Raw genomic sequence first — 72,089 nt, 5'->3', positions numbered from 1 at the left:
AAATTGCAAACATGGGTACCTGTTTATCTTTTATTAGTCAAAATGGGGCATGTTTTATGGCAGGCCCGTGGTCGCGTGTTCGTTCTTGCGTTAGGGTAAACTCACCAATGAGATGCATTACACATTTGAAGCAATAAACCAAATTAAGCTACCCATTGCAGCTACCCTCGGACATATTTGTTAGCAGAGCACCTTTGAGATTCTGGTGCTTCTAAATTGTGTAGAATTGGTGTGTTTAGATTCTCATGATTTCTGTGGTACTGATACTGGTCTCTGGTCTTTGTATGCATTGGCATGACTTATGGCTTGTTTGGTTGTTTTAATATATTAAAAAAAAAACAAAAAAAAAAAACAAATGAAAACTTAATATTTTGATTCGTTGGGGACAACATTTGAAAATTGTTTGAAACTCTAAGAATTACCTGCGTCAGACTCTTGTCTTGCTCTCATTATAATGAGTAATGAGATAGTAATTTGGTCACTGCCAATCTTGCAAAAACAGAGATAAATAGGATTTGGTCACTGCCAATCTTGCAAATACAGTAGTAAGAAACCGATTGCACGGGTCCGTCTGAATTCACATTACTCGTCAATAGGATTTGATTTAGTTTTTAAATACTTTTTTATAAATCATTTTTCAAAAACTGTATTTAAGAATAATGTTTTATAAAAATTGTTTGGTAGTTTTGTTTTTGAAAATAATTTTAGACATGGAAAAATAAAAAACTTGTTTGAAAAAATTATTTTTAAAAAATGTTTTGAAAACTATGAAACATAAGAATTGTTTTACATTTTTTCTCATAACTTTTAACCTTTGATTTTTTTAAATATTTATTATATTAAATAATGTTTGAGAGAGAAGAAATTAACGTCTTACAAAAATGTTTTTTTTATCACATATCATATTTCACATCATATTCGAGATCCTCATTTATTTTCATATTATCAAAAAAATCTCTCATATAATTGACTTCTCCTAATTCATTCTGTTATGTGAAAAAAATTACTCTAAAAAGACCAATAAAAAATAAAAATTTGGTAGTTTAAACAAAAAAATTAGGTAGAAATACACAAATTTAAAGGAAAAGCTTGTATTTTTATCGAATCTTTAGAATAAATTAAAAATCTGGTGTATTTTTATACTTGATTTATTGAAAAATCTGATACATGTTTTGTCATGCTGGATTTTATGAAAATTCTGGTGTAATGAATTTTTGTCCATATCTTCAAAAATCCGGTGGCCTTGCACGACTAAGATTGCATTTGTTTACTTCAATGGCGTGAGACTTCTTTTTTATTACTAATCAATGGAAGATGAAGTTAAGCAAATTTGAGCTGAAGACGAATGAAGATGTAAGAATTATATGACATATATTTCACCATTATATAACAAAGGGTCCAATCGAGATGGATGCGATGCTTGTAAGATTTACAAACGATATTTTAAGGATGTTGAAACGTCCCAAATTATTTGTTGGTGATGAAATGTCATGTTAGATTTATGCCAGGTTAAGTTAAGTTATGTTCTTGTAAGGAGTTCATGTTATATTCATTTATATGCAATGTTAAGTTAAGTTAAAGTCAGAATAGCGACAAATAAATCACGACAACATAAGATTTAAATAAGTCGCAAACATATAAACACCACGAGCAATGTGTGCTACAACACAAACCTCACCATATAAGTTTACAAAACCCATGAGATAATCATAAAGCAGCATTATCATCTGCATCCGCTGCGGATTAGTCACGCGAGGTGGTGAAGGCGGGTGATATGTCATCTGAATGTCCTTCAACATGCGAAGATTCATCAACATCTGCATGCTTGGTTGAGGCCAAATGGATGAGGGAGAAGTGTGGTACTTTATATCACCACACTAAATAATCATCCAAACACTGTCCAAAAAAAAGACAAAACCATTACATTTTATTTGATAGCACTAACACTACTCACAATGCTAATGCAAAACCATCTATCAATGCTAGATGGTATAACAAGTATTAATTTAGGTATGTCTTGGAAATAGCCAAACTGGCATAGACACCTCTCAGGGAAATAGGCAAAAACAGTATTCTCCAATCGTAGATAACTAAAAAAATGCAATGTCGTCGAACACTAGATGTATTATATGGTCTGTGTATTGATGACTACATCTAGGGTCAGAGCGTAGATCATTAGCATGTACTCTTGAAGACTATTTGAATGAGAATGCTTAAGGCTTCATCTCATGGCTTGGGGGGAGCCATCAGTGATAGAACCACGATCACGCTTGTCATAAATGAACGAGAAATGCTCGTATATCCTACACTGTAGTAAAATGTATAGAGTTAACACAACAACTTAAGCATGGTAAATATCATTAGTAAATATGTAGTGAGTATTTATACCTGAAATAGACTCATGTAATTGGCAAACTGCCTCGTCTCAAAAGTATTTGCCTCTTCAATGGCATGATAGAGATCGTCAAAGCAACACAACCCCATGCCCGAATATAAGATCAAAGGTCAGTGAACAAGACTAAGTACCTCACATCAATGTATATATGCAACTTATATGCCAAAATAGTGCATCCAACAAGATTCAACATGTATACCCTGACGCCCACCTCATATAAAGAATGCTCCACCAATGATGCATAAGTCTCCCGGAGCTAATATCAACCCCCGTGTAACCCACAAGTAATTGTCTACATTCATAGTATCAATCACGATGCTCACTAGTGAAGGGGTAAAAATGTTATCAGCAAGGGGGAGATGGAAGAGGCTAGAAACTTCATCCATAGTAATCGTCATCTCACCAAATGGAAGGTGAAAGGAAGATATATTCTGATGCCAACGCTCAATAAAAGAATATAAAAATGGAATGTCAAGTATAGTAAGCCAACAATTAATCTGCGACAGCAGACTATCTTCATGTATAAGTGTCCTAACCTCCTTTAGTATCTGCACTGTAGAGAATTTCTTCAGCTTCTTACCATGAGTAGGGACCTTTAATGGGGCGTGAAAATGTTACAATTAAAGCATAAACGACCAATTACTTGTATTTAATCACTGAAATATTAAATTAAGTTTAAATTAAAGCATTTATACCTCTCGAGGAAAACATGAACGACACACCCTGTCAACAATGTAAGATCGAAAGGCTCTCCAAGGAATCCCTCATCTGCAGGAACATTATGGTCATGACCCGTATCAATGTGATCAGGCATGTCTGTACCATCCTGATCAGACACCTCTATCAACATGATCATGCATCTCTGTATCAGCCTCTTACTCAACATAATTAATCACAACAACAACTGCCTCCTAATTGTGATCCCATGAGCAATCAACTCCATCCGTACTACACCCGAGAGTACGTGGTCGGTGAAACTCTTCGATCCACCTATGGTGAGAACCGTGGGAGCTACTCTACTCACCCGAGTGGCCAAAAAACTATGTCTATCATTTTTGCAGTCTCTATAACATCCCTGACAAGTTTTTCGCTTAATTTGGGTATGATTTTACCATATATTCCTCTTCTCCTCACTAAAAGCAAAAATAAAAATTAAAAACTAGCTTAGCAGTTTCTTAAAAAATTTGGTAGCAACCTTACTAAATTACAACAATTTTTTTAAAAACTAGTACCAATCGATTTTTTATACCGAAAATTAGTAAAAATTCGGTATAAACCAATATATTTGATATCGGTGTTTTTCTAAAATACGATAAAAATGCATCAGATGTATGCATTCTAAAAATTTGGTATTTTCTAAATATTTGATACTCTCTTTATAAAAAGTCGATAAAATGCATCAAATGAATGCACTTATACCATACATTATGAAATCTGCACTAAAAGTTAATATATTTGATATCAAGTTTTTCAAATGTTCAATAAAAACATCAAAGTTTCATAAAAAATCCAAAATAATACAATTTTTTTTGAGATATCCCAAAACAATAGTTTTACTTTTGAAAACTTGATTTTTTTAAAGGAGTATTTTGATTAAATTGTCATATATGTAAAGGACACAGACCCCTCAATGTGATCCAGTGCGCCTTGCAAATGGTCTAGAATTATTATTCTGCAGCTAGAGATCATAATAACATAGCTGCTAAAGTAGACAAGAACTTGATTTTCATCAACTTAAAGCCCCCCCAAAACGATTACGTTAAACTCAATATTGATGGAGCTTTCAAGGGTTTGTTTAAATATGGGAGTGGGGTGTTTTCATTTAAATGGAAAATGGTTCAGTGGTTTTTCTAAATACTTAGGTACTTGTGTGAATTTTGTTGCAGAGTTGTGGATCTAGAAGGTCTAAAATATACTCACTACTTACAGTTTTAAAAGGTAGAACTCTACATGGACTCAATGGCGGTGGTGGATTCCATCAAAAAAGGTGATTCAGATATCTTTGAAGGTCTAAAATATACTCACAACTTACAGTTTAAAAAGGTGGAACTCAATTGGTCCCATGCTCTGCACCCATTGCAACAAAACCAATCACACGGTGGAATCATGCTACTTCAAACATGGATTCCCACTGGATATCGCAACAAGAACACCAAATCTTATTCAAAATCCAAGACATCAAATAATGCAGACAAAGATGGTGTAATCTCGAAAGAAGATTACCAACATCTTTTACTGCTTCTTGAACAATCCAAGAAGGATGATCAGATTTCAACTATTGATAAGGGTCATTCCTCTCATACTAAATTAAGTATCTCCTATAAAGGTACTCATTTTCACTTATATTCTTTATGGGTTCTAGACTCAGGGGCATCTGGCCATGTGTGCCCCTACATAACATGTTTCTCTTCCATACAAGTCATTGAACCCATACAAATTCAACTCCCTAATGGGAACATCATCATTTCCAACTTTTCGAGAACTATAATACTAGATACATGCTTAGTATTACATAATGTTTTCTTTATTCCTGAGTTTAAGTTTAGCCTTATTTCAATCTCCAAATTATGCCACCACTACCTTTATCATGTTTCCTTCTCACACAACTCCTGCTACATTCAAGGTGTGTCTACAGGGACGAAGATTGTTCACGTGGTGCAACATAGGAATCTCTATATCTTACACAAAGATCCTATACATCATAATCCGCACAATCACACATAACCTATTTCCACCTTTTCTTGTAATAATAATAGCATGAATGATAGCATTGCTTCTAGTAATTTTGATATCTGGCATCACAAATTAGGTCACACCTCTAATGACGTGATGAATCACATGTCTCAGACCTTTACCGACATCAAATATAATAAAAATTTACTATGTCATGCTTGTCATTTGGCTAAATAATGAAGACTGCCTTTTCCTACTGGCAATTCCACCACATCTGCTTAGTTTGATTTATTACATATGGATATTTGGGGGTCCTATTACTGTCCCTTCTTTAGATGGTTTTAAATATTTTCTCACTATTGTAGATGATTTTACACGATATACTTGGGTTTTTTTTAATGCGTCATAAATATGAAACTAGAAATCATATTCACAATTTTATTGCTCATTGTCAAAACCAATTCTCTATTACAATCAAAACCATTAGGAGTGACAATGGTAGTGAGTTCCTTATGCCCTCCTATTTTGAATCCTACATCGAAGAAGCTGCATGGAAACCCCTCAACAGAACTCTACTATTGAAAGAAAACATAGGCTCCTCCTTAATGTCACTAGGTCCCTTCTATACCATGCCAAAATACTTAAGTGCTTTTGGTCCTTTACCCTATGCCAGCTACTTACCTTATTAACTCGTTATGCAGCCCAACCATCAACAATAGCACACCTTATGAACTTATTTTTAAGGAACCTCCCAAATCCTTACACCTTAAAAGTTTTGGCTGTTTAACATATGCGACCACCATTACTAGGCATAGAGACAAGCTTGATCCTAGAGCCACTAAGTGTATTTCCTTAGGTTACCCCAATGGCATCAAAAGATATCTCTTATTTGACTTTCACACTTGACCCGCCTTTATCTTTAGAGATTGTGTTTTCTATAAAAATATTTCCCCCATACCAATCTCATTAATGCACCTAAACCTCCACCTAATCAAGACCATGGTACTATCCCTTTCATATTTGACATTCCTACATTTACCAACCCTTCAACCTCCAACAGTTATACTCCCAGAGATGAACTCCCTTCACAACCAATACATCTAAACATTCCCACAACACCTCAAGATTCTACCCTTGAACCATCTACTAAAAATTATGCCCTCAACCTGAGTCACCTTATTCACCTGCCTCAGACACCACCAGCATTAGACACTCCACCAGAACCAGAGCGGAACCTGCATACTTAAAAGATTTTGTCTGTAACAGTTTTCATTCATCCATACCTCATGATATCTCCAAATATGTTTCTTATTCACATCTTTCTCATGCATTTTATTGTTATATTTCTACAAGCAAGCCAGCCAATATCCTTACTGGAACAAAGTAATGGATACAAAAATCCAAGCTCTTGTAGCCAATAATACTTGGATCTACACAACACTCCCTGCAAGTAAGAAGGATATAGGTTGCAAATGGGTCTATAGGACCAAATTTAATGTTGATGGATCCATTGATCGACATAAAGAATATTTAGTTGCTCAAGGTTCACATAAGTTGCAGGTATCGATTATTCACACTTTTTCCCTGTTGCAAAACTGACCACTGTAAGAACCCTTCTAGCTTTAGCTTCTTCATTAAATTTGCATTTGTTTCAACTTGATGTTCATAATGCGTTTCTCCATGGTGATTTGGATGAGGAGGTGTATATGTCCTTACCCAAAGGCATCACACCTTATTCTCCAAATCAAGTGTGCAAGCTTCTAAAGTCCATTTATGGTTTAAAACAATCCAGTCGTCAATGGTTTGAAAAACTGTCTGATGTTTTGTTATCTAATGGTTTCAAATAAATTCCTTTTGACCTCTCATTGTTTATTCATCAAAGGACTACCAGTTTTAATGTTATATTGATTTATGCTGATGATCTTGTGCTTATAGGTAATAACTTAATGCTAATCAATCAAATAAAGGTCACCTTGAAGCAATATTTCCAAATCAAAGATCTTGGACTTCTGAAGTACTTTCTGGGTCTGGAAGTTGCACGCACTAGTTAAGGAATTAATCTTTGCCAGTGCAGATACACGCTGGATATTCTGTCAGCTGCAGGTCTCTTAGGTTGCAAGCATGTTGCCACTCCATGACTCGTGACACAAGGCTCTCTACAACTGCAAGCACGCCTTTAACAGACCCTACGCCATACCGATGACTCGTTGGCCAACTCATCTATCTACTGAATACACGCCCCGACATATCCTACGCGGTTCAACAACTTAGCCAACACATGAGTAACCCTACTTATCTTCATCACCAAGCTACTGTTCAAGTTTTCTGATATCTCAAAAATTCTCCAGCCCAAGTACTTTTCTTATGTTCTGCATCATCTCTTTAACTCATGGCCTTTTCAGACTCAATTTGGGCAACCTGTCCCAATACCCGCAAATTCATTACAGGCTATTGCATCTTCATGGGAGAATCTTTGGTATCATGGAAATCAAAGAAGCAGCCCATTGTATCACGCAGTTCCACAAAAGCGGAATACCGTGCTATGGCTTCGACAGTCTGCGAACTTCAATTGCTAACCAATGTCTTAAAGGACTTCCAGGTTCCTCTTGTTGAACCCTCTCTCTTATACTATGATAATGCTTCAGCACGAAACATTTCCTCCAATTCTTCGTTTCATGAACGCACCAAACACATTGAATTGGATTGCCATCTAGTTCGCGAGAAACTACAACTTGGTTTATTTCGCATTTTGTCTATTTCCTCCTCTTAACAGGATGCTGACATCTTCACAAAGCTTTTAGGCCTCCATCCTTTTACTTCAAACATGTCAAAGCTTGGTGTTCACAATGTGTACACTCAAGCTTATGGGGGGCTATTAATAAATCTGTATGTTTAGTTTATTGTTATCGGGCCTGGGCCACAACCCATTATAAATTCTTCGGGACCCAGATATCTATATAACACTGGGCTCCTTCTCTGCAAAGTTTAACACAGATTGCAATATTCATTTTTGAGCGCAATATTCATTTTTGAGCCCAATAGGCATTTTACTTTCTATTCTATTGTAATAGTGCCAAAATATTAATATCACTATTATTCTAGATATATAACTATGAGGTGTTGCATTTGTATTCTTCAATGAGTTGAAGATGTCAGGTGCTAGAATTTTACTGTTTTTCAATAAAAGAGAAGAAGAATTTAAGTGGGGTTACGTTTTTGAAATAGAAGAGAGAAAGAAAAAAAAAATTTATTTTTTTTCCTGGTATGATAATGAAGTCATAGATTTGATCTTTTTTTCTGATATGAATACACTCTTAAAATTTGATGACATTGTGTTGGACGCAACTTAATGGCATGATCAATTTGTCTAGATGCAACATGTATTTTCAAAAGACGCATATGTAGACAGAGTTGGTAGAAATCCAACTTTCTCCATATCAGAAAAGAGAGACATAGCAGTAGCAAAGTATAGCTTTGATATTGATTGATACTAATTAATTATATTTAATTACATCGACAAAAAAATTACATAATTTTATAATAAAACTATGTATATAATTTTTATTATATAAATTTAAAATGACCTGCAATTAGGTAACGTGTATGCCCATTCCGTTGAAGTCTGTCTCTTAAAAATCAGCAAAAAAATATGACGGAACAAAACCGACATAGTTAAGAAGGCGAGATTAAAATTTTGATCCGTTCTGACATTTCCGACGTACTCGAACTGTTTGCCACACCTTGCAAGGTTAAAACTATTGTGGACCAAATAAGTAGCTGTCCATACTAAATGTCACCGTCTTGTGAGATAGTATGCTTATAAATTTCTTTGTTTTCCCTTGCAAGTAACCTCTTTTTCAAAGACAGGAACTTGCTGTTATACTTGTCCCCATAAACGATGATCACGTGCACCAAGATATGGACCATAAATCTGTCATTTTAGTATGGCTACTGCATGCGAGTATGAAATGGTGTTGAAACTTCTATTTTATTTTAAACTTAAAAAAAAAAAAATTACTAGTAAAACTCTATGAATGAACCAATGCGTAGCTTTTGAAAGGGTGGTCAAAATCTAAAAGTATGAGGTGTTGGTATTAATACCTCAGCTGTTTTGGACAGACAGGACTTTTGAAGTTTAGTAGTAAAATATTTGAAGATTAGCAGTTTTTCACGACCAGATCATCCACTTAACAAGTTTATTAATGTATTTATTTTCATGTGAGTGCTTTTATCTTTACTTTTATTCTCATTGTTAAATTGCAGCGAAGCCGTGAACAATATGTCCACGAGTTTAGTCTTATAACAACAAATAGTCAAAGTTCAAATTTCCTCTTGATTGGTTATAAAATGTTTATTGGTGACTTAAATGGTGACTTAAAGTTAATATTTTTTGTTTAAATAAATTAAATTGGATTACATATAAATTTTTTTATGGAACATAATCTAATTCAAGCATCTTCTAAAAGATGAAGATATAATGTTATTATAAAGAGCATAGCTTTCTCACACCTAAAATGAACAATACTTTATAAGTTTAATGACACGGACTTGAGGTCCGCTGAAACATTGATGTCGTCTTTAGAAATGCGGACTCATATGCTTGAGGTTTGCACTTTGTCCCTTAGTCTCGACTTAAGGGCAACTGTTTCAGTACAACAAAATAGTCTCATATTATTTGAGAATCGTGATTACAAATAATTTATATACAACACTCACACTTGTCAACCCAACGTGACTTTTTTCTTTAAAGGACTAAGTCGTGATGAGTTCTCACATCCAAAATAGACAATATCTCATAGTCGCAATGACGTGGACTTGAGATTGACTAGAACATTTACACTAGAAGGAGAGGTCGGACTCACATGCTCGCATCCCGCCCCTTGGCCTCGATTGGAGGACAATTGTTCCATTACACCAAAATAGTTTATCAATGCTTGGATATCGAGACTAAGGGTAATTCATATATAATACTCACTCTCCTCAACCTAATCAAATGCTTTTTTAAAAGGATACAGTCATGGCAAATTCTCACACACAAAGCGAACAATACCTCAAGCCACGAGCGCGTACTTAAAGTCGTCTGAGACACTTAATGTATTTACTTTATAAGAAAACTATTATATATTTAAACATACAATAATAAAAGCATGTAATTTAGTTTGTTTTTTTACACAAACTCGAGCTTCTCTGAAGGGAAGAAAGGTAATTTAGTCCTATTAATGTGCGGCATACAATTTTTGAAAAAAAATTAACCCTAAAGATTGATATCATGAAGACTTTTGATTCTATTGACTTTTTCTTAAAGTTCTTTAAAGATTTGGATTTCAACCATACTTTTTGTGCTTGGATTCGTGCTATTCTTTCAATTTTACAAACCCTATATTTGTGTTAATGAAGAGAATACATGTTTTTCCATGTAGAATGGGTGTTAGGTAAGATGATCCATTGTCCCTCTATTATTTTCTTTTGCTGGAGATGTCTTTAACATATGCATTACAAAGTTGTTTAACAATGAAAAGTTGACTCTAATTAATGACACTAGAGGTAGTCAGACAAACTTGTTGAGATGCTTTGATTCAACGTTGGCATTTACCCTTTTAATTATCTCGGGGTTTCCATTTTTAAAGACAAGTATCTTTAACCTATTGCTGACAATATCAAATTCAGATCGAGCGTTTTGAAGGTTTCTCTTCTTTCTTTTACTATAAGAGTTAAACTTATTAAGAGTGTCATCTAAGGAATGTTGATTTACTCTTTCCTTATTTTTCTTAGCCTATCAACATCCTAAATACCATTAACAAATGAGTAAAGAATTTCATATGAGCATGTGATATTAATAGTAGAAAAATTTTCATTGTGGCTTACATTAATGTTTGTATTCTTACTCTTGCACGATGTTTGGGTATTAGGTCCCTCATAGAGATCAATGAATCAACACTAATTAAGCTTGGGTGGGAGCTCTTTAGTTTCCAAAACCGACATACTTAGTTTCTTAGACGTAGAGCTATTAAAAAAATATGTTTTGTTAAATACCACACTCCCTTCTTTATTTGGGAAGGAATTAAAAGAAAAATTCCATATGTGAAAGATAATTCCAGATATCTTGTTATTGATGAGATTTCTATTAATTTTTGGTTTGATAACTTGTTAGGAAACACTCTTTCTAGTAACTCTATATTAGTTCTCACTGCTAAGGTGAGAGATTTCATACTTGATAGTCAATTACATATTCTTACTTTTACTATACACATCATTCCTAATTTATATAATCTACTCAACAAGGACACTATTTTTAAAGTTAAATTTTTGGACAAACTTGTTTGAATTCTCTCAATTTTAAGGAAGTTTATTTTATTTTCTTAAATAGCCTAAGTTAAAATAAATAAAATAAATATTTAAGAGAGTAATTTAATAATAATTCAAATCCTAAATGATATAATTTACTTGTCAAGAAAAACTGTTATATATTTTATTTAATATGTATTGTATCATTCCTTTTGTTTTTTTATTAGGTGTTGCAAAAACGGATTCCATCTTATGAGTATATCTATTTTGTTTTTTTTTTTTTCCGAATCAAGATTTTAAGTCTGCCTGTTAATATGTTCTGTTTTTTTACTGAGTCAAAGTTTTAAACCCTCATTTTTTGATATAAGCGTCAAATTTTTTTAAACTTTTATAAGTGTGGACATCATCATCATATCATACTAAATTATAATCCTACAACTCGTCAAAATCATACTAAATTATAATCCTACAACTTCTTTCTTCCAAAACTTTCCCGCCAAAATCTATCATAAATAATCAATCAATTTATGATAAAATAAATTGTATTATTTAATAACTAATTAACAAAAAAATTATATAAATTAATAAATATGTGACAAATATAAATTATACATAAACTACTCACCACGATTCATCATATGTGAGATCTACTCAATACATGTGGAACAAATGACACAGTTTTGGTGAAGATCTTCAAGAGGTTTGAACATTGAACAAAAACTCAAGGTTATAAATTATCACCATTACTTTATTTACTAATTATTCATATTGTTTCTTCCATTAATATGTTTTTTTATTCGTGCATGTTTTCTTCTAATATTTCAAATTGAGGCTAATGTTTTTCATAATGTAGAAATACTTAACTACTGCTACTCTTTTTCTATTAATTTTCTTTTCTTTGATCTTATATACAATTTGATAAATGAAGAAATTGCTCATAAAACTAATATATTATTGAAAAAATTATTGAAGAAGTTGAATTGAAAAGAATGGAAGGTTAAAAGGTTAATGTTATAACATTAATTTATAATTTATTTTTTATACAATGTTATAATATATTACATTATTTTAATTTTATTGATGTTTTTATGTAAATTGTTATTAAATAGTCAAATAAAACCATTTGTCTATATTTTAAATTAGAAACATACAAAACATTTATATAACACAATTTCATTTAGTATTTTTTCTTATTATTTTTCCCCACTAATTGCTTTATTTATTGTTAAATAAAATATAATTAATCGTCATTAAATTATGTTTTAAATTATATTTTTTAATTATTCAATTTAATAAAATCATGAAACAATTCAATTTTTTATCATTTTTGTTTCTATTTCTTATTTATGTTTTATTTATTTATTTATTTATTTATTATTCTTTCCTTTTTTTTTATTTGTTATGGTTTATCTTACTTTTTATTTATTTTTAATTTTAAATTCTTTTATTTTCGTATACAAGATTAGTTGATTCGTAAAATATTTAATTGTTTCGTAATATGTTTATTAATATTAGTATATGAATTTTTTTAAATGTAAATTTTATTATATTTCACTTTCATATATCTTTAATTATATTAAAAATATATTATTATTATTATTATCTTTTATAAACCAAAAACTTTAAAACTGTTGATATTTTTTATAAAAAAACACAATCATAATAATATGAGATGTTTATGGAGACGGCCCCAACAAAGAATACATATTGGCAGTGCCAAATAGAGATCTAGAACACTATTTCCAGAGAATTCGCTGGACCGATTATAAAATTATAATATATAACAATAGAAAAAATGTACCAATCCTTTGAAAGCTTTTACATACTGTTGCAAAGAGTGGAGAAACAGAAGATAAAGGTTGGCTATATTTGCCCAAATGCTTTCCTACTACACCCCATTCTTTCGAGTCACGTGGAAACCTAATGATGTCTCCCGTTCATTTTATAGCCAATGCGTCACGGATAATTATTATTTTACAGTTTAGTAATTTTAATAGTTGTGGAAGGATAGTCTTGTTGTTTTTATTTGTCTGAGTATTTAGGAAGTAATTTTTTATTTATTTATAGTTGTGTGACTATTTCTCTGAAGTGCTATTTTCTTGTACTCAATTGTTTTAACTATTTAATAGTCGTAGTTCTATAAATAAATCGGCAAATTGAATTTCTATGATATTCTATATATGTGCCCATTGGACTTTATAAAATAAATTAAGCTACAATAGCTAAGAAATATATAAGATGAGTGACAAAAAAAACTTTCAACATAAATTCTTTATTTTGATGATTTTTGTTAGGATCAATTGTGCTTACTAAATGTAAGTTCTCTAGCTTTAGGATTGACATTAATTTTAGTAAAACAAATAGAACACGTTTAGTAGATAGGCTGAATTAACTTGTTTAATATGAATTTTTGCAACTTTTAGTCTTTGGAAGTGCAAAGCCCGCATACTAGTTCCGGCCTTACTTCTTTGTGGGGGCGAGATAAGGCAGTAAGCACACACTCACGAGTCACAACTTTGCATGTCCGCTCCCATCCTATTTTATTATGGGACGGGATAAGATTGTAAGCTCCTACTCTCAACTATTTCTGTCCTACCTCATTATTGAGTGGGTATTACTTTTGAAACAAACTTAAGTTTCTTTTAGACTATGTTTGGATTGATGGAATGTGACGGAAAAATGGAACTGAATGAAATGAAATAATATTATGTTCCATTGTTTGAATTGATAAAAAGAGGATAGAATGAAGCGGAACATGTTGGAATGCATTCCATCTTATTTCATCCGATCCTTCACTTTTATTTCATCCAATTTGGAAGTGTATGAAGTATAATGAACTAATTTATTCTGTTCCGTTATGTCAAATTATAAAAAATACGCAAACGATGGAATGAAATCTATATCTCTAACTCCGCTCTGTTCCACTTCATTTCATCATGTTCTATTCCGCTATGCTTTATTCCATCAATCCAAACATAGCGCGGAAGGTAATTTAGTCTTATCGAAAGTATGTATTAAATTAGATTACTTTGACCATAAACTAATAATATCTCTTGAGAGCAAGTTAGGACTTAGTAATAATCTAATGACCCGGCCTGATATTTGATAACGTCAAAAGCCAGCAAAGTAGTGAAAGAATAAACAAAATGAGACTTTTAGACTCATATGAAATCATTGGTTATTTTATTTCAGTATAATGTCATCTAAGCCTACCTACCCATTTACAAGTGTCTATGTTACATCACCAAGAGTTACTTTTTGTCCAAAGACTAACTTTTTCCATATATATCACAGTCTTCAAATAAGAATCTCTGTGTAACAAGGTAGTGGTAGGAATCAAATTGTTTCCATCAAAACTTTGAAGCCACTTTAAGGAGGACTTGCTTGATCCTTTTTGCTGTTGCATGACTTGATCCTGTAAACTGTAAACAAATAGATGCAAAAATTTAGTCATAAGGCTATAATATTTATGCAATGATATATTCATCATATTATTCAACCAAGATCTCACCTTAGATTTAATGATCAGATGAAGACTCCCATCAGCTTCTGTTGATTGAACTGAATTCAAATCTATGTTGAGATTGTTAACTGCTTCCATAATTTCCAACATCCTTCCTGATCTACAAGGGCATTTCATTTCAATCACAACTCCATTGTCACTCATTTTGACACTAACATCACTAGTAGAACTTCCTTTCAAAGCATCTGAGTAAATCACTCTCCTCGTCTCGTCTATGTCGCATATTTTCCTCTTTTTCGCCATTGGTTTCTTGCCATTGTTAGTTTTATTATAGTAATGATCAGTAGTTCTCTCTACCATATCATGATGTGTTCTTTTGTTTCTAGACTCTATATCTGTCGGCTCTCTTTGACCTTCCATTTCTTTTACCCTTTTCTCAAGCTTTCTAAGGTATTCAATTGCGTCGTCTAGTATAGAAACTTTGTCATCCTACACAAATGATGTCGTAAATTAATTGAGCAATGTCATTTTAAATTGAAGGTGTGTCTGATGTCTGAGTCATGTGATTATTATTAGTGTCAGTGTCAATATCGCATCAGTGTTTGTGTCTGTGCTACATAGGTAATGACTTGTATAGCACCGTCATTGTCTGATGTCTTAGTCATGAGATTATTATCACTGTTGGCGTGTCATTGTCTATATTGCGTTAGTGTTTGTGTCAGTGCTTCATAGGTGATGACTTATGTAGCACCGTCAATTCATATTGAAGACATGTCTAATGTCCGAGTCATGTGATTATTATTATTAGTGTCGGTGTGTAAGTGTTAGTATCGCGTACGTGTTTGTGTCGGTGCTTCATACGTGATGATTAATGACCAAGCTAACAAATATGATGACTAAAAGTTAAATGAATTATTACCTTACTATTTGAAGGGACCATTGATCTAAGGGTTAAAAACCTTTCATTTAGTTTTGCTCTTCTCCTTCTTTCTGACAAAACATGGTTCATACCTTCATCAGTCTCGAGTCTCGTTCCCTCTCTATAGTCATTCTCTTCTTGAGATTCAACCAAACCATCCATATGCATCCGCGGAACCTCGAACAAGATCTTCTTCAATAGCTTTTGCGACGTTCCTTGTCTTGGCCTATGGCAATCCAATGGCCATGGCCCTCCTTTGTTCCAAACACAAAAGCTTGATTCCTGATGAAAGTTTTGAAAATGCATCCCCATTGATAACTCTTCATTGCTTTTCAAAAGTGCTGCAAGAATTTTCTGATAGTGCCAATCCTCACTTAAGGGGTCCATATTGTTGCAATCTTCTCTACCCTTAGGAGCAGAAGCAATAGTTTGAGATATGCAGTCACTTGAATTCATGGAGTTATGGACACAGTTGCTCAAATCATCTTCCATTACGTGCCAGTTTTCGACCATGAATGTTTCGTCTGGTATTTGATTCGTTTGTAATGCAGTTGAACTACCATTAGGAGAGGTTGTTCTATTCATTATGTCATATCCAGCATTATAGTCATAATGACCAAATGCTGCCACACAAGCAACATCTTCGTTATTTCTCGAATTCAATGTAGCTTGAACGTTAATAGGATCGTCGACAGTTATAATATTCGATAAAGAAGTTTTGATCTGTTGAATGAGACTCAGATCTTCCAATACCTTCACACAAAGGGAAGAAAAACTCAACAACATGATTACAATAATTCGAGGGGGAAATAACAGAATATTAGTATTAATGTTATAGAACGAATGGAAAAATCGAAAAAAATTTACCAGATCAGTTGTGCCTAGCTCAATAACACCATTCATAAAAGGAAAGCACACCACTGTTTGAATAGATGCACTCTGAGCATGAGAGAACACAAATGTTACAAGATTAGTTTTACACTTTTGTGTCATTTCATTTCAAAACCAAAAGAGCAATCCGGGTCAAGAAACTTACCTTTGCGAGAAGAGCGCGACTAAACACTTTGCAATCAGTAGAATAAGCATTGATCAGCCAAATTGGTTGGCCATTCGCTAGAGCTCTTCCTGGTAACCTAAGAACACGCACGCGGACACACATTGATTTCAGCATAATTAAGACTAAGCAAACTCTTTAAAGGGGAAATAATGAATTAAATTTATTTACCCTTGGCCAATGTTGAATACAAAGGACATGCAAACCAAATAATACCACTCAGTATCTGAGAGATCTTCTGGTGACAGTGCTGCAGAAGGCCTTTTTGTTTGAGGACTTGTTTCTACAGGTTTCAGAGTCCCAAACAGCTCTCTCAGTTGCTCACTCCTCTGTAAGCCGATTTCGTCGGAACTAAGTTCCACTCCTTGACTTGTTTTCCTTGTCTTAATATCTCCATTGTAATATCCTCCCCCCCAACTCAACACCCTGCAAAATGGTCAACGAAATAAGCCTCGCTCGGATAAACAACTTATCTCATAAGTGCTTATACATAAGCTATTAAATAGTCAATTCAAATAGCAGGACCGTCTTTCAGGATGTGCAAGACATACTATCGCACAGGGCCAAAATTTGTCACGATTAAATATTGGTTAAGTAAGGCCTCATAAAATGTTTTTCAGAGTTAAATAGGGTCTCTATTTGTTTTATTATGTGACTAATCTACAGAGGGCTCTAAAAACATGTGACGACTCTCTCAAATAGTCTCAAGAGTGCTTATGTCAGGAGACAAGCTCAAATAAATCAATAGAAACGGATTCAAAATTGATTTTGAATATAATAGCTTGTTAGCAACAACATAAAAGCAACAAGTAAAGTATCAGATAATCTAATACCAGATTTCAGATTTTGACAAAAAGCACTACTATAAATGAAACAGTTAGTAATATCTTACCCTGGATGATTAACAGATTCAGACCAGAAGATTATATAGCTCCATTGGATGCTTCTAATTGCCAAAGCAAGTTGTTCCTTCATGTTTTGCAGCACCATTATGCTATATAAACAACACAAGCTATATAATTATCTTCACAATATCTAGATTCATTGAAAGAAAGACCTTCTTGTTTTCTATATAGAAAAATATTCAAGGTGTATTGCAGAAACAAACTATTGGACTAGCTCAAATAAGTGATTATCATTGAGTAATAGATTCTGAATCAAGAAAAGTATTAATGGCTGAAAAAGTGTGGTGTAGATTTAGATGTTGACTTGTAAATGATGACTGAAAATTTGCAATAATGCTATATTCTAAGATAAGATGGTTGGTGTGTCTATATATATATATATATATATATATATATATATATATATATATATATATATATATATATATATATATATATATATATATATATATATATATATATATATATATATATATTTTAAAGTTCAGAATACTACTATTTCAAAATACAAACGTGACAACCTCTTCCAGGACGGCAACATGGAAAACAATGTACAAAGTTTTTCAAAAAAGAAATGGATTATAATAAGATAATAATAAATAAATAGTTTAAAAGAAAGTTGATTCAGTTAATATATTTGGTGAATAATTATTAAATATTTTTAGAAGTGTTTTTTAAGCTTTTACTAGTAAGAAACCCGTGCTGTCGCACGGGTCTCGTTTGGATCCACATTACACGTTTCAATGATTACATTGTGATCAGCTTATAAATATTCACGTAATTTTAATTATATACTAATAATATATACCAACTTTTAAGTCTTGATTCATATTTATAATAAATCGTACAATACCAATTTTTAAACATTGATTTATATTGATAATAAATCGTACAGTCATTTTTATAACTTCAATTATATAAAACAACTACAAAAAAAATAATTAAAAGATAGATATTAAAATGATCAATAAATAGGTGCATATCATAGATATGTTCACATCTACCCGTGAATCCAGATTAGTTAACAAATCGATGTTGAATCCAAATAATTTAACTTAAAAAACTTATTAACTTATTTTAGATATTACCCCATTTTTTCAAACCTAAAATGTATGACAGCTCCCGTCAAATTTCAGTTTTAAAACTTTCTTATTATATTGTATTTATATTTTTTTTACAATCTACAATGTATGACAGCTCCTCATTAAATTAAAATTTTCAATTTTCTCATTAGATCATATTTACAAATTTAGAAATGTAAAAGTATGATAGTGACTACATTGTGATCGGTTCATAAATATTTACGTAGTTTCAATAATATACTAATAATATATAAAAAAAATTAAGTATTGATTCGTATTTATAATAAATCGTACAATACCAACGCCTAAGCATTGATTTGTAATGTTATTGAAACTCACGATCATAGGCAAAAAGGCTGATAAAACATTTTAGGCTAATAGACATTTACACCCATGTAATGTTAGTGAATTTTGATTTTCCCTCCTCCGTTGTCAAAGGCAGGTTTTGGTAACGATTTTTTTGAAAAAACCGTATAGTGGTAAAGATTTAACTATAATAAAATAATTAGAGGTCCTATTTAACTCCATTTTAATAGTGGTAAAGATTTATGGGGTCCTATTTAGTTACAATTTAATTGTAAAAAATTTGAGGCCCTGTGCAGTAACCCGCCTTGCACGCCCTGAAAGACGGCCCTATAAATTTGGTGGACAAAATTGAAATTAAAATCGGTGGAATCTTCATTGAACATATAAGATAAAACATGGACCTAATTTTAGAGGATCTAGAGTAAGATTGTTTTAAATATTATTATTTATTAAATTTTAATCCTTGTTTGTAAGTAAAATGTTATTATATAAAGTAATTCAAGTTTTGATTGGCTTTGTTATTTATAGGGTAAATAGAGTTCACTGCACGTAGTGGAACCATTAAGGCATTAAGCAGAAACCATAGAAACTTTTTTTCGGGCATATAAAACATTTGACCCATTTATCTTAATGCTTCAGCTATGTAAAATGAAAATGTTTCTTTGTTAAAAGATTTGGTGAATCTTTTGTTTTGGTTTATAGAAGTGTATTTAATAATTAGATATATAATTATTATTCGATATAGAATATTTTTATTTACAATTGTCTTTTCAATGTACAATTTTTAAAACAATTTCAGTAATTAATGAAATTAAGCCATCAGAGTTGTTAATAAAAATTAATTATTAATTGATTTCAATAAATAATAAATTTATATTAAGTGGATATTAATTTTGATTAAAGTATTGAGCTTTTTGTAGATAGACTTATTAGTCTGATTGCTTAAATTGATTAGCAGCAATGTTACTCCATCCTACAAAATGGGAAAAAAAAGAAAAGAATGCTGCTAAAATAAAAACGGAAAATACAAATGTCTAATCTGCCCATTATAATTAGTTTAATTGTTAGTTTTAATTAGAAGGTAATTAATGAATTTTATAGTATTTAAATTTTTTATAGATATATATTAAATTTAAAAATAGAAATAATAATCCATTATTGATTGTTAGTTATCAATTTAATTTTGCAGTAAAAACTACGAATTTTTTAAAAATCCGGTGATGATGATTCCGACTCTACTATTCTTCCAGCAAAATACAATAACTATCTATAATAATAGTATTAATTAATAAAAGTACTATTTTTTACACTGAGCAATTATGCTTGGATAACGGGTGGTCCTAATAAGCCATTGTAAGTAGGCACCAATAAATATTGTCAATGGACAAATAGCTGTAGAAAAAAAAACCTTATAAAGTACTGTATTTTGTTTTGTTCTGGAAGTAAGCTTGAATCGAGGGTTTTCTTCCTAAAAAGTCTGATATCACTTCAGTAGAATCCCTCGCTTCTCCCGGGGCCAATACCTGCAAAAAAGCATCAACTCAAGCACATGAATATATACAAAATTTCTAATAACAATCTCTGATGTCTGATTCAGAAAAATTGGAATGTCATTGTCATTGATTACTTGTTCCTAAATTGCATGCCGGGAAGCTGGTTTGAAACACCATTGCAAAATATTGAAGCGAATATATTATATTTGCAGCAAAAACATGAAACATTGCCTGAGTCATTTTTTATTATTCAACTCATTGATTAAGGAAGACTCTCAGAGACAATAATCTTAAGAAAAACTACAGGATGATTGGAATTTTGAATATGTTTGCAATGAAAAATAATTATCATGAAATAAGACCACTATTGTAAGGCATTAATGGGAGAACGGCGGAAGGGGAATGATGTTGATTAGCCATGGGTTATGGCTCCACAGAATTTCAGAGCCTAAAAACAAATAGAGAGGTTGTAGTAGAGAGGGTGTAATAGAGGGCTCATAGTTTGAATCTGTAGCCACACAAATTAAATATCATGGAATCAATAACATGAAGATAAGTTTTGTGGATTGAAATGGAGAGGCATTGGGTTTATGTAATAGTTCAATATGGTGATAGTTCAATTGATTTGGTAGCTCGAAGAACTCAAGAGTTTTGTGGAAAGTTGTACCTTGGTGGTTATTTGAAATGTGACTTTCCATTTTCCACATCTATGCATGTACATGATTATTAGGTGTAAAGAATTCAAATTAGCATTATTGCTTTTGTTACTTGAATACTAATAATGATGATGTGATTTTAGTGATAAAAAATAAATAAATATTGTATGAAAATGTAATGTGTTGACACATCAGATGCAATAAATGTCAAATCAATATGGTGATAGTAGTGTTACAAAATGTCTAATCTACCCATTGTAATTAGTTTAATTGTTAATTTTAATCAGAGGGTAATTAATGGATTTCACAGTACTTAGATTTTTATATATGTATATTAGATAAGTAATTTATTATCTTATATTTTTGAGGCACATGTAAACATTAATCATTATTTATTACAATAGAATAAAATGATTTTTCTCAGTCTCAAATTATAAATCGTTCCAGACTTTTAGAATAATTAAAAAATATAATTAATTTTGTATGAAAAATAAAAATTATATATAATTTTATAATATTATATTTTCATTAATTATATAGTAAGGAAAACATAATAAAAGAAATTTATTATTAAATTGATTTATAATTTAAGATAATTTTTTTCAAAGTGATTTATAATTTAAAAGAGATGGAGTACTAATAAATAGTGAAACTCCATTCAATATTTTTAAAGATGTATTTTCATAGTATGAACTAAGACTTGAAATATATGGACTTTTTTTCATTTGAGTTTTTCATCACTTACTTGTTAAAATAATCATACTTAAAATATGTTAAAAATATAAAATGTCAAATATTTTGATTTGTAATTACATATGAGAAAAGTGACAACAGATGACAAGGGATTTAACAATAAATAAATTCTTTGTTGTTGTGGTGGTGGTGAGCAATAAACAAACAATAAATTCACTCAAATAATTGTAATAATAGTTCCCTAGTATGCATGGCAATTGCTGCATCAGTCAATTAATGCCCCTATAAAATTTAGTTAAAATTATACTACTTGAAGTATGGTGATTAGTCTTTTAAATTTATTTATGTTTTATTTTTATTTTAAAAAAACAAAATAACTATATATTTAAAAATAAAACAGAGGTTGACTGATATCATAAACAAAAACAAGAAATTACCTGCATGATGAAATCTCAAATATTAGTGGCATGCTTAAGTCAAGAATTTAAGGGCAATGCCTCAAACCTTATAGCCTTCAATCACTATTAAGAAAAGATTTTTGACATTTTTAATTATCTGCAAAAGTTTTGATTCTTTGTTAAAAGTATGCAAATTATTTTTTTAGATAATTCAGATACGCGTCAATCAGATGACGTTAAAACAGTTACAAACTAAAAGAATGAGATCCAAAAAATTGAAAGGCATGAGCATTGATGACAATTAGAAGGACAGATAATTGCTTACCACTATGAGACACAACTCCAAATTTTATAAATAAATAAAAAATTACACTTTAGGTATAAATGTTGACAACTCTCATTTATTCTGCATCCACATTTACACCTTTCAAACTTGGAGGTAATATTCTCTCCATATTATCTTTAGTATGAATATTATTGTTGACCAGCTTCCACACAAATATAGACACTTAACATGATATTGTTTCAAATGGGCTCTAAAGATGGTTTAGGATCAATATGATCTTCATGAGTCATAGTATGATATCCATCTTTTATCAAGTATCGTGCATCACAATCAAGGGTCAACTCCTAACCTTAGCAACATTATCTTACAAAATAATAGTATACAATCAATAATGACACTGAGGGTGCGTTTGATTTGTAAAATATGAAGTACTGCACAGAACAATACTAGACAGGACAGGACAGTACATGATAATTTTTTGTATTGGACTGTGTTTGATAGTTATTGGACTGGACAACAGTATAATTTTTATTATAACATTATATATATATATATATATATATATATATATATATATATATATATATATATATATATATAATATTAATATTATATTTATGAATAAAAATATTAATAATAAGAAAGAGAGTAAAAAATAATTTTTTTATATTTTTTTTATAATTAGTGCTTGAGACAAAAAGTTGTCCCATGGTTTAGTGGGGGACAAGAAATTATAGTTTTGTCCAGTACCTTGCCAATTTTTTTGTCCAGTACTATGATTTAGTTTCTGCATCAAACAGAGCACAACAAAAGTTGTCCTGTCCAGTACCTTGTTTTTTAGCAAATCAAACGCACCCTGAGTCACTTACTCTTCCTCCCAAGTGAAGATTTCATATGTCATTTCCAACTTAGACTTTTAGAATCTCAACCTAATCTTCTCATATCTATGAAATAAATATTTTTCTTGACCATCAATTCATAAAGACGATGAAACCTAGAACAAATGTTGTCTCTATCGGTAGCCAAATGTCCTTCCAAAAGACAAAATAGAAGAAAGAGTAAACGGGCAATGAATAATTTCATAACAAATTTGATGAATAGAAATTAATCCATTATGAACATGTTTTACCTTTTCGACTTCGATAACTTGATTTTTATTCTCTCAACATATGATTCAAAAACAAATGTCGGCATAGATTACCCTTAATTTATTGAATTGATAATTTATGTTACATTATATTTGTCATGTTATGACTTTTAACAATAAATATTAAAACAAGTTACATTGATTTTTTCAGAGTTCTCTTAGGTTTTTGGAGAGCATGCGTTTGTTAGTCATGGTTATGTGATAAATCAAATAAAGACCCTATTTTGCCACAACTAAAGCGTGAAAAATATATTATGAAGCTCTAACTAGTCACATTTAAACCATGATAAATTTTAAATCTTGTGTGGTAGTCGTCCTTACATCCCTTAAAGACGACTTTAGTTCTTTTCCTCATTGTCCATCATTATTTTTTTTTACGATCTCTATTTTTATTAACAAATGTTTTTTCATTAATTATATAAAAAAGAAAACTAAAAAATTGGATGAAGAGAGTATTAAATAGTAAAGAATACATCATAAAAAAAATTATTAATATTAAATTGGTCTATAATTTAAGATAATTTTGTTTCAAAGGTTGGATCGTCCTTGCTTTGGTCTAGTGAAATCTGATTGGTGCTGAATAAATTGTAAAAGACTAATGCTTCAAAAAGAATTCTCTTTTTTTGTCGTAGATTGATTATTGACAGGCTATCCACTAGAGATCAATTAACTAAAATAGGTGTGGTGGTATCGGCAAGGGACAAGTGTTGCATTTTTTGTTTCACGAAAGAAGAAACAGTCTTTCATATTTTTTAATCTTGCTTCATTTCTTCTCGCATATGGAACGTATTAGCTAATTGGGTTGGAGATAAGGTATTGTTCAATCTACATCATCTTGTTAATTTTCTTCATCTTTCTCTCCCTGTGTTGAAAGGAGACTTCCATTCTTGTTTATGTTTGATCTGACTTGTTATATCTTGAAATATTTAGTTGTGTAGGAATGTTATTTTATTTCAAAGTATAATTTTTAGTTTTGAGGAATGTTTGAATTCTATCAAGCTTATGTCTTGGAGGTAGTTAAGATTTAATTGTAAAACCACTTCTAATTGTTCTTTTTTAGAGTAGTTTTTTTCATCTTGAGTTTGTTTTGTTCTTGTTTCTAAGTTCGAGTATCCCTAATATTCGATTTAATGGATTTGTGTTGTTGCCTATTTAAAAAAAATTAAAAGAGGTGGAGTATATGGACTTTATAAATTTGAGTTTTTCATTTTTCATCACTTACTTCTTCTTAAAATAATCATACTTAAAATATTTTAAATATAAAATGTCAACTATGTTGGTTTGTATTACATTACATATGACACAGGTGACATAGAACAAGGGATTTAACTATAAATAAATTATGAGTTGTTGTTGTTGTGGTGAGCAAGAAACAAGCAATAAATTCATTCAAATAATAGTAACTTGATATTGACCAGTGTGTTGCGCGATTTATCACTGTAATTTGTGTATTTTATATTTTTATAATGATTTTTAAATGAATTATTGAACTTCAATTCGAGTATAATAAAATTAGAGTGACACGTTGAATTTGTTTGACGTGACAACAATATGATTATGTGACAATTGGAATGGCACATTGAATTTGTTTGGCGTGACAAAAATAATACTATTTGTCAAAATGTTTGAAGTTTTATTCTAAGATAATGGTTTCCTAGTATGAATGACAATGGTTTCTTCAGTCAATTAACGCCCATATAAAATTTAGTTAAAATTATATCTCTAGTACTTGAAGTATGGTGATCGGACTTTTAAATTTATTTATGTTTTATTTTTATTACTCCTAAGTTGTAACTTATTTTTGTTATAGGGTCTGATATGTGGAAAACAGGAGCAGCCAAAGGTTTTAAGATTAGCATAGTCAGGGAGTTTATTATATAGTGAGTGAAAAGGGGATGTAAACTCAGGGTATGTGGATGTGGGAAGTCTATTGATTAGATACACAGAGGTAGAGAAACTGTGATCCCAATACTTGATTGGTAGATTGGCATGAGCTAGAAGTGTTAGTCCCATTTCAATAATAGTTCTATGCTTTCTCTCAACTGTCCCATTTTGGTGGGAAGTATAGGGACAAGTTAGTCTATGAATCATGCCTAACTCATTGACATATTTGGTGAAGGGGCGAAATTCTCCCCCAAAATTTGATTGAACAGCTTTGATTTTAGTGTTGAATTGGGTTTGAACATATGCAACAAACTGTTTGAACACAAAGAGAGCCTCAGATTTTTGTTTTAAGAAATATATCCATGTGTATTTGTTGTATGTATCTACAAAGGCTATATAATAGGAATAGCCTTCACTAGAAGGATTAGGGGAGGGTCCCCATAGGTCTGTATGTATGAGCTCAAAGGGTTTGGAATAAACAGTTTGTGTTAGAGGGGCATAAATTCTATGAGACTTCCCTATGCAACATGAATTACAGAATTCAATAGAATCTTTATTGCTCAAGGAAATGTTACAAAGTTTGAGTACATTTTTAACAGCAACAGAATTTGCATGCCCTAATCTAGAGTGCCACAAAGAAAATTTATTGAAACCTGAGTCTTGAGACTTGTTATTTGAGGTATTGACTTGGACACTAGCAGAGTTGGCTGTAGGTTGTAAGGAGGACTCCATCAGTGGATTGTGAAAGCAATACAGTCCACTGGAATCAAGTGAGCCCTTTAGAAGTACTTGTTTAGATCCCTGAGATTTGACATAACACTTGTCAGCATGAAATTCAAAAAGCACATTGTTGTCCTTGGCAAATTTTGACACAGAGATAAGATTACGGGAAATGCTAGGTACATGAAGCATATGATTTAAGGATAGCACAGTATTAGGCAATGTATTGGACTTAATTTTTACTGAGCCTATAGACTTAATGGATAAACCTTGGCCATTTCCTATTAGAACTTCATTAGATCCAGCATAGGGACTATGACTATGAAAATAAGAGTTATGAGAGGTAATGTGGTGAGATGCACCTGAGTCTGCAAACCAGGCCTGGGATTCAAGGTTTGCAGGTATGGTGAGGTCATCTTGATGAGCCAAGAATGCTGAGGCTTGAGCTGATGTTGAAGGTTGAGGTTTCTGCTCTTCATTTCCCTGATTTACCTGACCATTTCCTTGAGTTCTGGCTTGAGCAGGTTCAAAGTTTTCATCATACATGTGTCAGCAATCAGCAACAGCATGCCCATACTTTCCACATAGTTGGCAAGTTGGACGGTTTCCTGAAGTGTATGAGCCTCTGGCTCTGCCGCGTCCTCTGCCTCTGATGGTGTTCCCACGACCTCTTGCAGATTGGGGATTTCCTCTGGTGTTCTTGGTACTTTGATTTTCAACTGTGTGTGCTACATTGGCTGTAGCAGTTGTAAGAGCTAATTCTTGACGGTACTTGTCAAGTTGTGCTTCTTGCACATAGAGCAATGCTTCAACATCATATAGTGTTGGAGGTTCAATTTTGCCATACACCATCATTACGAAGGGATTGTATTATTCTGGCAAACCCTGCAATATAGCATCAATTTGGTCACGTTCAGAGATGGGATCTCCAATGGCTAGGAGTGAATCTGCGATAGCTCGAATTCGTAAGACATATTCAGAGATGGATCGATTCGCTTTCTTGGTGATCTTTAGCTCAGCGCGTAACTGATGAACTCTAGCTCGCATTAGCGCATTGAAGTGTTTGTGAATCTGGTCCCAAATCTGATAAGAGTGTTTGCAAGAAAGAACCCTAGGTAGAATTGCTTCAGAGATCGTAGATAGGAGCCATGTGCATAGAGCCTGATCTTGCACAATCCAAGCCTCATATTCTGCAGAGATGGTGTTGCCGATGCGATCTTCATCAGTCTTGCACATCGGAGGAATCTGCGGATTTACCACAAATTTGTGAAGCTTGTGCGAAAGAATCACTCCTTCAACCTGTTGATTCCAAAGAAGAAAGTTGGTTTCTTGAAGCTTGATGGAGAGCTTTGGTCCGAACGCGTTGTGAGTCATGGCATTTGCGAACTGCGAAGACACTTGATCATGCTCTGCCATGGAAGATACTTCTTGGAAGATGAGAGAGATGCGAGTTTCTCAGAAACTCGGAAGAGATTTGAAAGCGGAAGAAGATGATAATGGATCTAGACGAATGATACCATATTGAAACTGAAAGTGCTCTGCACTTGTTCTGTATATTGAATTGTAAAACTGTGATATTACAATAGTGTAGCACACAATATATATGTGGCTATAGTTTGTTACAGTCTATTGTGTAAAGCTTAACAAACTAAACTATATCATTTCTAATACATATAAAAGCTAGTGTTGACTAAGTCAAACAGTTATAAAACTATAGCATATCTAATAATGATTATGTGACAATTGGAATGGCACATTGAATTTGTTTGGCGTGACAAAAATAATACTATTTGTCAAAATGTTTGAAGTTTTATTCTAAGATAATGGTTTCCTAGTATGAATGACAATGGTTTCTTCAGTCAATTAACGCCCATATAAAATTTAGTTAAAATTATATCTCTAGTACGTGAAGTATGGTGATCGGACTTTTAAATTTATTTATGTTTTATTTTTATTTTAAAAAAAACAAAATACCTATGTATTAAAAATAAAACAGAGGTTGATTGATGTCAAAAATAAAAGAAAACAAAAATACAAAATTACTTGCATGATGGAATATCAAGTATTAGTGGCACTCTTAAGCCATCAAAAATTTAAATCGAGCAGCGCCTCAAACCTTATGGCCTTCAATCACCGTGAAGAAAAGTTTTGATATTTTTAATATACCGCAAAAGCTTTAATTTTTTTTGTTGAAAGTATGCAATTGTTTTTTCTTTATACCGCAAAAGCTTTAATTTTTTTGTTGAAAGTATGCAATTGTTTTTTCTTTATACCGCAAAAGCTTTAATTTTTTTGTTGAAAGTATGCAATTGTTTTTTCTTTTTGATAATACAGATGTGCGTCACAGATGACACTTAAGCAATTACGAGTCACAACAATAAAAGAATGAGATTTAAAATTTTGAAGGGAATGAACCTTGATGACAATTAGAAAGACACATAATTCCTAACCGCTATAAAACAAAACTTTAAGATTGATTTAATATTCACACTTTAGCTATAAATGTTGAGAGCTCTCATTTATTTTGCATCCACATTTACACCCTTCACGCCTAGAGGTATTATTCCTTCCATATTATCTTTAGTATGAATCTTATTGTTAATCAGCTTCCACTCAAACATAGATACATATTAATACAAGCGTCAACCTGCGTAAGGTCATGTGTCGACACATTCAAACAGAAGCTACAGACTTTAAAAATGCAGTACATGTGTCGACTCATTCATCGCATATGTCGACACATAAAAGTATTTGTTTTAGTATGTGTCGACCTGAAAGGTTGTATGTGTCGCCACATTCAAATAGAGGTTACATGCTTGAATATTGACCCATATGTGTCAACTCGTACAACGTATGTGTTGATACATAGATATGTGTTTTGAGCAAAAATCAATTTTTAATATGCCATGAAACTGATTTTTAATGTATGATACATTTTCCAAACATGTTCTAAGAGCATTCTAAGGTCCATAATGTAAAGGTGGACATAATGATTCAGAGATACCGTCTAATATACATAATTACAAAAGTTTTCCTAGTTTTGACATCATGCAAAAAATCTAATGGGCAATGCACTCGCATACTCCCCCTTTTGATGATGGCAAAACTTGCGACGATGCATTTCGTGTCTTCACGGAGGCTCTCCTGAATATGTGCATCTCAACTTCATATCGCATATGGTTTTCCTTTTTTGAAAACATCAAAAAGAGACAAGGCAAGCCATGAGAAGTATTATTTATTGCATAAATATTAAAATACCACACAACGACGTTTTGCAAAAGTAAGAGCATGTACTCACATATACTCATATACATGGAGTGATGCAAAATTGAAGCATAAATAACATGCAATACACATCACCACAATAAAAAATACAAATGCATGAAAAATGATGAATGTAATGCAATGGAAAACTCTTGAGTCGCTTCATGAAGGTCATGTTTATGCAACTCTTCGCATTGGTGCCCCCGATACTGCACACCCATGTGCCTAGTGTGGTGAAAAATACTTCACCATAAAAAGCAAAACCAAATATGCTAAAATTAAATATGATGACTTTATCAAGAATTGCACTTACCCGAACATACTCAATTTAATTCATGTTAAAATAGATAGAAACGCATACATAAACTTTGCAAGGAGTAAGAAGTTTTGTCTAAGACTGGGGGAAGGATCAGTGTAAGAAGTTTTGCTATATAATAAAGGTAAACTTAGAGCAAGTCGTTCTAACAATCTAGGAATTTGAAGTAAAAGATTCAAGGACTTAGTGAGCACATGTATAACCCCATATGGACTAATGTAGAATTGAATCTGAAACATTGTCATTGGATGAGAAATATCCAACCAGAATGGATTTCCAGGAATTCCGAACTTGAGGAGCAGCATCATCATTGTTTAAACCTCCCCAGAAATGCAAGGTGAATTCCATAGTTAGAACTTGGGTAGGAGTTGGACTTAATTGTATGATTGAATGGGTTAGTGAGCTAATGTCTATTTTGTGTCGGTGTTTGGATTCTTGTTACATGCTTGAATTAGCAAATGGATAAACTGTATTGTACTAGCTTCTATGCCTTAGTACTGTGAATACATGTTTTAGGATGCAAATAATGAAGTTTTAAGACTTAATTTTGTACTGGTTCAGTTCTTTTTTTCTGCATTTCACATATTGCGCTTAGCACACGGGGTGTGCTTAGCGCGCTCGCCTGGGACTAACCTGGTGTATTTCTCAGAGCGCGCTAGGACGCTGCTTAGCACACCCTCCTAGAAAAAAATTATTCTGTAATTCCCTTGAGTGCAGTCCAGTTCCATAGTGGGAACTGGATGCCTCGTTAGCATTCTGTGACTTGTAAAGTCGTGTTATGGAATGTGTAATGTCATGTATGATCACTCAATTGTGCAATTTTGAAATATGTATGCTTAATACATGTATATGTCAGAAATGTGTGATGCAATATATGACCACGTATATGTTAATCTCATGTATATGTGAGATTAATGAATGTATTATGTTGAAATGTTGTGTTGTGATCATATTGTGCTTGTCGTTGTTTGGGTTGATCATTTGGAAGTTTTTTTCCTGTGTGGCTTGATGATATGATTTGATATATGCTTAAATCAAAGCAGGCCTTACTACTAAGTGGTAAATCACGTATGACCCTGTAACACCTGGTATTTAATTAATTATTTAATTAAATATTTTTGAATTATTTGTTGAAATTGTTGAAGTTGCGAAATGTCGAGAAGTGTTGATTTAAGTTTCTAAGTTGTTATTTAGTTGATTAATTGGTTGGTTGATATTAACAATAATATTAAAATAATTTAAGATTAATTGTTGGGCTTATATTATGGTGGTAAGTGGTAAGTTTGGGGTGCTGATATTAGGCCCAATAAGGGTAATAGAATTATTAAGAATAATAGTAATATTATTTTTGTTAAGAAAAAAAAAGAATTAGGTTTTGTCAGTAAGAGAAAAAAAAAGGTTTTGGAGAAAGAAGAGTACGTAGAAGCTGCAAGTGAGAAGAGGCAAATGGTTGGAAGGCATGGCAAAAAGCTAGGATTTGATCGGAAAGTTATAGAGCAGTCTCCAATCCAAGGTAAGGGTGGGGTTCTAACTCTATAATAGGGTATATGATGAATAGTATGTGGGGTTAGGTTATTAAAATTGTCACTGTGTATGTGTGTGTTGATTTGTTAAGAATATTCTGAAATTGATGAATTGGTTCCGTATCTAATTGCATTATGATGTGAAATCGTGTTATGGAATGAATTGTTTGACTGATATGAGTTTGTGATGTTGTGGAAATATTCATGTTGATGAAATTGGTTTTTAGAAATTATGCCAGGAAAAATTGTAGCTAAGCAATTGCTATGATTATACGATGTTTTAGTCTGTGCGTAATAACTGACTTGAAGGTTCGTAAACCGAAGGAATTCTGGAACTGAAGGATTTGAAAGAATATTATTGAACTGGAAATAATTATTAGAAGAAAGAAGTGTGAGTGGCGGGGGCCACAATGGTAAGAGACGGTCGCCTCAAGAAAAAGAAAAAAAAAGAATCAAAAGGGGTGAGAGGCACCTGCCTCTCATCACGTGCATATCAAGAGGCGCATGCCTCATGGGATGGGGAAGGAGGCGGTTGCCTCTTGGTGCAAGAGAGGCAATCACGGTTGCCTCTTAGAGGTAGTGGTGGCCTCTCACATAATTATGCATTATTTAATTAGTCAATATACTATGGTACATGTAGTCAGTATAACTACTCTGAATTAATTACATAGTGATAATTAGTAATACCACATGGTGATTAAATGAGAGTTAATTTTAATTAGTAGAATGAATTAGTAACAGTAGCAGAGGATAATTAACAGCAAAAATGCCACAGTAAATAATATAGCAAACCAGTAATTCAAGTTAATAATTGAAGGATGGAAATAGCAGGCAATATTTAGTAGCAATAGTATTCTGGGAATTTTTGTAGCAGAAATAAATGCAGAAGATAACAGTAAGTTAGCAGAAAATTAATTAACAGAAAATAGTCGAATAACCTGATTAATTTTATCGAGCGAGTTACGAATATTTTGGTCGCGTTGGTGAATTGTAGAAGTTATCGTATGTGTGTAAATTAACCGTAGAAGAATAATTGGTAAAATAAGAGATTAATACATGGCGATTTTAGGGACTGTTTTGAGAATACTTTATAATGTTGTTATTTTCTTTGCGATATATCATTGATGATGAAATGATATTATTCTGTTGATGATGCGAAGTTGCAGGAATAATTGCGATGATGAATTACCTATATTTATTGGTAATAACAGTGAGATAGGTGTATGCCTCGTGATGAGTTTTGTTATTGTTGAGTATGTGATGTTGCATTCATCGAGTCACATACATTTGCATATTTTGTGATGGCCTGGATTGGCAACTTGTGATGAAGGCTTATGTCTTGTTGGATGCCTCTATTAATTGGCAATTAGCGATGGGGGCTGAAGCCCATGGTACCACATGCATATGCATTGTTAGTGTCTCATTCTATATTTCATGTGTATGAATTTATGTGACGTGTTGTGACTTGAATTGTGACTTTAATTTCTTGTTGAATATAATGATGTGAAGTGAAGTGAATTTGTGATGTTGATACTGTGAAGCGGTGATTTCATATAATCTGATCTATTATATTATTTATCATAAACCCAATTATATGGTTTGATATCTCACCCCTTCTGTTTGAATGTTACTCTTATGTTGGTAACGCGCAGGTTAAAAAGATTAGTGCACTTTCGGAGTAGCTTGAAAGATTTTAATTCTCCGTTGATTACGTCGAGTCAGGTCATTCTCTGATATGTAACACTCGGGAAGGGATGAACGTTTGGTTGTTATGATTGGACGTAAAATGTTTGGATAACATGAATACAAATATTTTCCGCTATGTATTAAAATGTGAAGTTTGATATTTAAGGAAGTTTATTTTGGTTCATTCGAATATAAGTGTTATGTATCAACTTGTTTAACTTGAGCATGTTATGTTGTTTCGAAGAAAAATGTGACATCTTGTTCTTATGTTTTAATTATTATACTCTGATTATTGGATTAATTACCGAGAGTAGAATTGGAGTGTTACATTAGTGGTATCAGAGCAGGTCGGTTCGTCTGTCCAAGTTGTCGAGTCAGTAAAGTAATGTGAAAGTTGAATATTGTCGATGTGTTGTTTCTTAGTACGTGACATGTGTGCGAAACACTATCGGTACTTTTTTCTTTTCTAATCGATTGTGTGCAGGAGTTGGTTTGAGATAAGTGGGGTAGAAGCTTTACTTCTCGGATATGTTCCGTTGTACGAAGTTGATTCAGTGTGTTGCTGATGGAGACAGTGCATGTATTTTCGAAGTCTGTTGATTTCCGAACACAAAGGTGACATGGGTGCAAGGTTTCGTTGTTAATCAAGTTGGAGCACCTGGATGGAGAATGATCAGGCGTTGTTAATGGTTACTTCTTGGAAGGATGAGAATCAATGTGACGGTCATTAATCTACGAATGGAGTGTAGATTCCTTATGTTTCGGAAAGTGAATGCCAAGTAAATAAGATAATTTTTGAAGATGGGACTTATGAAGTTACGAGGTTTCGTCGCTGCTGGTTGACCGTGAAGTTGTCAGTTTGAATTACCCGTGCGTGTAATGTCGGCATTAGAGGGATGTTAGAATGATGAAAGTTGTTGTATACTTTGTCGTGGGATCCATATGAGTGATTGTTAAAAAGTTGATGATGTTGTTGGATGGTTATGGATCGCAAGTTAGAGTTTGGAATTTGAAGGGATAAGTGTGGATTTAAAGTATTGGTGATTATCCAAAGGAAATTCTGTTTTGGATGATGTTGTAAGGTGTGTTACGGTATGACGTCGATGTTGGCATTTTCGGATAACTTGGAAAATTCATATCTTATGTTCAGAGTAACGAATTGATGTGCTCTTTGAACCTATGAAGAGGTGAAAATATATTCTACCTTATGGGAGCGTTTTAAGTACGGTAGATGCATTCCTGCATGGAGGTACTCAGAAGTCGGTTACGAAAAAACGTGAGTTTTTTTAATATAAATGGTTATTATCGTAGTTGTTCGAAACGAAGTCAAGTAGAATATGTTGTTGACGAATAAGTTGAGAGAATGAGATGTTCGGTATTAAAGATGATTTGGGTGTCGATGGCTTTTAAGGAAAAGTGAAGTAGTAGTAAAGGGGAAATAAACTTTTAGAAATATTAAAGTCGTGTTTGTGATGCCAAAGTAGCGGCATGCGTAAAAGAAGAATTGTAGAGAGTTTCTATCACCAACTCAATGTGAAGAAGACTTGTTGAGATTTCTATTGGAATGAGATTCAAATGCGAAAGGTATTAGGAGATTTAGAGTGAAACCAAGAGTTATGAATGTTGTTAAAATCTCCTGCCCAGACAAGGACTTTGGTTGGGACAAGATGAATTGTGATGTACAAGTATATTAGTAATTATGGAGTTGGAAAATACTTAACAATTGTGTGATGCACCGGAGTGCTTGGTATAGTGAGGTTGTGGTGCCATGTAGGATACATCACTTCGGTTTAGTGATGTCGCATAGGCGATATCACTAGGCTTTCGCATAATGGGCTCGTGTAGTCATGATGGCGTATTTGCACTAGCATCCACACACCTACGTATGGGTGATTGATATGGTCGTGACGCCACTTAGGCAATGTCACTTCGGTAACTCGTCACAGATAAATTTCCACGTAGGACTTATCCGCTTCACTTGCGGTGTGCATATGCAAGTCTCTTGATATTAGGCACAAGGGATAACCCATCGAGGGTGTGATTGTGTGGCCTATGTATGGACATTAGGATGCTTCAAGATTCCTCGTACATGGGTACGGGTCGACATACTTGTTTGTATTAGCTTTATGCTTGTTGTTATTTCATTGGTTAGTTATGGGACTTCCAATGGTGATATTCCCCTTGTTTTGTATTTGTATCCGATTGTGAGAAAAACCCCAGATCCACGGTGGATCCGTTTTGATTGCATTTACCTTGTAGAACAGAGTGAACCCATAAGATAAGGGAACTCACTGAGATTTAGTAATCTCACCCCAATCCTTTTAATTTTTTTCAGGGTTAGAAGTAAAAGAAATTCTAGATGGTTCGCATTGAAGACTGTGGACGAGCAGATGGCATGATGACCTCATCAGATTTTATCTTTCCGTTGTGCATTGTTGAAGACAAGCCAATTGTATGCATTTAGTAGGAGACTTGATTTGTATATGATTTTAAATTTCTTGTCTTTTCCAGCTTATGAATGTTTTCTATGTACCATTTATATCATTTTATAATTAGTGTTTTTAATAAGATCGAAATATAAAAAGAATACAAAACACATTTATCGACACAAATTAATTTTTAAAAAATATGCGAGACATATTTCTCACTTATAATTTTAAAAAAATATATGAAACAAATATTTTTCACTAAAAATACAAAATAAATATTTATTGCTAGTAAGTAAAAGAAACATGAGACCGATATTTATGAAAATAATGATAAAATATTTTTCATTAATATAAAAAATACAAGATGAATATTTGATGAACAACAAAATAAAACCTGCTTCAAATTTACAATTTTTCTTAATCAACATATTATTCATTTTATATTTTGTTCAAATTTAACATAATAACAACCTACTACAAACTCGTGCGTGCGCACGTGGACTTACCTAGTAAAATATGAAAGCATCATACAAAATGTATTACAATTATTTTTCGTATATTAAAATATCTTCGAAGATTTTTTTGTAAGATGTAATTTTACTTACTTAGGTGGTCCTACTACTTTACTTTACGTACTCTTTGTTTTCAACACTTTTATCATCCTCATTAAAGTAGGTGATCTCTATTTTCATTTGAACTTCCATTGTCAATATTCAATTAAGGTAACCGATAATTAATCAATACTTTGAATATATGCTCACCTATTTAGATGAAACATTTGATGGACCACTTGAGGTCGATGGATTCAACAATGACAAATATCATATATCAATGCGCACGTCCCAAATTATAAACGATGGTCAAAATTATTTTGGAACTTTTATTTTATAAATTAAACCATTAAATTGTCATTCTCTCTCTATAGGGCCCATGAATGTCCTAAATTATAAATGAAGGTCAAAATTATTTTGGATGTTTTATCTAATAAAATAATCCATTAAATTGTCCTTCTCTTTCTGAAGGACTCAGGAATATCCCAAATTATAAATGAAGGTCACAATTATTTTTGATCTTTTATTTAATTAAATAAACTATTAAATTGTCCTTCTCTCGATCCGAGAGAGCTTTTGTTGAATAATTTATTCCATGGGGTAATAATTACGGGTGTCAATTGAATCCATTAAGTTAAAATTCATAATATCCATTAGCAACATAAAAAAATAAGTTAATGGATTGGATTAAATCTATTCATTTATATACATGGATGGATCTAATTCATCCAACCAATTTTCGATAATCCAAAGGATTATTTTTCTTTTATACTTTAAATCCTTTAATTTATGTGGAGGTATGATGTTGAATCATTTAGTGCTTTCTCATTGTCAATATTGAGTTAGTTTACGAACAATATTAATCAATAGTTGAATAATACTCACTAATTCACATGATTTTACGGTTTAATTAATGAATACAACTCTCTCCATTGCAAAATGAATGTCATTTAAGTTTTTTGCACACAAATTAAAGAATTTAATAATAATGTATTAAAATATTGTATTTTTATTAAAACAATTGTGTACTTTTTTAAATTAATTTTATTAATGTATTGGAATTTGAGAATAGGGTACATAATTAATTAGCACAATTGAAAAATTAGCATTCATTTCTACGTTGAAAAGTGAGACTCTAAATCTAAATTCATTTTTTAAAAAAATAATAATTACCTTGAAATTACCACTGTAGCTATTTTATCGGTTGATTTTTAATTTTAAAAACATGCAGCTTTAGATTACAAAGTGAATAAGTTATGGCTCTGTTATGGCACTGTAGCTATATATCAATGTGCACACGGCCCAAATTATAAAAACTTAGCAACTTCAGAGAAAAACAAACACAACAACAATAAAAAAATAGACAACTTCCATGGCTTTTTCTGCTTCTACCATATCAATATTCCCTTCACCTTTGATCTCTTCTTCTTCATCATCGTCTTCAAAGTCAATATCTTCAAATATCTCCAAGAAGCTTAGAGAAGCCAACGATCATGGTCTCCGAGAAGCTTAGAGAAGCGGGTTTACAAGTGTTGAGAAAACTAGGTAATGTGGTATGTGCTTATGACCTTTCACCTGAAGAGTTTTGCACGAAGATCTCAACATGTGATACTTTGATCATGAGAAGTGGTACCAAATTTACGAGGAAAGTGTTTGAAGCTGGTAAAGGAAAGTTGAAAGTTGTTGGTAGAGCTGGTGTTAGGATTGATAATGTGAATCTACACGCTGCTACTGAATTTGGTTGCCTTGTTGTTAATGCTGCAGAACATGGAATTGCACTTCTTGCTGCTATGGCTTGTAATGTTTCTCAGGCGGATGCTTCCCTAAAAGCTGGTACGGTGCATGTTTACAATCTAGATCAAGTGTGTGTTTCGTTTTAGGGTTGATTGGTTTATTGCAATCACGTGAACCACCATGATATACGGAAGCTACTTAGAGCATTTCCAATGGTGCAACCCATTTTTGGGTTCTTTATGGGTCCCACTAGCCACATCATCTTAAAATAATTTTTATAATTTTTATTTTAATTGTATAATTCTAAAAAGTTATTATTGGGCCCACAACTTTACCTTATAAACTAATTTGATTGGGTACCACAATTTTTTCATAGTTGCATTGCAATGCAATGGTACTATGATGTGGCATGTCTAGGTGGAGAACTTATTAGAAGGAACTACCATTGGAGATGGTCTTAGTGTGTCTTCTGCATCACTAATAAAATAAAATACTAAAATCAATATTATTTTTTAAAATACGAGACAAATATTATTTTTCACTTATAAAATAAAACACATAATCAATATTTGTCACTAATAAGTAAAAAATGGGACAATTATTGATCACTCAATAAAAAAATGGTAAACAATTACTTTTCGTTGATTGATATAAAAAATACAAAACAAATATTTATTATTGAGATATGAACAAACATGAGAAAAATATCTTAAGAAGACTAGGAATTAGTTATAATTAGTGTTTTTAATAAGATCGAAATATAAAAAGCATACAAAACACATTTATCTACACAAATTAATTTTAAAAAAATATCCGAGACATATTTCTCACTTATAATTTTAAAAGGTATATATGAGACAAATAGTTTTCACTATAGAATAAAAATACAAAATAAATATTTATTGCTAGTAAGTAAAAAAAACATGGACCGGTATTTATGAAAATAATGATAAAATATTTTTCACTAATATAAAAAATGTAAGATAAATATTTGATGAGCAACAAAAATAAAATTTACAAAACATAATTTTAACAATACAATATTTATTTTAATATAGGAGAATAGGAAGTGATCCATTTCAAACTTAACTAAAATAAAAAATAGAATATACAATTTTTCTTAATCAAATATATTATTCATTTTATCTTTTGCTTAAACTTAACAAAATAACAACTTACTACAACCCCGTGCGTGCGCACGGGAACTTACCTAGTAAAATATGAAAGCATCATAGGAAATGTATTACAATTATTTTTTGTATATTAAAATATCCTCGAAAATATTTTTGTAAGATGTAATTTTATTTACTTAGGTTGTCCTACTACTTTACTTTACGTACTATTTATTTTCAACACTTTTGCTATCCTCATTATAGTAGTAGGTAATCTCTATTTTCATGTGAACTTCCATTGTCAATCACTTAAGGTAACCAATAATTAATCAATACTTGGAAAAACAAAAAGTTGAGTTTTTTGGAAATACAAGGAGTTAACTTTTTCGAAATTATAAAAATCAAGTTTTTTCGGAAAAACAAAAATCAAGTTTTTTCGAAAAAAACAAAAAATGAGTTTTTTTAGAAATACAAAAAATCTAGTTTGTCAGAAATACACAAATTGAGTTTTTCAAAAATATAGAAAATCGAGTTTTTTCAGAAAAACAAAAAGTCAAGTTATTTTGAAAAAATGAAAAAATCGAGTTTTTTGAAAATATAAAAAATCGAGCTTTTTAAAAATATGAATAATTGATTTGCTGAAAGCTATTGTTGCTGAAGTCTTCTATGGCATTTGGATGTATAGAAATTCCAAGATTTTTGGTGATAAGGGGTCTTATAGAGATACACAAAGTATCATTAGAAATACTATTGATTCTATAGTCTATAGAGGGTGGATGCAACCCAAGTATAGAAATCATATTGTTAATATTCTCATGTAAATATGGTCAAATTATATGGCTTATTTGCCTTGCTTTGTATTAGTTCTTTGAAATAAATAAAATGTTTTATTTCAAAAAGAATAATTGATTTACCAAAAAAATATCAATTTTTTGCCTGAAATATAAAATATTAATTTTATTTTTGAAAACGTAAAAAAAATATTCTATGCAAAACATTTTTTTTGAAAACATATTTGATTATATTTAAATTAATTTTTAGGGTGGATGGATTTTCATCCATTAAAATGATGTTAATTGATGAATTTGATTGAATTTTTTTAAAGAAGTTTCAATGTTTGTTAATGGACTAATGATTTATTTGCATCCAATCATTAACAATTCAATTCATCCATTTTGCCACCTCTTAAGCAGCCTATATTACCAAAAAGAAAATATACGTAGCAAAAATACTGTTAGTGATAAGATGAAAGGACCACTTGAGATTGATGGAGATCACACAATGACAATTATCAAATCAAGAGACATATTGCAAATTATAGGACTGTTAATTTTGCCATACCAAATGGGTACACATAATATGTTGATTCACTGGAGGTATAGGTATGATGTTGAATCATGTTGTGCTTTGTCATTGTCAATATTGAGTTAGTTGACGGACAATAATTAATCAATAGTTGAATAATGCTCACTAATTCACATGGTTGTACGGTTTAATTCATGAATACTACTCTCTCCATTGCAAAATGAATGTCATTTAAGTTTTTTACACACAAATTAAAAAATTTAAGAATAGTATATTAAATATTGTGTTTTTATTAAAAAAAAATTGTGTATTTTTTAAAATTAATTTTATTAATATATTGGAACTTGAGAATAGTGTACATAATTAATGAACACAATTGAAAAATTAACATTCATTTTTACGTTGAAAAGTAAGACTCTAAAACCAAATTCATTTTAAAATAGAAGTAATAATTACCTTGATATTATCACTGTAACTATTTTATCTGTTGATTCTTAATTTTAAAAACATGCAGCTTTAGATTACAAAGTGAATAAGTTATGGCATTGTTAAGAAACTGACCAAACATGACATGAAAACTGAATGATTGTGATCCTCAAATGCAGATCCAGATAATATTTACTTTATATATATATATATATATATATATATATATATATATATATATATATATATATATATATATATATATATATATATATATATATATATATATATATATATATATATATATATATATATATATATATATATATATATATATATATATATATATATATATATATATATATATATATATTAATGTGCACACGACCTAGATTATCAAAACATAGCAACTTCGGAGAAAAACAAACACAACAACAAAAACAAAAAAATAGACAGCTCCCGCGTCCTTAGAATCGGCCGCTGCCACCAAGTGGTGCTCATACTGATCGCTCAATGTGGAGAACCAGATATGAGGCCCATTTGTCGTCCGACACTCAAAATCAGCAATATCTGGGTCCATACCCAGATAGATCACCATCCACTCGATCGCATCGACCCTCTGGATCCGGGAATAATTCAGCAGCATCCCCTAATCGGCAAGTGGAGAAGACAATGCACATCGTGCAAGGTGATCGTCATTTCCCCAACCGGTAAGTGGAAAGAAGACGTCTCTCTATGCCACCGCTCCACAAAAGCCCCCTGCATGTCGTGGCTGATGGTGGTATACCCGGTCATGCACACCCACCTAGCCCGGAAGCAGTCACCGCATTAAACCACTGCGCCTCTGGTTTAAAGAGACCAAAAATCTTCCGCGCGTGGTTCACCATTTGTAAAGTCGGCCTTTCCTATTACAACAAAAACAAAAACAAAAAACATTGTTAATTAGACCGTTAAGAAAATGTGGAATAAAAAGCTAAATAAAAAATGATTAAATAATAAAGTCGGATAAATTATAAAAAATACCTCTCCCTCCCAGACACGTCGAGCGACGTGCTCGTGGTAGAAAATCAGCACGGACGTGTCCCTAGGCCCTTCCGGGTAGCCCTCCTCCTCCTCCCCGTGTGGAGGATCAACATCAGGTATCTCCTCCTCCGCCTCCTGGTATCTCACCTCCTCCTCCTCCTCCCGTACCTCCTCCTAACGGGAAGAAGATACCCGAGTCAGCCGACTCCTCGATCCATACGAGGAACGAGACTCATCTGTCTGTACGGGTGCTCGTACTCCACCCCGTCCCCGCGTCGATGCAAGATGCGCCGCCCACTCGCGTCTAGCCGACGCTGTCTGTGTCTCTCTCCCATGTCTGATACGTCCGGGGTTGCCTTCCATATTCCTGAAACAATTGAAACCCATAAGCGAACAGGTTAGAAGGCGAAACAATTAAAAAAAAACTTTCTGGGTCAACTTCGGAAGTGCATTTCTGAAACTGGTTAGGGAGGTGTTTTCGGAAATGCATTTCCGAAAACACCTGCGACTCCATTTTTGCAGAAAACTCATTTCTTCCCCTAAATGCTTCAAAATCAGATTTTTCCTATCTAAACAACCTAAGTGACTAATAGTAACTCAACCCTATATCATTATCCTAATTTCTAACAACCCTAATTTGAATATCAATGCTACAATTTAAGTTTGTGAGAACTTACAATTTTAAAGCTTTGAATGTAGCCTTTGAGTAGTCTTTGAAGGTTGTGGAGCAACTTTGTAGAGCAAGTTCGTGTAGTAGCAACCACAAATGGGGAGATTTTTGAAAATATTTGAGTTTTAGGGTAAAATGGAATTGGTGGGGGTTGTTTTGTTTAAACAGTAGAACGCGCAATATTTTGGAAGTTCATTTCCGAATTTTTTTTTTTACGTAAAAAAAAGGTGATTTCGGAAATGCATTTCCGAAATAAGTCTTTTTTCAACTTCGAAAATGCATTTCCGAAGTAAAGGAGCAATTACGGAATTTCGCTGGAGGTCACCAAGAAGATAGGGAGATGGATAAAGAAATTCTCATAATAATTCCTGTTTTGTAAATTTGCCCAAGGGATGTTAGTTTCAAAGTTGTAAAAGATATTCTTGAGAATATAGTAATGCAATATAGTAATGCAACATATTCTTACGTTTGATTCAATTATTAAAAAAATAATATTTCCAGGCATATTTTATATTTGGGAATTTTATTTACAAATAATTCTTCTATTTTTATTCCTAAGTTTAAAAAGTTGGAAATCCGACATTTTCATAGAAATAAAATTCAACTAACTACACCTTACTACTCATATTTATTTATTCATTTTATTTTTTATAATTTTTAAATTAAATAAATATTACAAACACTTGGATAGAAATATTATTTCAAGTATTATTTCTTAACTTAAAACAAACACCCCGAGTTTTAAGGAGGCTTTAACCCATTCTTTTCCTTTCCTGTTCGGCCAATGTTGCATGTTAGAATGTTAGAGAAAGCTGCAGTTAGCTCAGATTTGGAAAATATGATTACGGATGCAGCAAGTTTGGATGGTTTTTTAAAGAATATTATACAGCATCTCAGACAGTCTCAGTAGGTGGTTTTTGCCATGATTACATAGATCCCTCGTCCCTTGACAAAAAGAAACTTGAATTGAAGTTATTGAAGAATATTGCACTTCATGCCTCACCAAAAAAAATTATCCTTTTTTAATCAGAGCCTCATTTTTTAATCATCAGCACCCAACCATGCTTCCCATTTACTCCATATATATCTTCACCAGCCTGGATTTGGAATTATCATTTTCATATTTGTCAGTGGAAAAAATACACACCAGACATCCAGGACAAGTTGGTCAACATATCTTTTACATTTCAGTGTCACATTACCTATCTTTTTTTCTTTTGGCTTCACTTTACCTTTTTCCTTTATTAACTTTGTTATCTCACCTCATCTTTTTGGACCAGGATTGCCTGGAGGGAACTAATCCAAACTGTTAAATGCCAATTGGGTATTCATATTATATGGTTGGTAAATCAATCTCAATCAACTGCACTGCACAACTTTATCAGGGAATGCAATTCCCATCCTTTTCAGAGTATGTGCTTTCTGTATAGATTCCGATACTCTACAGCCAAAGCACGGTGCTGCAGGCTGTAGATGATCCCTACACTTTCTTCAACAAAAGGACATTACACTATCAACAACCATTTACCTATATATTCACAACAAAACCCGTTTCAGAACAAAATAACGTATCAAATGATGCAATGATAAGTAATTTTGTTCCCAAGTGATTGGTATCTAAACTACTACTAACAGCACTTATGAGCAGCGATCATAACATGGGCGACATAAGTCATAAATCACCAGCTGAAACTTCAACCATTTCATACTATCTGCTAGGAATAATGGTAGTAATAATAACAGTAATTTGGGAAATAAGCACCTAACAATTTAAATCACAACCACAATATTCTCTGCCCTAATATTACTTGTCCAAATAATGTTGCTCTGTCAGCACATCACTAACCCAGCACAATATATCAAATACATATAGATACATACATTTTTCAAATTCTTCATCTAAAAGGCTGTTTTATATATATAGGACTGAATCTCATTCCCAGGTGTTAAGAGACATGAAGAAGCTTGTTAACAGCCGAGTCCAGAACATCTACATGCCGTCTCAGGATTTTTCTTCAAATCATTAAGGATTTCCATTGAAAACAGATCAAATAAGAAAAATGCAAAACACCAAATTGCTCCTAATCAAATAATTAGCATAATAGAAAACATGTTCAGTTCTTACATACTTTGTAAAATATACACCAACAACCAAACCTTTTTCCACCGTACATGGATCAAACTACATCATAATATTCTATAAAAACCCATACTTCTATCCAACTCATTTATCTCGAAATTTTTTCTATAAGTTACTCTTATAACATTTTTAGGTCTTCATCTACCTCTAGCAGTTTGACTACTCTCCATCTAATCTATTCTCCTTATTACATAATCTTCATGTCTTCTCTCTCTACATGCCCAAATCACTTAAGTCTAGTAACCACCATATTTTCTACTATAACTCCTACCCCAACACTCTTTCTAATATTTCCATTTCAACTCTTATCCCGTCTAGTCTTAACACACATCCAACACAACATTTCATCTCGGTAAGAGTATACAATATACATAATAATAAACAACAAACCTAGTAAAATACTAGTCCAAAAATGGAAGAACGTCGTTGTGACTTGTAAGTGACATCTATGCTTAACCTTCCAAGTAGCATAAACAAAAACGGTAAGAACAAATTAAGTTAACAATTAGCAAAGATCAGAGTGATTGGATACAATTGTGATGCTAGACTATCAACGCTCTTCATTTCCTCATTCAATCTGCATCATTTAACATCAAACTTTATCTAATTCATTTAACTTTCTGAGAAAATTTTCAAAAACACATATAAAAACTTACTTGAGACACGAATTTATATATCGATTCCCCTTAGTAGCTGCATCAAGCACTGAAACAAACCACAAACAAATCAAGATTATTGTTATGATTATTCTGAGCGTTATATTAGAGAAAAAAAAAGAGGAATGAGTACCGGATTCTTGAAGATGACCGGCGGCGTCGGTGAAGCATTGAATATGATGTAATGAGGTGTCGGTGGATTGAGAGAGGGACAATCGGAGTGCTTCGAAGACGGAGGTGAAGCTCTGAGCAATGGCGAAGGAATCTCGTTCGACAACTTCAATTGCTTTCAATATTTCTCTCTGATTGTTGGTATTGAAGGAGGTACCATCTAATGTTAGGGTTTCTGTTTCTGATTCTGGATTGGGATTAGGGTTGGAATTCTCTGATAAATTGGTTTTGGTTTCTTCCACTGTGTCTCCCATTTTCGTTATCAAAATTCAAACCGTTCTCACGAAGAATAACGATTTCGATTTTCTGATGCTTCCTTGCATAATCAAATGTTTGGTTTTTGGTTTAACCACGAAGAAAATTGTATTCATTAAATTCTGAAAGTAAAGTAATTTAGAGTAGCTTTCTTTCTTTGTCAAAAAAAAAAAGAGTAGCTTTCTTTCCGTTTTTTTTTAAATAAATTTTTATCATATTAAATATTTTTATTGAAAAAAATTATGAAACAAAAGTAAAATAAATTTGAATAACAAATTGGTTCAAATAATTATTGGAAATCTCTTATTCCACCTGTGATCTTTAAAGCGTGTTTCGAAAAAAATCCCCTGTTATTAAAAATGTATTTTCAGAAGTACTTTATAATTCTTTTTTAATATTATTTAAATGATTTTGCTGATATATCTACGGAAGGAGAGTAAAAATAAAATTTTGCCAAATACCTAAAAGTATTATGGAATGGATTGAAATATTCTCTAATTATTATGGATGTTTAATTCTTATGCTACATTAACTTTTTTTATATCAAAATTTTAAAAAATTATTATTTAAAATAGTATCTTATAAAAATTATTTTTGAAGTATATATTTTTAAATATATTATGATTTATACTATATTTTAATTGTATTTATGTTATAAATTAACAAAATTTTATTTTTCAATTTATATCTTTTGTTTTCTTAGAAATAAAAAATGATAATAACTTTTTAAAAAGTTAAAACAACCAAACTATTAATTAAAATAAATTACTATTTATAAAATGGGAATTAAACATAACTTTGAAAATACTTCTTCAATAATAAATTTTATATATATATATATATATATATATATATATATATATATATATATATATATATATATATATATATATGTGTGTGTGTGTGTGTGTGTGTGTGTGTGTGTGTGTGTGTGTGTGATTTTGTTAGGATACACCACTTGTATTTATGTGTTTTAGGTGCAATGTTAGATTTGGGTATAGATTATGGGGGAGTTCTCAAGAGATTTATTTGAATAGTAAAGTGGAGGGAAATTGGGGTAGTCTTTGAAACATTATAGCGCCCCCTAAAGCCAAACACGTATTATGGAGGATATGCAGGGGCTGCATCCCAACTTGGATAAGACTTCGTCAGCATTATGTTCAATGTCCTTCAAATTGTTAGATTTGCGAGAATGTTGATGAAGATGATTGGCATGTGTTTTTCGGTTGTATTACTATTATTCAGTGTTGGAGGGCAGCAAGTTTGTCTTATATAATTGAGCCCCATTTAGATGCCTTTAGTGATGCTAAATTCCTTATCCGTGATGTTTGTAGTAAAGAGGATGGAATGAATGCTGGTAGATTAGCAGTTTTGCTTTATGCACTTTGGAAGAATAGAAATAATGTTGTTTGGAACAATGATCGAGAAGAGACGTCGAAACTTGGCTTGCAAGCGTTTTTTTAATGGGAATGATTAATTTTCTGCTCAAGAGGAGCATGAGAGCAACAATTGATGGAAAATTAAGACACGATAACAAACCAATAAGCAACGGATATAAAATTCCTCATACTTGTAGGAACCTTGAGGATCAATAACAAATATAAGACGATAAATCGAACAAATAAAGGCACAAAAAGAACACTGATATTTTTAACGTAAAACTACTCAATATGAGAGTAAAAACCACGAGTTGTCAAGACCAAAGAAATACCTCAACTATAATCAATTGAGGATACAAGAGAGTAGGGATGTCAATGGGGCGGGGCAGGGCTAGGGATACATTCTCATCACAATCCCCGCCCTCGAAGCCATTTCCCATCCCCGCTTCGAATCCCTGCTACGGGGGGATTTTGTCCCACATCCCCGTCCCCGCGGGTCCCCACGAATCCCTGAGGTTCATACGTAGATCCATAAACATAATTTTTTATTTTTTATTTTAAACCAAATTAATAGTAAAAGCGTAAAAAACTAACCATAAGAAATTTAGAAATTATTCCTTTGTGATAAATATATTTTTAATAATATTTAATCTAAAATATTGAGTGTCATGACCACCAAAATTTCAAACTAAAAAAATCTGAAATAATCATTTAGTTTTCACTCCTTTACTAACAATACATGTATATTTTACATAATAATTTAAAATTATATATAAATTAATGACATTATGTTATTTTAGGAAGGACGGGGACTCCACGGGGCGGGGAATATTTACACCACCCCCGTCTCCGAAGTGCATTCGGGGAGACTTTTCTTCCCATCCCCGTCCCCACGAGGATAAAATTCTCCGTCTTTGGGGTCCCAAACGGAGAATACCCACGGGGATGTCCGCTAACGGAAGCAAGTTGACATCTCTACAAGAGAGTCTTAAAGTGATTAAAAAACAAGTGCTAACAACCGCAAACCACAAAGCAAAACTAACTTACAAATAAAAATAAAAAATCTGAAAAAATAGCTCAAATTTGCAGCTTCAATGCTAGGCACATATCTCTCAGCTCAAACCTTGTTTTCAAATTTTGAATGGTCAAAAGTTAGATACATGAGTTGCAAAGATGCCCTCAAAATTTCAGTTTGATCTGACGGTGAATGAATCGGGGATCGTCAATTTAATGAGACTAGCGTAGAAAAAACGGGAATAGATTTCTCTCTCTTTTGAATTCTTATTTTCTCTCTATCTATCTCAACCTAAGTTGACACTCTCCACTTCAACAAGTGAGACAAATTGGTTATTCATATTTTGGGTCTTTATCCACGTATGAAGGGAGCTCAAACCCAACAAATCTCTCGCTCACAACTATGTGGTGGAAATCACCAAATCGGTGATATCACAACAAGCTTGAAATTTTCCTCTTAGTAACGCTTTAGTTATCATATTAGAAACATTATCATTTGTATGAACTTTACCTAACTCCAACAACTTAGCATCCAAAACATCATGTATCCAATAATATCTCACATCAATGTGTTTAAACCTATGATAAAAAATCTAATTCTATCAAGATGAATAACGCTTTGACTATTAATAAATAACATATATTTGTCTTGAATAAAACTAAGCTCTTGCAAAATTTCTTCAACCACAATAACTCTTTGCATGCTTCAGTAATGACAATGAACTCAGCTCTGTAGTAGATAATGTTACACACTTTTGTAATCTGGTCTGCCAAGCCACATCTCCCCCTGCAAATTTAATCATGTAGCTCAAAGTGGATTGGGCTTAACTCCTCCAAAAAAAATCCTCATATAAGTAGTATTGCGAAGATACCTTAAAATTTATTCTACAATACTTTAATGCTCTCTACTTGGATTTGACAAAAATATATTGATTGTACCAACAACATGTGCTATATCTGGTCTTGTAAATACCATTGTATACATCAAACTAACCCCCCCCCCCCCCCCCCCCAAAACACATAAGGAACATGTTTAATATCAATCACTTCATCTTCACTAGAAGGACTTTGATTATAACTCAACTTGAAATGAGTAGCAAAAGGAGTGCTTACCACCTTAGAGCTTTCCATTTTGAATCTTTGCAACACTCTTTCAATATAATGTTCTTGTGACATTCAAAGTTTATTCTCTTTTTTGTCACGCATGAATCTAATGCCAATAATCTGTTTAGCTGCTCTCGTGTCTTTCATGGAAAATGACTCTCCCAACTTCTTCTTTAACCTATTAATGTTAGGGATATTTTTCCCTACAATAAGCATATTGTCATACCTCAAAAATTCACCTGATCACATTCACGCCGGTCTAAAATTCATGCACCAAAATAGGAGCCATGGGGTACAACATATCTATTGTTAAACCCAATCTCTTAAGATCATTATTGATTAAATAAAGGGTGTATTTAAAAACAAGGGTGTCTGTTGGGCATGACATTTCAATTGTCGAGCCCGTTCTTAAATACTTCTCCAAAATTCAGAATAGAGGGGGTGTATTGTATAGGAATTCTTTTGAGCCCATTAAGGAACAAGAGCCCATTTAGAAAAAAGGCTTGTTTTAATATCTAAGTGTTTATATATGTATATTTTGATAAATTTTATTGATTATTTTTAGTTTTATATTAATTATATGTTAATAATAATATAAACTATTAAATTATAAAATTATTTGATTTAGTTATTATCATTATTTTTTTATTTTTTATTTTTATTAAATCAGTCAAGTTGCCCGAAGTCAACATAGAGCCATTTAATATTCCCTTTTTATTTATTTTATTATTATTTGTTATTCATTAATTTTATAGTTGACTAAGTTAACTAGGGTTTGATGAAACCCTGTTCACCGTCCCTAACCTCTGAGCGGCGGCCACCCTCCCCAACAATACAAACCCTAATGCTTATCCAGGCCCATGAATCAAATCTTGAAGAAAATCAAAAGCGTTTTATTGAATTTATAAATACAATACACAAGGATGTCCAAATACATAATCAATTTAACTTACAAAATCAAATAAAATCTTAATAATATAACTAAATCAAATCTGAATCAACAATCTAATCTTTCTTAAAACCAAATAATCTAAAAATTCCTAATTGATCTAACCTAAAAAACAGTATAAAACTAAAACTTAATTTACAGAAAAAGAAAAGGAAGAAAAAAAGAAAGAAGGAGAATCGAGAGAGGACAGATCGTAAACGTGCGCCACCTCATTGCTCTGGTTACCTGAAACAGAAGAGAGAGATTAGAAAGCCAAACCGGAGAGGAAGTCGTAAAGAATTTATGGAAGAGGTAAGGTTTTTAATCCACTTAGCTTAGGAATTATTATTGTTTGCATGCGCGATTGCTTGATTAAACTGTCGATTGCAGAGATTTTTTGGTTTAGGGTTTATCCAGGTTCACGATTAGGGGTTAGGGTTCATGGGGTTTGTATGAAGGTATGGTTAGGGTCCCTGGATTTGGGGTATTGGTTGAAGGTTGAAGATGAAGATCACGAAGATCTTCATCTGGGTTCAAGGATCTGGGATCCTAGGCTGGGGTTTGGGTTGAAGCTTTGAAGGTTCTGGTTGAAGTTCAACCGGAAACCTGGGTAGGGAGGGGTGTTCTGCGGCGGCTCACGGTGGTGTTCGGCCATTTTCTGGGCCTTTTTGGAGAGAGAGAGAGAGAGAGAGAGAGAGAGAGATGAAACGAAGTGAGAGAGAGGAAATTCATAAATAAAATGAAATTAGGGAGATTGGGAGAAGTACTCCCATCATGACCGCTGATCAAAGTGACATGTGGCCTCATGATGGCCACATGTTTAATACGAGATTTGAATCCCGTGTGCATCTCTTTACCGTAGTCCCTCATATCCCAACGCATGCAGGCCACAAGATCGTCCATATTTAGATCCGAAGCCATCAGACCTAGATCTAATGGCCAAGGCTTTGAAACGCACCACAATCCCATGAACGCGCCCACACACTGTCTAACGAGCTTGAGATGCCTATTGGGCCAGCCTGTTTGCTTTCCACACCCCCAATTTTACTAGCCTTTCACAAAAATATACCCCCCTGCGTTTAAAAAATATATAATTATTTTAAATTACATGATTGATTTTAATTAATTATTAATTGGTTCGATTATATCCAATGGTCGCACTAATTAATAATATTTTTTTTATTAAAAAATATTCAAATAAATATCTTAATTTAATATAATTTTATGTGCACAATTAAGGTTTAATTTGTTAATTGTTTTAATCGAATCAATCGATTATGATGATTAGCGACAATAATTAATTTTTGTCAAGCTAATGTAGGTTAGGGTCAATTTACTAATCGTTTTGATCGAATTAATCGATTGCGATGATTAATAATAAAATTATTTTGTTTATTTCAATTAAAATAATATATTCAAAACAGGTTCAATTTACTAAGGGTTTTAACCGAATCAATTGGTTATGATAATTAATAACAAGGTTAATTCTTTGTTTAATTTTTTAATTATGTTGACCAAATCTATTGATCAATGTGATTAACAAAACTTCAAAATAACACTAAATAGGGTTGTATGCCATTAATAAATCTTTAATCTTTTCACAAACTACGAATTACACAAAACTATGATTGATTGCAAAACTGCATACTGCAATTAATTTAAAATACACTTCAGCATACAAACTTCAAATGCATACAACCTCTAAAAAAATACCAACATATCCCGAACTACGTAGACTTTGATCCTCCCTAAGGAGGTATGTAGGCACTTGATAACCAAGGCGAGTCTCCTTCCCCAAAATCTCAATAGGTTTAAGGTTTACTTTATTAACTTTATGTCACCTTTCTTTACGTAGCCATAAACCTTTGCCTTAAGTAAAACCTTAGGAAAGGGTTAAGAGTGCCTAACACCTTCCCTTGACCTGATTATAATAACTAACTCAGATCTTTAAACTTCGTGGGGTTTCCTATTCACCCTGGTAGAATAGGTGGCGACTTTAAAATCTAAATTTTTAGGGCAGGTTGCTACACATATCACCAACATATAACAATAGGATAATGAGGTCATCGTTAGAAAATTTTCTAACAAAGATGCAATATTTTGAAGTAGTCTTATGATATCCTTGATCACACGTAACAAACTCAAACTTCTTGTTTCGTTGCCTTGGAGTTTGCTTCAACCCATATAACCTATTTCTCAATCTACACACATGATCTTTTTTACTTTTAACTTGAAAACCATCGGGTTGTTTCATATAGATCTCTTCCTCCAAATCATCGTGTAGGAAGGTCGTTTTCACATCCATTTGTTTAACCTATAAATTAAGATTCAAGAGTAGCAGCCAAAATCAACACAATTCTAATTGATGACATATTTACAACAAGTGCAAAAATATCATTAAAATTGACACCATTTCTTTAACGGAAACCTTTCACCGTTGATCTAGATTTATACCTTGGAGACTCATAGTTGCTCTCATGTTTAACTCTATAAATCCACATGTTTTCCAAAGTCCCTTTTTCCTTTAGGAAACTTCAATAAATTATAAGTATGATTATCATGTAATGATTTCATCTTATCGTGCATTGCATCCAACCACTTTTTATTTTCATCACTTTCCATGGCCTCTTAAAACACTCAGGTTCACCCTCATCAGTCAATGTCACATAATCATCAGAATTATACCCTATATAAGGTTGTCTTTGCTTGTTAGACCTCCTAAGTTGAACTTGAGAAGATTTTGGAGCCTGCCGATTGATATAGTCACCCAGATCGAGAAATCATGATTGTCCTTTTAAGGTCTATTGATACCCTAAGGCAAATAATACATAGAAATTTAATGTAATTTCTAGTATACATAATCATTACTTGTGTCACAAGTTAATCATTCATCCCATTGCATGTCTCCTTAATCTTGAGGGAAAAGGAACTTATTTTTGACATGACATTAAATATGGTGCAGCCCCAAAACATGATTGAATCGTTGAAGCGGAAAAGACCTAAATATGTCTCAAATATCAAGCAAATATACAATGTTTGTTCCGAAAACAACAAGGCGGTAAGATGACTAAGAAGTAAAATGCAATAACTTTTTAAGGTTTTGGTTGATAAACACTATGTTTCTATGTACAAAGTGTGTGAGGGTGGAGTTATTGTTCGAGATATATTTTGGACTTATCCTGATTCCATCAAGTTGTTCATCATATTTCCCATTGTGCTTATAATTGATTTAACATACAAAATAAACAAGTATATGCTTCCACTTCTGAAATTGTCTGTTTTACGTCGACAGAGATGACTTTTTCAGTGGGTTTTACATTCTTGGAAAGCGAAAAAGAGGACAATATTACATGTGCATTTGAAGTGTGAAAGACTAAATTGAAGACCAAGAAAATATGCTAAAGGTCATTGTAACCGAACGCGATGTCAGACTGATGAATTTAGTCGCAAAGGTGTTTCCTACATCCTATGCATTACTTTATAGCTATCACATAACCAAAAATGTGAGAAGCAAACTTAAACTTGTAGCAAAGACCAAATAAATCAAGGGTGAATATGAGAAAATGGTCAAGGATGGTTTGGTAGTGGAAAGAATAATGGATGCTTAGAATGATGTTATAAATTTTTCTACGAAAGAGTTATATGCAGAATTTGTTCTACAGTTTATGAGGGTATGTGCGAGTTACCAGATTTCTTGAAACATGTGGAGAGCATACTTCTAGACTAGGTGAAGGAGAAAATTGTTTGTGCTTAGACCGATCAAGTCACACACTTTGGCAATACAACAATAACATAGTTGAATCTGCACATGCTACACTAAAGAATTAGTTGGGAAAGAATAAAGGTGATTTAATTAGAGAATGAGACTCTATGAACCAAATGATCTGAAATAAACATAATAAGATACAAATATCTTGTTGTGAATTCAATGCCAAGAACAAAGTATAAACCAAAGAAGAATAAAGGACAAGGAAGAAGAAGAACGCACGAATTGGTTATAACTGCTATTCTTTTACTTTCTCTTAAAACAAGATTACAAGTTTACAAGAATAACAAATAACCTCTCTCACCCTAAATTAGGATTTGCAGCTTAGCAATGATGAGAGACTAGTATGCTATTTATAATAAAACCTAACATACTAACTAATGGGCTTTTTCCACAAGGCCCATTACACAAGCCAACTTAATAAACAAGCTAACTTAACAAATTAGGGTTTAAACACTAAAACCTAATTTAACATGCTAACAATCCTAGCATCTTCGACACAAGCATGTGAACAACCTTCGACATCATGCTTAACCCTGTCGAACCAAGAAGCTACCCTTCGGCCATACTAGAGTTCGATCCAATATCTCACAAATCTCCACCTTGGATCTAACTCTACAACATCAAGGGAACAAACTAGCTTTCTTCATGCAGCTTTATCAACTGCATACAGTGGAAAAACTTGCAACTCGGCAATGTCTTGGTGATCATATCAGCAGCATTGTCTTCAGTCGAAACCTTCAGCACTTGAACTTCTCCACGCTCGATTACTCCTCTGACGAAATGCAGCCTCACATCAATGTGCTTAGTTCGCTCATGATAGGCTGAATTCTTCGACAGGTGTATTGCACTCTGACTATCACATTTAACAGTGATACTTCGACCTTGAAGTTTCAACTCCTTTGCAAAACCTTCAAGCCACAATGCTTCTTTCACAGCTTCAGTTAAGGCAATATACTCCGCTTCAGTGGTTGATAGAGCAACAACCTTCTGAAGTGTTGCTTTCCAACTAATTGTTGTGCCAAACATAGTGAAAACATATCCAGAAATAGATTTTCTGGAATCCATACAACCTGCATAATCAGAGTCGACATATCCTTCGATTACTGCTTTACTATCTTCACCTAAGGCTCCACCATAAATTAGGACTCTATTTAGAGACCCATTTATGTACCTTAAAATCCACTTCAATGCTTGCCAGTGAGCCTTTCCAGGATTCGCCATGTACCTGCTTACAAGACTTACTGCGTATGCTATGTCGGGTCTAGTACAGACCATAGCATACATCAAAGAACCAACTATATTAGCATATGGGATGCTATTCATATAGACTCTTTCCTCATCAGTACTGGGACACTGATCAATACTCAGCTTGAATTGAGGGTTTGTTGGAGTTACAACTGGCTTCGAATTCGACATACCAAACTTTTCAAGAATCTTCCGTAGATATGCCTCTTGAGATAGGCATAACTTCGACTTCTTTCTATCTCTTCGAATGTCAATTCCAAGAATCCTGGAAGCAGCTCCCAGATCCTTCATATCGAACTCCTTATTGAGTTCAGCCTTCACCCTCATCACATCTTCGACACTGTTGCTTGCTATGAGAATATCATCAACATAAAGCAACAATATAACAAATGAATTACCAGGTCGAAATCTGAAGTAAACACAATGGTCGAACTGACTTCTAATGAAACTTATGTGTGCCATGAACTTGTCGAATCTCCTATTCCACTGTCGAGGAGATTGTTTCAGCCCATATAAAGATCTTTTTAGCTTGCACACATAATCTTCCTTTCCCTTTTCGACATACCCTTCAGGTTGCCTCATCAGGATCGTTTCATCTAAATCACCATACAAGAACGCAGTCTTCACATCCATTTGTTCCAGTTCAAGGTCGAACTGTGCCACCATGGCAAGCAACATTCGAATGGACCTATGCTTCACAACAGGAGAGAACACATCATTGAAGTCAACACCTTCTTTCTGAGTGAAACCCCTTGCAACTAACCTTGCCTTGTATATTTTCGACGTCACTCCTTCAATTCCTTCCTTAACTTTGAAAATCCATTTACAGCTGACTAACCTTGCCCCAACAGGCTTCTTGATCAGTTCCCAAGTGTGATTATCGTGAAGAGATTTCATCTCATCATCCATGGCCTTCAGCCATTCAGTCTTATTTTGACTCCTCATAACTTCCTTATAATCTCTAGGTTCATCATCAAGAACCTCATTGGCAGAGATTAATGCATAAGCTATAAGATCTGCATACCCAAGTCTCTGAGGTGGTTTGATGACTCTTCTCGACCTATCTCTTGACAATAGGTAGTCATCGTCAGTTTCCTCAACTTCCTCAGCATCTTCTGCTTCTTCTTCGACTTCATCTGGGATATGCAATTCAGCATCAACATGCTCCACCTCAACAGGAATCTCTACCTGTTCCAGCTCTTCGTCAGATGTTTCTGTACTTCGACCAACATCATCAGTTTTCTTAAAAGCCATTTCAGCTTCATTGAAAACAACATCTCGACTGGTGATACACCTCCTGTGACCTGGCTCTAGGCACCATAGCCTATAAGCTTTGACTCCTTCAGGGTATCCCATGAACATGCATTTCAGAGCTCTAGGTTCGACCTTGTCTTGCCTAATGTGAGCATAGGCTATGCAGCCAAATACTCTCAGTTTGTCGAGATCTGGTGGATGTCCCGACCAAACTTCTTCAGGTGTCTTCATATCTAACGCTGTCGAAGGACATCTGTTTATCAGATATGTTGTTGTCGCAACAGCCTCAGCCCAGAACACCTTCTTTAACCCCGCACTAGTCAACATACATCTGACTCTCTCCAAAATAGTTCGATTAAACCTTTCAGCCAAACCATTTTGTTGTGGAGTACCTGCAGTAGTTCTATGCCTTGCAATACCAGAGGTAGCACAAAAACTGTCGAATGCCTCATTGCAAAATTCAAGGCCATTGTCGGTTCTCAACCTCTTGACCTTTCTGCCAGTCTGATTTTCAACCAGAGTCTTCCAACTTTTGAAATTCTCAAAAGTTTCATCCTTAGTCTTCTGGATGAATACCCATAATTTTCTGGAATAATCATCTACTATGGATAGAAAATACCTTGCTCCTGAATGTGATGGACACCTTGCAGGCCCCCAAAGATCAGCATGGATGTAATCAAGGGATCCATGTGTTCTTTGTTTGCCTTTGTTGAACTTCACTCTGCAAGATTTTCCAAGTACACAGGGTTCACAAAACTTCAGCTTTTCGACTTTGTCTCCACCAAGCAGATTTTGTTTCCCTAATTCGACCAGACCCCTTTCACTGACATGGCCCAATCTCATGTGCCAGATTTCTGTTTTCGACAAAGGTTTCGTGGATGCAACATTTGTCGAACCACTTACAACTTCAGCCTCAAGGGTATACAAGCCTTGTTTCTTCACGCCTCTCAAGACTTCCTTCGAACCCTTCATGACTCTTAGGATACTTTTCTCTCCTTGGAAAACATATCCTTTGTTGTCGAATTCACCAAGAGAAAGCAGATTTCTCTTCAAATCAGGAACATACCTGACTTCAGTCAACAACCTTATTGACTCATCATGGAGCTTGAATCTAACAGATCCAATACCTGCAATCTTGCAAGCCTTATTGTTTCCCAGCAATACTGATCCACCATCTTGATCACATAATTCCTCGAACAAGTCTTTGTTCGGAGTCATGTGCCAAGTGCAACCTGAATCCATAATCCACTCCTTCTTAGAGTCACTGCTTGAAACCACAAGAACATCAGATGATTCGAAATCATCTTGAACAATGGCAGCGTTGCCATTATCCTTCCCTCCATGATATTTCAGGTGTTCAGGGCACACCTTTCTTGTGTGACCCTCCTTCTTACAATGGTAGCATCGAATGCCAGATGCTTCGCCACTGTAAGACTTCGACTGGCTTTTGCCTTTCTTCTTGTCGAACTTACCATCCTTTCGTAAGAGTTTTCCTTTAACGGCCAAACCTTCGCCAACAGTCGAAGGTTTATGCTCCTTACGTTCATTCAAGTCCTTAGAGTACAAGGCTGGTTGAACTTCTTCAAACGTCAGGGACTCCCTTCCATACAAGAGAGTTTCTTTGAAGTGAGCATGTGATCGAGGCAAAGCGCACAATAATAACAGCGCTTGATCTTCATCATCAATCTTTACATCGATATTTTCAAGATCAAGAATCGGCTTGTTGAACATATCCAACTGCTCAGCCAACACTTTGTCTTCAACCATCTTGAAAGAATACAAAGCCTGCTTCAGGTAGAGTCTATTTACCAGCGATTTGGTCATATACAAACTTTCAAGTTTCACCCATAACCCTGATGCCGTCGTCTCTTTTGATACCTGCCGAAGAACCTTATCACCAAGGCTCAACAAAATTGCGCTGTGTTCTTTCTCGATCATATTTGTCTTCTCCGCCGCTGTTAATGCAGCATTCATGGCTGCCTCTCCCTTCAATGCTTCCAAACAACCCTGCTGAACCAGTAGGGCTTTCATCTTCAAGCGCCACAGACCAAAGTCATTCACTCCGGTGAACTTTTCAATCTCATACTTTGTTGAAGGCATCTTCTCCACGCTCACCGCACCAATTTGTTGTGAATTCAATGCCAAGAACAAAGTATAAACCAAAGAAGAATAAAGGACAAGGAAGAAGAAGAACACACGAATTGGTTATAACTGCTATTCTTTTACTTTCTCTTAAAACAAGATTACAAGTTTACAAGAATAACAAATAACCTCTCTCACCCTAAATTAGGATTTGCAGCTTAGCAATGATGAGAGACTAGTATGCTATTTATAATAAAACCTAACATACTAACTAATGGGCTTTTTCCACAAGGCCCATTACACAAGCCAACTTAATAAACAAGCTAACTTAACAAATTAGGGTTTAAACACTAAAACCTAATTTAACATGCTAACAATCCTAGCATCTTCGACACAAGCATGTGAACAACCTTCGACATCATGCTTAACCCTGTCGAACCAAGAAGCTACCCTTCGGCCATACTAGAGTTTGATCCAATATCTCACATATCTTTTTGTTGGAGCATTACTATATTAGAACACCATATAAAAAACAACATCCTTTATTCAAAATATGTTGGTAACTTCTCTTGGGCAAGATTGGATTTTATTTATCACGAAGTCAAGCGAGTAGAGAAAATATGATCGTACGGTTCAAAGTGTGTTTATACACTTAGGAAGACGTACGATCTTCCATGTGCTTGTTAAATTGCAAAGAAAATGAAGTTCAATACACCGATACATATGGATGAGATTTACTTTTACAGGAAAAGGCTTCGGTTTGATGATGATGGTGTGATGAGGGATGATAAATCAAACATGTCTAACATGGCAGAGTGGGAAGTGATCCAAGAGAGATTCATGAAAGCTGACGACAACATGAAATTGCACATCAAATAGAAGTTGAGGAAGATGCCTATCCTGAAACTACGGATTCAAAACCACCCTTACAACTAGTTAAAACAAAGGGTGCCCTAGAAAGGTCAAATTGACAGAGAGTTACAATTCTACAAAGCGGTCTCCTTCTTACTTTGAACACGTTAACTCTCGTTTTCTGGATTCTCTAACTCCTAAATTTGAAAATATTATTTTAAAGGGTGCTCACATTAGTAAACCACCCCCCTCACCACTGTTACCAAAAAAATCATTTTCATTGAAGATATGTCGCTTTTTATGCACCAATACATTGAGCAAATTATAAATGCTAAAGGTGATGAAAACTGCGATTTTTGAACTGTTTCAGGTTTTCTCCATAAAGGAGGGGATAACCACACACTTGTCAGCCAATGACTTCTCCAAAGGTTGAAGGCGCATAGGAATCATACACATCACTATACGAGAAAAAAATAATATTTCAATGAAATTCAATATGCTCTTGTTCCTTGTGTTAGTGGCCCAACACCAGTGGTAAAATTCCAAGAAATGGGTTATCTTATAGAAAATGCTTATGATAGGGTGTGTATTGATATGACAACATATGATTTCTCGAAAACATTTTTTTCCACTTCGGAGTTGGCCACCTTAAAACCCATATGGATGCATCACGTGTATTAGGTAGCTTCCAAAAATAAAACATTGCGTTTAAGTTTATTTGAAATCGTGGTGTCCTATACCAAATACATCACCAGAGTGGATAACATATTTCAGAAAAGAGGTTGGAACTTGGCCAGAGGCGACGCCACCCATATAAATAGATTTAGGTGACGACACATATTTTGATGCTTTTTAGTTTTTATCTAACAATGTATTTAGACAATGACTCATTTTTATATTTATTATTGATACCATTTGATGCATATGTAATGTATATGCAATATTAATTGTATAACATTTGGAGTTAATTTTAAGAAAACTTTCTTTTTCTAGCTCATAACAATTTTTTCCTTGCATATAACAAGTTATGTATGAACAGTGGGGCGAGTCTTGAATTGTTTTTATGGATTAGCCATATTTTGAATGCAAAAAATGCCAAACATTGAGTATTTTGAAGATACATCTCAGTATAAACTCTTATGTTGTGAAAAAGTTAGGCGTGTTTGGATATACATATCCGGAATAATCTTTAAGACAAGATATGTTTTCTAAGGTCAATAGTGATTTAAAACTTGTATAAATATGAGATTTCTCTTCTCATGTTATTTAAAAAAAACACACCATACCCGAATGAACGTATATTGATTGACATGTCACATTTGTCTACTTCAACGACATGAAGTCCCCGCTTGAATTTAAGGTCATAGAGTATACCTCTCTTATAGATCTGAAATCCATAATGGAGAATCTCCTACAATACTCAAATAATTAAAAAGTTATGAAGCTTGAGTATCGTTCACCCTCGATTGACAACGAAAGAAAGATTCAGTTCAACATATTTGAGCTGAAGACGGGTGAAGATTCAAGGGTTTTATGGAATACATTTCACCGTTACGAAACAAATGGTTCGGTTGAAGTGGTTGTGACAATTGTAGGATCGATCGAAGATATTCTAATGATGTTGCACGTCTTGATAACATGAAATGTTAAATTTATGTTAACGATTATTTGTGTATTGTTAATGATTATCTATGTAATGTTATTTTGATGTCAATTTATATTTTTCTTCATGTCTTTGCATCTGTTACTACTAGTTTGTGGTTTGAGCTAACAAAACATATTCCAAAGATGCATCTCCGTAAAATTCATTGAGTTTTGAAATAAAAGTTATCACGGAGATGCATCTCTGAACACATTTTTGGACAAAATGGGGTGCCTCACTCACTAAAGTGTCGAGTGTGTAATTTAGGTGAGTGCGAAGATGCATCTTCATAATCTATGAACTTTTGTGACTTTTTACTGTGGCGAATTAGCACCCTATGGAGTGGATAAATTAGTGCCCATATTTAAACATAGATCGATCTGATCCATCAAACCCTATGACCCATTAGTAATTGGTCTAAGCTCAATTTTGGTGGCCCATAAAATAATCGAACCAATTCACTTCAACCCATTTATACGTGTTAGTCCACCAGATCAAACCGGACTTGACTAAACCGATCTATTTAACAACTCTAATCTCAACACAATCATCTCAATCAAATCCAATGCAACTCAATTTATTGTTTATATAACACCTAATTAATTTTTAGTATCTAATAATATTTACATTATCTACTTTTATCAATCGATACATCTCACATAAATTACACAAAACAAAACATATAAAAAATGCAAACTTAATAAACTTGATACAAGTTTTTTTCTATATAATTTCAAGCAAACTTCTCTCAAATTTATTGGTCATAATGGTTAAACCAAATAAACCCTTTTCGTAAATTTAAGTTATAATGAATTTGGGTCAATTTTAAAAAGAAATTTATAAAATTTTGAATAACTTTTACATACAAATAAATTTCTTTGAAATAGGGAGTAAATTCAAAAGTATTGAAAGTAAATTTAAAAATTGAACAAAAATTAATGAATACAAGATTTTAAGATGGGTCAATTTTTTTGGGATTATTTTTCCATTTTTAAAGATAAAATGGTGTTCACCACGGTGAAAAATTACAATTGCTCTTAAATTTAGAGATATATCTCCGGACACACATTTTATACACATACTTTAGTAATGTATCACTTTTATTTTGTTCTAAAAATTTATCCAAAAATACATTTTCAAAATTTAAAAATCCACTTATTTAAAAATGGTTGCTACCCTACATTAATATTTGCAACCCTATTAGGTATGCTTGTTTTTTGAATTTAGTTTCTGTTCAAATTTAGCAATTTTTTATATTAAAATTCAATAAATAGTAATAAAATGACATATACTAAATTTTGTTGCATGAATTTTGATTAAGTTAACAATTATATGCAACTAATTAATTAACTAATATTTATTATTAACAATCTCGAGAGAAATATGTGAGGATAAAATTTTTTTGTAAGAAAGAACTTTACCAACCACCAACTGAAAATTGTTACTAAGTTGCAACAGTTTTCACTATATAGAAATATATTAAAACTCGTGCTTTTAATTTTTGGTGGCAACACCTATCCAATTGACCAATTGTATTTTGAATTTTGAAGAAATATTTTCAAAGATATTTTTTTAATAACATAGAGATATTTTACTTGCAACATTTTTATTAACGTAATTTTAAATACTTTCAAATATGTGTCTTTTAATAATATAAAAATATTTTAAAATTTTCAGAGTGTAAGACACACTCTTAATAGGGAGTAAAATAATCACTATTCTTTTTTAATTTTGAAATTTATAATTTATGAATAAGGATAAATTAATAAGTGTTGAATATATGATAACTTTTTCTCGTCATAAAAGAATATAGGACAATTTTTTCCAAGCATTAAAAAAGAGGCCGGCGGGAATGTTATACGAGAAATGACTAATTTCAAAATCATCATAAATAAACAAAATTAAACAAATATATTTAAAATATACTCCCAATCTTTAAAGCAGGAAAGACCAAAGACAAAGAAGTCCCCATCAAACAAAAGAAAAAAGACAAGTAAGTTACGAAGGAGTAAGAAATAAGAAATAAATACAGCACTTTTCTTTTAATATTTTTTTTTTAAATAAATAAAACGAAAGCGAATGTTAGTATTTTAAGCAAAATGAAATTTGAATTAACAACGAGTTAAGATTCAAATTCCCTAATTTAGCTTGTAATCCAATTCGACCCAATTTTCCAAAATTCCTGGCCCTGCCCTCACGCTTTCTCATTTTTCAAATCAAAACAAAACAACACCCATTGCTCAAACTCCACCTTTTTTTCTTCCTTCGATTTTCTTCAACCTTCAACACCAACTCTCACACACACTCTCTCAACCTCGATTCTCTCACCTAATTTCCCTTTTTCGTTCCCCAAATTTCTCTGCAATTCGGTTCGATCCGTTACCGCATTCTTCTATTTCCGTTGCAATTCCAACGTTTTCTGGTTTCGTCGCTTTTTATATTTCTCTTTTTTTTCGAGGTTTGCATCCTCCTCCATTACCTTCTTCCCACATTGCTCCTCTCACACAGGTTCGTTCCGATCTGCACCTCACCGTTCTTTTTCTTCTATTTATTTATTTTTTTGTTATTTTTCTTGTTTTTATCTATTAATTCATTAATTATAATTTTGGTGAGCTTATAATGTAGATGCAATTTTGAATTTCATTTTAATTTATTTATTTCTTTTGTGAAATTGATTTCTTCTTTTGCTTTGCCGGAATTGCAGTTTCTGAGAAAGGAGCATGCAGTGGGAACCGGAGGGAGGTGGAAAAGTTGCCGGACTTGCAGGTGGCCGGCTTGTGTCTTTGATTAAGTGGATAAATGCGGAGCTTCCTGACTTTAATCTGCCTTTGGAAACGTCGGAAGAGGAATTGAGGGCATTCTTGAGTGATGGATTGGTATTATGCAGCATTTTGGATAAGCTGGTTCCTGGTTCACTCCAGGTAATGCGGATGAATATCTAGCATTGTCTTATATTAACATTCATTGTTTTTTAATTGAGCTGAAATTAAGTTAAACTTTTTTTATTTTATTGTTTTTGTTCTACTTTTTCTAAGGAATGTGTTTTTAAATTCAGGGAAGTGGTTCTTTGAATGAGCCGATGGATGTTGAAAGGTTTTTGGTGGCCTTGGATGAATTGGGATTGCCAGGATTTGAATTGTCGGACCTGGAGCAGGTATAAGAAGTTCCTTATTTGCGATGCAATTTGAAAACATGCTGAGTTATGTCTTTGGTTGTTTTTTTATAATTGGTTGTGGTTGTCTTTGATTAAAAGGGTTGGCTTGATAAATGTACCCCATTTGTCTGGACATTGGAAATAGACGTTTAGTTTCACCTTTTGTCACACAATGAAGGAGAACCATTGTATGATTTGATTTAGGTGTTTAGTTTATTATTGTGGGGTTAATATTTACTTCAATTGGATTAGTACTGAGCTGGATTAATAGAATTAGACCTGTAGATTATGTGGTAAAGAGAGTAGATCAGATATAAAGAAGTCAAACAACTAGAGGAAGAGGAACACCTAGAAAATTTGATTGTTGTTTTTGGATTAGTACTTAGCTTTATACGAGCTTAGGCTGGGTGTACTGCGAAAATAAAAGAAACGGAATGGCTCTGTCCAAACATGACACTGGGATTCCATTTTTCTTTAACGCACTAGTTAAGTTTTGTACTAATTGACTAATTGTTTAATTTTGTAGGGATCGATGGTGCCCGTGTTGCAGTGCCTTGAGAATCTGAAAGCTCACTTTGTATATAATGCTGCACACGAAAATGTCCAAAGTTATTCTAGAAAGAGATGGGACCAGCCAGACCTAACATCCCTAGCCGAAACTGATAGTTGCCTCAAGGATGCTTCAAATTTCCAACATGCTGTTGATGGTTCTGTTGTATCAGGTATTTGATTCATTGAAAAATACCACGATTTACATTCATTTATGTGATCTATGTATCTTGATCCTGCCTAATACAAGGCTCAGCGGTCGTTGCTGATTAATCACACTGTTTCTATTCCAATTCAAACTTTTTTATGCTATTAGTTACATTATACCTTTTTTTTCTTTCTCTCTATCCAGATGGAGTTGCTTCCATTGATCATATTGGATTCAAGTCTAATGAACTGTTGCAATTGAAACAAGGACTGCCCGTGGATCTTTCAGATGCTAAACTGAATGAATTATTAAAATCAAACAATTTGGACGTAAGTAATAATATACTTAATTTGTTTGTCTCTATCAATGTTCCTTTCGTTCTTTCTCTTGTCATTAGATAGTTCTTTTGACTTTTATATGTATATGCATTTGAGTTATTTCCATTAGCTCATTTATAACCCTAATATATTAGTTAAATCTTTTTCTGCAGAGTGTCTCAACTCGATGTCTTTTTAACATACTAAATAGGATCCTAAGTGATATCTTTGGAAGGAAGAATGGAGATATACCTCAAGTAAGTGGACTAAATGCTTTTGCTATAAATAAATACCCAATCTTACTACATTACTTTGTTTATCACAATGAAATTTGATTGTGCCACTGTGCAGTTGTTCAATTTCCCATTTATTTATATGTTTCTAGGCTCAGCGTGCAGCGTGCCTGTTGAGAAAAATTCTGCAAGTAATTGAGTTACGCTTTTCAAATCAAGCAGAAAGCATGAAAAATGTAACTTCATCATTCTTTGTACCTTTTTTTTGCCAAAAAGTATTTGTTTAATAAGTTATATTGAATAATGACTAATTTAACGTGTTGCGTGCCTGAAGCAAAACAATATTTTCAAAGCTCGTGAGGGAAAGTATCAAACAAAACTCAATGCAGTTGAAACCTTGGCGGTAGGGACAACTGAAGAGAATGAGGTATTTTCTTTGTTGATGCATCTGGATACCCGTGTTACTGTTTGATATTATTATGGTCTACTTATTTAAGTTTTAAAAGTTTTCTTCAATTTCTACAGCTTGTGACAGGTTGGGTTCAGAAGTTGAAGGTACATATATACCTATCTTAATTTCTATTTGAGTTTAAGATAATGGATGAGATTCTCAAATTTAGATCCTTAGTTCTGGTAAAATATATTCTTATTTTCATTGTCGTTGTCATGGCTTATTTGTGTTGCATCTTAGAGTAATGTCCTTGAATTAAGCGAGTAACTAATAAATACCGTGATTAAATAACTTAACACGATAGGAAGTCACTTGTATTGCATGGGTCTTATGCAGTAAAGCATGTATTGGCATAAAACTAGTTTTATGTAAACTGGTTATACAAATTAAATGTTATGAGTTATTATTACCTTGACATATAATGAAATGCTTGTCTGTTAAAGAGACGTTCCTTTTTAAAGTGCCTAAATTTTTATTCAAAATGGTTTGATTTATATTTAAGCGTATATTTAGATTTTTAAAAAATTCAAATCTGGACTTTTTCTTGCTTTCAATGTGATTACTGTTAACTAACTTGCTATGATAATTTGTGTCTTTAGTTTTCTTTGCAGCTTGAACAAACTAAATTTGAGGAAAAGAAGAAACTTGAAGATCGGGATTTTTCCCAATTAAAGAAAGACAAAGTTCGCAGTGATATTGAAATTGCTGCATTGAAGCAAGATTTGGAAATGGCAAAAAGATCACATGAAGAACATGTTTTGCAGTTAGAATTGCAAGCTTCTCAATCTAAAGCTGAATATGAGAAAAGGATACAAGAACTTAAATTTCATCTTGCTGATGCGAGAAAGCAAGTGAAGGAACTGGAGGCATTTTCGGAATCCAGATATTTGAATTGGAAGAATAAAGAGCATACCTATCAAAGTTTTTTAAATCAACAATTTGGAGCTTTCAAGGTTTGTATCTTTGTTATGCTGTTTACATGGTTGGTAATTTTAGGTTGTGCTATTTACTATCTAGTTTGATTCTTTATAGGAATTGAAAGCTGTCATGAAATCTGTCAAAGATGAAGTGATAAAAACAAAAAGAAGCTACTTAGAGGAATACAAGTACTTTGGTGCGATACAAAGTTTGAAATTCTCGTGATTTAACAATCATTGTTTATCTATGATGAATTTGATGTATTAACTGTAATTTCTTATGTAGGAATCAAGCTCAAAGGTCTAGCCGAGGCTGCTGATAATTATCATGTTCTTCTAACAGAAAATAGGAAATTATATAATGAAGTTCAAGATTTGAAAGGTATGAATTATTCAAGGTTAAGGTTAATTGTGAGCCCTTTTCTTGCTTGCTAACCTGATTTATTATTTCCTTTTGTTCTGAACCATTTATGAATAGGAAATATCAGGGTATATTGTCGAATTAGACCATTTCTTTCTGGGCAAAGTCAGAAACATACAACAGTCGAGTTTATTGGTGAAGACGGAGAACTAATTATTAGCAATCCTCTTAAACAAGGAAAAGAAAGCCGCAAGCTTTTTAAATTTAATAAAGTTTTTGGTCAAGCAGCGTGTCAAGGTGCTGCATTATTTTTCTTTTCTTTGTCGTATGAGTATTATTATTAGTATTCTTATTTCATAGATGGTCGTCATAAGTAGTAATGTTCAACTTATGAATCAAAATTTTCTTTGTAGAGGAAGTATTCTTGGACACTCGACCACTAATCCGTTCTGTTCTTGATGGGTTCAATGTTTGTATATTTGCTTACGGTCAAACTGGCTCAGGAAAGACTTATACCATGGTAACATTTTGTATACTTAATATTTTGTTTATATCACGAGCGGGTATGTGGTTTAAAATGTTTACTAAACAATTGTTTTTCTTCTAGAGTGGACCTAACCTATCATCAAAATCGGATTGGGGAGTCAACTATCGGGCACTTCATGATCTTTTCCATATCTCCCAGAGTAGGGAAAATTCAATTGTTTATGAAATTGGAGTTCAAATGGTTGAAATTTATAATGAACAAGTTCGTGATTTACTATCAAGCAGTGGTCCTCAGAGGAGTGGTCCTCAGAAGAGATATCCTTTTCCATTTTTATTCCTTTTTATTATAAATTACACAACAATTTATTCATACTTAAGTTTTCATTCTTATTTATGTATTGGCATACAATCATGCATATAAACTCACATTACATTTATCGAAGGCTTGGCATATATTATTGGTGATTGATTTATGCCTACTTTTTTGCTATCCATTCATTTTGATGCAGCTGTTTTTACCTTCCATTTACTTTTGTTTAAAAATAAAATATATGAAGTTTCATTTCCTTGACTTGCACACACTTGGGATTTGGAATACTACCCTACCAAATGGGTTGGCTGTTCCTGATGCAAGTATGCATTCTGTGAAATCTATGAAAGATGTCCTTGAGTTGATGAACACTGGGTTGATGAATCGGGCAACTAGTGCTACAGCCCTAAACGAAAGAAGTAGTAGATCACACAGGTTACATTTACACTTTTTTACATTTTCCTATATTTCAACTTTCCAATTATGGAGACACAAAACTCATTTTTATTTTATTTTATGATCATATGATAGTGTTCTCTCCATTCATGTTCGAGGAACGGAAGTGAAGACCAACACTCTGTTGCGTGGATGTCTGCATCTTGTAGATCTTGCGGGAAGTGAAAGAGTGGATCGTTCTGAAGCAACTGGAGATAGGCTTAAGGAGGCTCAGCATATAAATAAATCACTTTCTGCACTTGGAGATGTAATATATGCTCTGTCTCAAAAGAGCTCACATGTGCCATATAGAAATAGCAAATTGACTCAACTCCTTCAGAGTTCGTTAGGTAATTGTTGCTTTTATTGAAATCAACTCGCCATTTTATTATTTGGTTTCATTAGTTTAGCAGCTTTACTAAATCTTAATAGCTTGATTACTCATATTGTGCAGGCGGTCAAGCAAAAACCCTTATGTTTGTACAGCTTAATCCGGATGTTGCTTCATACTCTGAAACTATTAGCACTTTGAAGTTTGCTGAAAGAGTTTCTGGTGTTGAGTTAGGCGCAGCTCGAAGCAACAAAGAGGGAAGGGATATGAGAGAACTAATGGAACAGGTTATTTTTATTTTTGATTGAATTCTAAATAGATAATGCATCTGCACATATGGGTCATGAAGTGCTGAATTGAAAAACTAAATCCAATTTGCGCATTGTTAGATTGTTCAGAGTAGGAAGTTCTGCTGGGGATATAAAACTAGAAAACGCCAATAAGATTAATGTTACCAATATAAGAATGCTACAATAGATGAATAGTCATACAAGACAAGATAGGATTATGAAAAATATCATGAGAAAAAAAAGTAGAGGTGGCTCTTATTGTAGAAAAGACTAGAATCTTGTCTCTAGTGGTTTGAGCTTGTGTGGAGAAGACACATCCATATAAGCACTGGTTAGGAGGGTTAGATAAAATGGACAATGGAGGATAGTCCAATCTTTAGATATAATTCATTACAAGACATTACGGTGATGTTTGGTCTATGCACCCAACTTCACGTGTGGCTAGCTGGCCTTCTGTGTGGCCTAGTTATGCATCATTTACCAGTGCATACTGACTTGTATTTTCTTGCAGATGACATCTCTCAAGGACGCTATGGCAAGGAAGGATGAAGAGATTGAGCGGTTGCAGTTGCTCAAGCCTAATCATAATGGTGCCAAACTTGGAATGATCTCCCCAAGACACATGCCATCATCCCCAAGGAGACATTCTATAGGGACTCCCCGCAACAGCACGAGACTTTCTGGCACAAGGATCTCGGGGGTCAATGAAAAAACAGCTTTTGACATGGATAACGGCTCAGAGTACAGTGATAAGCATTCTGAAGCTGGTTCTCATCAATCAATTGATGAGTTCAGGAACAAGCCCAGTTCCCTTCGGTTGAAATTAGCTCAAGAAGACGCTGAACAAAATTTCAATGAGGATATTGAACTCTTAAGATTCGGAGATGCAGATTCGGAGGAGAGATTAAGTGACATATCTGACGGTGGTCTTTCAATGGGAACAGAAACTGATGGTTCAATCAGCAGTATTGTGGAGTACACTCTTTTCCCTGACCTTGATAAGGCAGCTGAAACTACACCAGCTAAGGATATTACATCCAACAAACTTCCATCTCAGAGTGTGGAAAAGTGAGTTCTCTCTTTTTGAATAAACTTTTCAAGGCCAATCTATTATTCTAAGCATACCATGCTTTTTTATGTCAAACTCTAGTTATTTGTGTAGAGTTTTTACCAAGTGATCTTTGAAATTGAACCTGATATCTATGTATTTTTCATTGAATGCAGGTCCAATATGCCATCAAGAATTCCCAAAGCTCCGCAAATCCAACCAAAACCGCCGTCAAAAACTTCTAGGCTATCATTGAACAAAAGCACTTCAAAGGTTTCGTCAAGTACGTATATCATATTCGCTTTTATTCCTTTTATTCTGTTATCTTATTATCCAATCTCCCGGGCTGTTCTGCTTCTCATTTCTTTTCTCAAATGCAGGTATTACAAAACCGACAGCCGGTAGCTCTTCGGCAGCTTCGGCAAGGTCCTCTAAACGATGGCAATAGCTAGGATACCACATGGATGTTGTAGAGTGTTTGTAGAGATAACTTATAGGAACTTTTTATTCACGTTAGGTGCTAATTACGATATTATACTGTACTCAAGGCTCAAGAGTTATAGCTGATTTCAGCTTCAATATGTTATTGAATGAAGCAATTGCAAACTCTAGCTTTGTAACTAGTTTGTATGTAAGCTTTATGCTTGTCTATCTATGATAATTTATTAAAACAGAAATGCTGGTCACATTATTGAAATCTCATCAAATTATATGCCACATAATCATATTTTTTCCAAATCAGAAATTTTCCAATTTGGAACTTTCTCCAATTATTCCATCCTCCGTATAAGTTTGTATACTATTGCGAGAATGTATTCTATTCTACCATTTTCTAACTGTTACTATCCATTATCTATTATTATTTAATTATTTTATTATATCAATTGTGCATTTATTTTCGTTATTTTCCGCTGCTATCTATTCTTGAACAGTTGAACGTATAACATTCATATTCATATAAACATTTTAAAAAAAACCAATGTTTGTTATACTTTCTTCTCCATGGAATTTTACCACAAAAGTGTTCTTTCCTTTTTATCGTCCTCACATATTGAGTGTGTTGCCCGCTGACAGCAGCAAAACTTGTTTTTTTCCTGTCATTTCCTTTGTTTCGTGCACATTTAATCAGGAATTAGGTTAATCAGATGTATCACAATATTTAAAATATGTTAGAAACTTTGAGTGTGCTCACGAAAAGATAACCAACACATCCAAGTACATAAAATATGTTAGAAACTTTGAGTGTGCTCACGAAAAGATAACCAACACATCCAAGTACATTGTGCACGGCTAATGTAAATAATTATACAATATGAGTGAAATACAAAAAAATTGTTCAATAAGCAAATAAAATTAAACTAATAAAGCGAAAAACTTCACAATGATGTTGTTTGTGCCATGCCATCAATCTTCCTTTGTGGATTGGACTTTGGTTGATTGGACCTTTGGCCGGTCTAGAACAATTTTCAATTTTCCTTTGCCAGTTGTATTGAAAAGGGTTCCAACTTCCTATGGTGTGCCTCATAATTGTATTTGATGTATGCATGGATGACATTCTTGTCATATGGGACTTCTCTGCCCCATATCCAAGAAACTCTTCAATTAATTTGGTATTGGCGTAGAACTCCTTTACTATTTCCATATTCACACACTCAGTAGGAGTAGCCAGAATACCCCAACCCCGTGAACTAATTTTCCGCACCACATCTGAATGTTCTCCTGGATTTTTCAATCCCACTTTCTTTTCTTGAATGGTATCTCTATGTTCCAAGTCAGTGTATAACTACTCATCCATGAAGCTTCGAAACATGTGTGTATTATATGGTACAGAAGATGAACCAATGTTTGAGTTTTGTCTTTTCCTTCTAGTGTGTGAGATCATCTAATAGTCATCTGAAACAATTAGCAGATAACAAATATGGAATTTGAACGTGTTAGCATAATATGATATAACTTCCATATTCGCAAAAAAACATGATTTTATAGAAACTCCATGGATATGTTGTAGCAAAGAAACAATTTAGATACCCATAGACATTACGCATGTAATCGATATTTCAAAATTCATCTAAATTTATTGTATACCTATTTGTCCCTAACATGCAAAATTTTCCCTCTTTATTCATCCAAGCCACAAATTCAAATTTTCAAGTAAATCAACCATACCCTA

The 72,089-nt window shown here is 33.1% G+C and overlaps 4 protein-coding genes across 4 annotated transcripts; 2 read left to right on the top strand and 2 right to left on the bottom strand.

The window, feature by feature from the left end:
• Nucleotides 1-14,483: 14,483 nt before the first annotated feature.
• Nucleotides 14,484-18,026, bottom strand: LOC131603639 (transcription factor GLABRA 3). The gene is made up of 7 exons (XM_058876037.1): nucleotides 17,682-18,026; nucleotides 16,961-17,215; nucleotides 16,772-16,868; nucleotides 16,603-16,674; nucleotides 15,736-16,488; nucleotides 14,865-15,305; nucleotides 14,484-14,775 (listed from the first exon to the last, which is right to left on the bottom strand). Exons 1-7 carry the CDS (start codon nucleotides 17,777-17,779, stop codon nucleotides 14,704-14,706), a joined length of 1,788 nt encoding a protein of 595 aa, XP_058732020.1. The 5' UTR covers nucleotides 17,780-18,026; the 3' UTR covers nucleotides 14,484-14,703.
• Nucleotides 18,027-31,872: 13,846 nt separating this feature from the next.
• Nucleotides 31,873-38,008, top strand: LOC131605919 (D-3-phosphoglycerate dehydrogenase 3, chloroplastic-like). Its single transcript, XM_058878207.1, has 2 exons — nucleotides 31,873-32,038; nucleotides 37,608-38,008. The coding sequence occupies exons 1-2, from the start codon at nucleotides 31,873-31,875 to the stop codon at nucleotides 38,006-38,008; spliced, it is 567 nt and encodes a 188-aa protein (XP_058734190.1).
• A 6,060-nt stretch (nucleotides 38,009-44,068) lies between these two features.
• On the bottom strand, nucleotides 44,069-45,754 carry LOC131608057 (uncharacterized). The gene is made up of 4 exons (XM_058879996.1): nucleotides 45,328-45,754; nucleotides 45,195-45,243; nucleotides 45,071-45,115; nucleotides 44,069-44,411 (listed from the first exon to the last, which is right to left on the bottom strand). Exons 1-4 carry the CDS (start codon nucleotides 45,617-45,619, stop codon nucleotides 44,345-44,347), a joined length of 453 nt encoding a protein of 150 aa, XP_058735979.1. The 5' UTR covers nucleotides 45,620-45,754; the 3' UTR covers nucleotides 44,069-44,344.
• A 17,278-nt stretch (nucleotides 45,755-63,032) lies between these two features.
• LOC131603638 (kinesin-like protein KIN-14J) lies at nucleotides 63,033-70,616 on the top strand. The gene is made up of 22 exons (XM_058876036.1): nucleotides 63,033-63,258; nucleotides 63,348-63,397; nucleotides 63,594-63,810; nucleotides 63,945-64,043; nucleotides 64,570-64,765; nucleotides 64,945-65,069; nucleotides 65,231-65,314; nucleotides 65,443-65,526; nucleotides 65,625-65,717; nucleotides 65,816-65,845; nucleotides 66,341-66,694; nucleotides 66,774-66,855; nucleotides 66,945-67,040; nucleotides 67,137-67,316; nucleotides 67,433-67,539; nucleotides 67,627-67,821; nucleotides 68,087-68,250; nucleotides 68,347-68,600; nucleotides 68,705-68,868; nucleotides 69,383-69,939; nucleotides 70,096-70,202; nucleotides 70,300-70,616. The coding sequence occupies exons 3-22, from the start codon at nucleotides 63,610-63,612 to the stop codon at nucleotides 70,365-70,367; spliced, it is 3,240 nt and encodes a 1,079-aa protein (XP_058732019.1). The 5' UTR covers nucleotides 63,033-63,258; nucleotides 63,348-63,397; nucleotides 63,594-63,609; the 3' UTR covers nucleotides 70,368-70,616.
• The last annotated feature ends 1,473 nt before the right edge of the window (nucleotides 70,617-72,089 follow it).

Source organism: Vicia villosa, linkage group LG5 (assembly GCF_029867415.1).
Source record: "Vicia villosa cultivar HV-30 ecotype Madison, WI linkage group LG5, Vvil1.0, whole genome shotgun sequence".
In the NCBI taxonomy this organism is placed as follows: Eukaryota; Viridiplantae; Streptophyta; class Magnoliopsida; order Fabales; family Fabaceae; genus Vicia; species Vicia villosa.
The sequence above is the reverse complement of the archived record's forward strand: the minus strand, read 5'-3'. Positions and strand labels throughout refer to the sequence as shown.

What these genes read in the sequence shown, in the direction of transcription:
- LOC131603639 (XM_058876037.1), bottom strand. Translation starts at nt 17,779, where the DNA reads ATGGTGCTGCAAAACATGAAGGAACAACTTGCTTTGGCAATTAGAAGC. An exon ending in GAATCTGTTAATCATCCAGG is followed by an intron (nt 17,216 to 17,681) that starts GTAAGATATTAC and finishes ACCATTTTGCAG; the next exon opens with GGTGTTGAGTTGGGGGGGAG. An exon ending in TGGTCCCTTCAAATAGTAAG is followed by an intron (nt 15,306 to 15,735) that starts GTAATAATTCAT and finishes TCATTTGTGTAG; the next exon opens with GATGACAAAGTTTCTATACT.
- LOC131605919 (XM_058878207.1), top strand. Translation starts at nt 31,873, where the DNA reads ATGGTAAGAGACGGTCGCCTCAAGAAAAAGAAAAAAAAAGAATCAAAA. An exon ending in ATCACGGTTGCCTCTTAGAG is followed by an intron (nt 32,039 to 37,607) that starts GTAGTGGTGGCC and finishes CAAGAAGCTTAG; the next exon opens with AGAAGCCAACGATCATGGTC.
- LOC131608057 (XM_058879996.1), bottom strand. Translation starts at nt 45,619, where the DNA reads ATGGGAGACACAGTGGAAGAAACCAAAACCAATTTATCAGAGAATTCC. An exon ending in CGGTCATCTTCAAGAATCCG is followed by an intron (nt 45,244 to 45,327) that starts GTACTCATTCCT and finishes GGTTTGTTTCAG; the next exon opens with TGCTTGATGCAGCTACTAAG. An exon ending in TATATAAATTCGTGTCTCAA is followed by an intron (nt 45,116 to 45,194) that starts GTAAGTTTTTAT and finishes TAAATGATGCAG; the next exon opens with ATTGAATGAGGAAATGAAGA.
- LOC131603638 (XM_058876036.1), top strand. Translation starts at nt 63,610, where the DNA reads ATGCAGTGGGAACCGGAGGGAGGTGGAAAAGTTGCCGGACTTGCAGGT. An exon ending in AAGCAGAAAGCATGAAAAAT is followed by an intron (nt 65,527 to 65,624) that starts GTAACTTCATCA and finishes GCGTGCCTGAAG; the next exon opens with CAAAACAATATTTTCAAAGC. An exon ending in GTTGGGTTCAGAAGTTGAAG is followed by an intron (nt 65,846 to 66,340) that starts GTACATATATAC and finishes TTGTGTCTTTAG; the next exon opens with TTTTCTTTGCAGCTTGAACA.